General features: G+C 42.3%; 2 protein-coding genes, 1 long non-coding RNA gene and 1 pseudogene across 4 annotated transcripts; 2 read left to right on the forward strand and 2 right to left on the reverse strand.

Annotated features, from left to right (window-relative positions):
• Positions 1-3,848: 3,848 nt before the first annotated feature.
• Positions 3,849-6,092, reverse strand: LOC115177996 (uncharacterized). The gene is made up of 4 exons (XM_029739007.1): positions 5,715-6,092; positions 4,973-5,527; positions 4,323-4,584; positions 3,849-3,985 (listed from the first exon to the last, which is right to left on the reverse strand). The coding sequence occupies exons 1-4, from the start codon at positions 5,853-5,855 to the stop codon at positions 3,849-3,851; spliced, it is 1,095 nt and encodes a 364-aa protein (XP_029594867.1). The 5' UTR covers positions 5,856-6,092.
• Positions 6,093-8,712: 2,620 nt separating this feature from the next.
• Positions 8,713-9,422, forward strand: LOC115178025 (uncharacterized; annotated as a pseudogene).
• A 5,429-nt stretch (positions 9,423-14,851) lies between these two features.
• Positions 14,852-15,645, forward strand: LOC115178029 (uncharacterized). Its single transcript, XR_003872532.1, has 2 exons — positions 14,852-15,153; positions 15,283-15,645. It is a non-coding gene; the product is annotated as an uncharacterized LOC115178029 (long non-coding RNA).
• Positions 15,646-17,988: 2,343 nt separating this feature from the next.
• On the reverse strand, positions 17,989-32,491 carry LOC115178021 (TOG array regulator of axonemal microtubules protein 1-like). 2 transcript variants are annotated; one of them, XM_029739031.1, is made up of 6 exons: positions 32,074-32,491; positions 31,770-31,875; positions 31,383-31,618; positions 25,405-25,563; positions 24,524-24,655; positions 17,989-18,029 (listed from the first exon to the last, which is right to left on the reverse strand). In XM_029739031.1, the coding sequence occupies exons 1-6, from the start codon at positions 32,268-32,270 to the stop codon at positions 18,023-18,025; spliced, it is 837 nt and encodes a 278-aa protein (XP_029594891.1). In that variant the 5' UTR covers positions 32,271-32,491; the 3' UTR covers positions 17,989-18,022. The 2 variants fall into 2 exon arrangements, with proteins under 2 accessions (XP_029594891.1, XP_029594890.1); XM_029739030.1 differs by lacking the exon at positions 17,989-18,029 and adding an exon at positions 24,109-24,191.
• Positions 32,492-56,886: the final 24,395 nt, after the last annotated feature.

Consider the following 56,886-nt stretch of genomic DNA (forward strand, 5'->3'; position numbering starts at 1 on the left):
AACCACAGCTAAATGCAGCACTAACCTTTGATGATCTTCATCAGATGACACACCTAGGACATTGTGTTATACAATACATGCATGTCTGTTCAATCAAGTTCATATTTATATCAAAAAACAGCTTTTTGCATTAGCATGTGACGTTCAGAAAAAGCATAACCCCCGCAAACTTCCGGAAAATTTACTAACAGTTTGCTAAATTACTCACGATAAACGTTCACAAAAAGCATAACAATTATTTTAAGAATTATAGATACATTACTCCTCTATGCACTCGATATGTCCGATTTTAAAATAGCTTTTCGGATGAAGCACATTTTGCAATAATCTAAGTACATAGCCCGGCATTACAGGGCTAGCTATTTAGATACCCACCCAGGTCAGCCTCCACCAAAATCACATTTCCTATAAGAAAAATGTTCTTACCTTGCTTGTTCTTCATCAGAATACACTGCCAGGACTTCTACTTCAATAACAAATGTTGGTTTGGTCCCAAATAATCCATCGTTATATCCAAACAGCGACGTTTTGTTCGTGAGTTCTAGACACTATCAGAATGCTTCTTCACGGTCCCGCGCATGGCGCATTGGCGTGTCAAAAATGTCTAAATATTCCATTACCGTACTTCGAAGCATGTCAACCGCTGTTTAAAACCAATTTTTATGCCAGTTATCTCGTAGATAAGTGATAATATTCCGACCGGGAGTATGCATTGAGCCTAAACAGCCGAATAAAATTTCTCCTCAGGAGCGACTCATGCACGCGCCTCATTCAAAGGTCCTCGGAGCAGCCACTTACAAAAGGTGATAATGTGTTTCAGCCTGAGACTCCCTCGTAAACCTTCAGTTATTTCCCGGGCTCTGAGAGCCTATCGGAGCCCTGGGAATTGTCACGTTACAGCTAAGATCCTTACTTTTCAATAAAAAGATGTAAGACGCACGACTCCTTGTCAGACAGGGTACTTCCTGCTTGAAACCTTGTCAGGTTTTTGCCTGCCATAGGAGTTCTGTTATACTCACAGACACCATTCAAACAGTTTTAGAAAATTCAGAGTGTTTTCTATCCAAACCTGAACAATAATATGCATATTCTAGCTTCTGAGTTGGTGTAGGAGGCAGTTAAAAATGGGAACATATTTTTTCCAAAATTCTCAATACTGCCCCCTAGCCCAGACAGGTTAAACCAAATGCCCCTTCAACAAAAACACACCACCCCGAACCACATAAAACAAATACCCTCTGCCACGTCCTGACCAAACTACAATACTAATTAACCCTTATACTGGCCAGGACGTGACAGTACACCCCCCTTAAAGGTGCTACCCCGGAAGCACCTTAACAAAAAATATCCCCAAGCAACACCAAAAGAAAAATTCCCCTTTTCTAAAGGGAGGGAAGGGAGGGTGGCTGCCGTCAACGACGGCACTGTGCTACACCCCCCTCCCCAACCCACCTATTTCTGGAGGTGGCTCCGGCTCAGGCCGTTCCAGGCTGTCTGGGCAGTCTGGCAGCTCGGGACAGTCTGGGCAGTCTGGCAGCTCGGGACAGTCTGGCAACTCGGGACAGTCTGGGCAGTCTGGCAACTCGGGGCAGTTCAGGGCAGTCTGGCCACTCGGGGCAGTTCAGGGCAGTCTGGCCACTCGGGGCAGTTCAGGGCAGTCTGGCCACTCGGGGCAGTTCAGGGCAGTCTGGCCACTCGGGGCAGTTCAGCGCAGTCTGGCCACTCCGGCGACTGTTGACTGGCGGGCAGCTCCGACGACTGTTGACTGGCGGGCAGCTCCGACGACTGTTGACTGGCGGGCAGCTCCGACGACTGTTGACTGGCGGGCAGCTCCGACGACTGTTGACTGGCGGGCAGCTCCGACGACTGTTGACTGGCGGGCAGCTCCGACGACTGTTGACTGGCGGGCAGCTCCGACGACTGTTGACTGGCGGGCAGCGCCGACGACTGTTGACTGGCGGGCAGCGCCGACGACTGTTGACTGGCGGGCAGCTCTGACGACTGTTGACTGGCGGTGCTGGGTTTACGCACTTGAAGGCTAGTGCGGGGAGCGGGAACAGGACGAGTCGGACTGGGTTGACGCACTTCCGGGTCCGCACGAGAGACAGGAGCTGGAAACCCAGGGCTATGGAGGCGCACAGCCGGTCTAGATCTTACCTCCTGCACAACCCGCCTTGGCTGGATGGAACTAGTAGCCCTGTACGAGCGGGGTGAGATAGTGCGCTTCTCAGCGAAACATAGCGCTCTCCACCCCATACGCTCCTCCATATAACCACGGGTAGCTGGCTTCCGGCTCTTCCTTCGCCTAGCCAAACTACCCGTGTGCCCCCCCCAAAAAAATTATTGGGGGTGCCTCTCGTGCTTCTCCCTCAGCGCGTCTCTGGCCTCGTACCTCCGCCCCTCTCTGCCTTGGCTGCCTCAATTTCCCACTGCGGGCGGCGATACTCCTCAGCCTGGTGCCAAGGTCCGGCCCCGTCCAGAACTTCCTCCCAAGTCCACTTCTCCCGCCAGTCCAACTCGAAATCCTTCTGCTCCTTCATCTGCTGCTTGGTCCTTGAGTGGTGGGTGATTCTGTCAACGGTTGTCGTCGGTGAAGGAGGACCAAAACGCAGCAGGTATGTGTTTTCTCATCTTGATGATTATTATTTTTTTTTCAAAAATGAATACCAAAATAACAAAACACGAAAATGAACGAACGAACGAACAACTACAAACAGTCTGGCCAAGCATAAGGCTCAACACAGAACAATCACCCACAAATAACAACCACAAACACACCCTAATATATGGGACTCTCAATCAAAGGCTGATAGACAACACCTGCCTTCAACTGAGAGTCCCAACCCCAATTAACCAAACATAGAAACATACATACTAGACTAAACATAGAATACCAGAAAACCAAACAGTGCCCAAAAAACCCCGGAATACTTAAACCAAATGCCCCTTCAACAAAAACACACCACTCCGAACCACATAAAACAAATACCCTCTGCCACGTCCTGACCAAACTACAATACTAATTAACCCTTATACTGGCCAGGACGTGACAATCTTCGGGTTTTGTTTCATTAAATATATTTTATTTCATCTGGGTGCTTGCGTCACCTACTAACACCCTGGTACTACCCGTAGTTGCCATTCTCCTCAGTCCGAGAAAACACTGAGAAAGGTGTGTCTTGCAGATTACTCCTTTGTAGAAGTCCATATCGTGAAATAAATAAAACATCCCAAGGTTAATGCTGTAGATATTGTTATAAGGGAATGTGAGACTATAGAAACATGTAACTTTCAGAGTTTTATTGTTGTTATTAATATAGTTTACAGAGTGCTAAAAGTGCTGCTGTTGCTAGCTAGCATGCCTTTCTGTGATGCAGACGGTTAGCTGAGCTGGTGCGGGCGTTGCATTATGGGAGATGTAGTTTGGTCCTCTAAGGTCTGAATGGGATAGAGGCGATTTCACGTTGTAACTTGTTTGTGCTGCAAAGTTTTTTGTAAATTAGTTGTTTTATTTTGTACTGTCAACACTATGGAGCACTCGCGCAGCCAGTTTGGGTTCCGTGTAAGCTCAGCATTTAAACAACATTTTGATCAGACCTACCACGGTGGTAGGTCTGATCAGTGACAATGACGAGTCAGCCTACAGGGAGGAGGTCAAGCACCTGGCTGCATGGTGCGCTGACAACAACCTGGCCCTCAATGCAAAGAAAACCAAGGAGCTCATAGTGGATTAACAGGAAGTCTAATTTCAGAAGTTTCTACGCTCTGTAGCTCAAATCTACATTTCCAAGGACACTACACTGTGCTTCCTTTAGCCTAGCTCCATTGGTCTTGTCTACAGTGAATGCTCACCAGTCATCAGAGGTAGAGTGGAGCAGCTTAAAGGTCTTAGTCAGGGCCTGCTCTGGGTTGGACAGGGGCTGCAATCTGGCCTGGTCCTGACCTTTCTTTATTTGGCCCTTTGGCTCACTGGCTGCCTTCTTGTCTATGGGTTGACAGCAGACATCTATCTTTCTGTGAACTGTATGTATGTATTTACTCATTTCCATATCTGTTTGTAGCTTTTAACACTAGAACATCTTAGTTCATTATGATATCATTTTAAATTTAGCACACATTTTTGGTGCTCAACCTGCTCAGAAGCAGGGTCTAATTCGCCTTGAGCAAAGGTTATCTCACTGTGCAACAGGCAAAGCAAGTGTGGAAAAATGTCTTAGCCCTGGGCTAAATCCATTTGTGTCCCTTCCCTTCCTACTATGAGTCTACCTAGCTTCATCTCGCTGTCTAATTTAAATTAGTGTGAGTACATGAGAGGGACTGACCTGAGCAGGTGTCAGCCTTTTGAAGGCTAAGGAACCTTGTAGGCCGAGGCAGTTTGCTCCTGGGCTTGGTAGGAGGGGGAGCAGGCCTGGGTGGGCTGTCACGCGACTTTACCGGGGTCCCAACATCCAAGTAGTCACGGAGCTCCGCAGGGGTGTTCATATCCACTGAGCTCAGGCTTCCCAGAGAGCTGGTGGCTATTTCCCCCATGGACATGGCCGAGCCCAAACTTCTCCTGCCCATGGCCTTCACCTCATGTACCACCTTTGGCGTAGACCAGAAAAGATTGCTCCCATCATAGAAATGCATATAGAACTAGTATATACATAAACTAATACACAGAGATCCTGTATTCTAGGATCTATTCTATCATGCCGTCAAAGAGAGTATCCTTTCTAACCTGTACCCCCGCACACTGTAACCCTCAACTAACCTGTACCCCCGCACATTGACTCGGTACCGATGCCCCCTGTATATAGCCTCGTTATTGTTATGTCATTGTGTTACTTTTATTATTATTATTGTTTACATTAGTTTATTTGTTAAATATTTTCCTAACTCTTCTTGAACTGCACTGTTGGTTTCACAGTAAGGTCTACACTTGTGTTTTCACAAATTTTCACATTTACAATAAATTCAAAGTCCATCCTACCTTCCAGGCCTCCTCCTTCAGGTGAGCCTCGATGTCCCTCACCTCCTCCATCAGGTCAATGGGTCCATTCTTGTCAGCACAGCCCTGGTCCAACTGGACTTTCAGGGCTTTGACTCCCCGCCTGCCCTCCTTCTTCTTCTTGCCCCTCTTGGAGGGAGCTCCAGTGGGAGGGACGGGAACAGGCCGCACGCTACTGCTGCTGAATGACTTATTCACCTGGATGGACTCCAGAGAGTGAGATCCGGGTCGAACTTGGGCTCCGTCCACCCCCACCACGTTCTTCAGTGGGGCCAGAGCTATGTGTTCAAGCCTTCGTGGCAAAGGCCTCGGTGGAGCTTTCGGCCGCGGAATGCACTGAATAGAGGGGACGAAGTGGTGCGCGAAGGTGCTGCCAACCCCGATGAGAGCAGTCCGGACATAATTCTCATGGATAGCACTTATCTTTCTTTGCTTTGCTTCCATGGCCTCTCTCTCAGCTCTCTGCATCTGCAGAAGTCTGGCATCACTGATGAAGCCCCGATGGCCCTCTGGGATTGGGTAGCTCTCCTGATAGCCCTGGATCACAATGGTACAGTATGAAATGAATAGCAGAAGGGAAGTAGTCAAAATAGTTTCTACAGTGTGTCATATAAAGCTTTTAAGCTAAAGATGTTATGGATGTAGGCCTACTATATGTCTATGAAACCACAAAATAAACACAGTGATATTTTTGAAAAACGTTTGAAATACTGATGAGCCTTACAAAACTTGAAAACTTGTCCTGGTCATCCTGTTGGTTTAAAGCCATGTTTTGCTTCCTCAAGTTTTCGATGACGCTCTTCATCTGAGAGTTCTCCTTCTGGAGTTTGTCAAACTCACTTGATTTTCTTCCTCGATAAGCCATTGATGATAAATATTAACACTCTCAAAATAAGAACTTAACCTATCTCTGTGAGAGAACTATCATGAAATGAGTGGAAATGAAATTTTGCTTGTCAGATGGAACCAGCAATGATATCATGGCAAGGATTCCGTTACATTGTGATGTCATAATGGGGTCTGTTGACAGCACTGAGCACATGGTGAACATCCATGAAAGCTTTTTGATTCCCATATAAAATCATAAATGTGTGATGAATTTGTAAATACTATATATACACTGCTCAAAAAAATAAAGGGAACACTTAAACAACACAATGTAACTCCAAGTCAATCACACTTCTGTGAAATCAAACTGTCCACTTAGAAAGCAACACTGATTGACAATAAATTTCACATGCTGTTGTGCAAATGGAATAGACAACAGGTGGAAATTATAGGCAATTAGCAAGACACCCCCAATAAAGGAGTGGTTCTGCAGGTGGGGACCACAGACCACTTCTCAGTTCCTATGCTTCCTGGCTGATGTTTTGGTCACTTTTGAATGCTGGCGGTGCTTTCACTCTAGTGGTAGCATGAGACGGAGTCTACAACCCACACAAGTGGCTCAGGTAGTGCAGCTCATCCAGGATGGCACATCAATGCGAGCTGTGGCAAGAGGGATGCTGTGTCTGTCAGCGTAGTGTACAGAGCATGGAGGCGCTACCAGGAGACAGGCCAGTACATCAGGAGACGTGGAGGAGGTCGTAGGAGGGTAACAACCCAGCAGCAGGACCGCTACCTCCGCCTTTGTGCAAGGAGGAGCACTGCCAGAGCACTGCAAAATGACCTCCAGCAGGCCACAAATGTGCATGTGTCTGCTCAAACGGTCAGAAACAGACTCCATGAGGGTGGTATGAGGTCCCGACGTCCACAGGTGGGGGTTGTGCTTACAGCCCAACACCGTGCAGGACGTTTGGCATTTGCCAGAGAACACCAAGATTGGCAAATTCGCTACAGGCGCCCTGTGCTCTTCATAGGAAAGCAGGTTCACACGGAGCACGTGACAGACGTGACAGAGTCTGGAGACGCTGTGGAGAACGTTCTGCTGCCTGCAACATCCTCCAGCATGACCGGTTTGGCGGTGGGTCAGTCATGGTGTGGGGTGGCATTTCTTTGGGGGGCCGCCCAGCCCTCCATGTGCTCGCCAGAGGTAGCCTGACTGCCATTAGGTACTGAGATGAGATCCTCAGACCCTTTTTTTGACCATATGCTGGTGCGGTTGGCCCTGGGTTCCTCCTAATGCAAGACAATGCTAGACCTCATGTGGCTGGAGTGTGTCAGCAGTTCCTGCAAGAGGAAGGCATTGATGCTATGGACTGGCCCGCCCGTTCCCCAGACCTGAATCCAATTGAGCACATCTGGGACATCATGTCTCGCTCCATCCACCAACGCCACGTTGCACCACAGACTGTCCAGGAGTTGGCAGATGCTTTAGTCCAGGTCTGGGAGGAGATCCCTCAGGAGACCATCCGCCAACTCATCAGGAGAATGCCCAGGCGTTGTAGGGAGGTCATACAGGCACGTGGAGGCCACACACACTACTGAGCCTCATTTTGACTTGTTTTAAGGACATTACATCAAAGTTGGATCAGCCTGTAGTGTGGTTTTCCACTTCAATTTTGAGTGTGACTCCAAATCCAGACCTCCATGGGTTGATAAATTGGATTTCCATTGATTGTTTTTGTGTGATTTTGTTGTCAGCACATTCAACTATGTAAAGAAAGAAGTATTTAATAAGATTATTTATTTCATTCAGATCTAGGATGTGTTGTTTAAGTGTTCCCTTTATTTTTTTGAGCAGTATATTTTGAGTAGTGTTTGTTTCTCTCTGCGTCACGGTTTGTTGTTTTTGTCAAGTCAGTTATTTATCTATTGCAAAGTTTCACAGATTAAATAAAATGTGGAACTACAACCACGCTGCACTTTGGTCTGCTCCTTTCGACAGCCGTGACACTATGTCTTCAATATGTTTTTTCATCAATACATTATTGATGTGTGTGTACAACACATATAGCCTAACCCGGTACATATGGAACGCCGTTTGGGTCTTTGCGTGTCAAAAATATACGTCAAATAACACTATTAGACGCGTCAAATAAGCTTATTGACTAATCAGGACCTGAATACGACTCCACGTCACATAATTTAACATGTTCATACATTTTTTCTGTAGTTATTACACATTGATTACACTCTCACAACGATTCACCGATACGTATGCTATGAGTCGTAGATTTTGTCACTGATGATTATGAGGTACAGCCAGAAGAGGATAGGCTCTCTGAGCTGGGTTCCTCTCCAGGTTCCTATATGGGAATTTTTCCAAGCCATTGGTCACGCCCTTACCTGAGAGAGCCAATTTCTCTGTTTGGTTAGGTCAGGGTGTGATATGGGGTGGGCATTCTATGTCATTATATATATATATTTATATTTGTTTTGGCCGAGTATGGTTTCCAATCAGAGGCAGCCGTCTATTGTTGTCTCTGATTGGGAATCATACTTAGGCAGCCTTTTCCCACCTGTGTTTGTGGGTAGTTGTTTTCTGTTTAGTTTTCTGTTACCTGACAGAACTGTTGGCTTGTTTTCGTTTTGTTATGTTGTTCAAGTGTTCCATAGTGAAATAAAATATGAGCACTTATCACGCTGCCCTTCTCATTACGACAGCCGTTACACCACTGTGCTCTCACTTCTGCTTTGCTTGTACTTTGGGGTCTAGGCTGGGTTACTGTAAAGCACTTTGTGATAACTACTGATGTATAAAAGGTCTTTATAAATACATTTGATTGATTGATCTCATCGGTTTACAAATTGGTGTCAACTGTGTGTCCGTTAGCAGAGCCATGCCAGCGAAGTTGATGCAGTTCACCGGTTGAGAGGCTGTGATTGAGAAGCAGATTGTCCTGAAACCTGGCCAGGCACCACGGGGCAGACAAGTCTACACCATGTACCACAGCACCCACCGTGACAGTGAACGAGCCATCATCACATTGGGGTTCCGGCCCTCGACGGGGGGCACGTTGGGCCTGGGGGTCTACTGCAGTCGGGACATAGCCAAGGCGCAAGGTTACCCCGGTGGGTGCCCCACTGGAGAACACGTGATATTGCAGCTGAAGGTCCGGGTGGGCCGCGTGAAGAAGATGGATAGGCAGAATGTAGCAATGTGGTGCTCGTGGCAACAGAGAGGATACGATACAGCCTGGCTGCCCTCCGCCGTCATTGGGCATGAGGAGGACTGCGTTAAAGATCCAAAGTGGGTGGCGGTGAATGGCATCGCACACTGTGGCGACCCAGGCCACGAAGCAAGCCCTCGAAAAGCTCATCAGTCTGCAGAGACATTTGGAAGAATCAAGTGGGCAGGTGTAAGGGGTGCAAGATGCAGACACCGATTGGCCACTCTCTGGAGGTGTGTTGGGGGTGTGGCGCCACTGTATGCCCTTTTATTTACAAACACGTCTGCAAAAGGAGCAGTTTAAAGTGACAGCTTCGAAATACTGGATACTATGACATTATTTGTTAATTCGACAATAAAAAAAGTTTGTGTGGAAATAAATTAATATTTATTGGTTCACTCATTGTCACCCACGATGAAATCGGAGGGGGACTATGGCTCTGTCTCCGGCCGTTCGTACGTACAATGCTCACGTTAGTTAGTCACACGAGATCTCTGACACCACTGGCCCGGTTTTAACTAAACTTGTGTGAATGATGCATCTTGCCATTGACGACATGTTTACTGTTGCTTTGTTATTCTTTCCTTTTAGTCTTTAAAGTTAGATTCAGTACCATGAGAGTTTCATTGACAAACAAGCTAGTTTTAATTAAACTGTTTTAATGCTGGGTGGCAGATTACACACAATGAGCGTCGAAGGCTACATTGTAGCAAAAGTAGCTGCTGCAACAAACGCATGCCCAGTATTAGTATACCGAAATCTAGACATAATGCATTAGCGCAATTTCAAAAGGATGTGAGGAGAGGACATGAGGAGTCAATGAAATCCATTTGAGAAAAAGGCCTAGGGAGAATCTCAATTGGATTTGCTAAATTCCTCATGTCCTCAACTCCGTCTAATCCTCACCTCTTTTTGAAAAAGGTAACGTGGAAAAATGCACACGTGTGAAATGAGACTCTCCTCCACTAGCAGGCAAATTACGTTTACAGAGGAAAAATTCCATAATACATGTTTAAAGAGTTCAAAATAAATTTAGCTAGTTGTGCTAGACATTTTATAGATATAAGGTTGAGTAGCAAACAGCTCATTCTAAGGGGGTGTGGCAGCTTTCTAAACTATTTCCACAATAAAATACACCTGAGTATCATCCACCGGAGGAAGCAATCGAGGAGAGGCGCAAACTCCTCCGTTCACCTACAGTGTATTAACGAATTGACACTCTACTACATATGGCGACCACTTCTTCAGGCTAGGGTCTATTTTTCTCCACTTCCTGTCTGACTGACGTGCCCAAAGTAAACTGCCTGTTACTCAGGCCCAGAAGGCAGGAGATGCATATAATTGGTACCATTGGATAGAAAACACTTTGAAGTTTGTAGAAATAATGTATGAGACAATATCACAATTGATATGGTAGGAGAATATCTAAAGAAAAACCAACCGGAATTTGTTTTCTTTTTGAGAGCCCATGCTCTTCCAATGGAACGTATAGGGTCATATCCAAATCCAGCTCCCAGATTGCAACTCCTATGGCTTCCACTAGACGTCAACAGTCTTTGTTCAAGGTTTCCCAAATGAGGAAGAATTTTGAGTTGGAAATCAGTCTGTGTGCGCGAGACGAAGAGGAAACGCACCTGCTAATTTTGCTTTTCTATTGAACATACTTCTTTCCGTATGAAATATTATAGTTTAATTACATTTTAGTACCCGAGTGTCACGAACCGGCTCCAAGTTCGTAACAAAAGGGAGACAACGTGGAGACAAGGAATAAGAAAATATATTTATTAAATAAGTAAACTAAATACAATTAACAATAGTGTGTGTAATTAGTAGTGTAAGTGAGTGTTTGCATGCATAAATGTGATAATGCAGGTTGTTGAAAGGTGCCAAAGCAAACTAACAAAAGGCCACAGCCAAAATCTATCAGTGTCTGCATGGACAGGATCTCCTCAATAAATGGGGAAGAGGTGCATTTACCGTGGGACACACCAGAGCCCAGGATTGTGTCCCATTTCGCTTACGACCCTCCTGGCTCCGCCCACCGACATCCTATTAAGGAAAACAAGAGCAAAGAGAAAGAATTCGGCAGACAGAGTGGGAGGGTCGTCACATGAGGATTAAATAGAAACGTATTTTGACTTGTTTTAACAAAGTTTAGCGGTAGCCTTTTGGAGTCCTTTCTCTTCATGTTGAACGAGTGGATAACTCAAAAATCGATGGCACAGACTTTTTGGGATATAAAGTAGGATTTTATCTAACAAAACGACCATGCATGTTGTAGCTGGGAAACTTTGGATTGCAAATCAGAGGAAGATTTTCAAAAAGTTAGTGAATATTTAAAGTCGCTATTTGTGATTTTATGAAGCCTGTGCTGGTTAAAAAATATTTTGATGTGGGTCGTCGCACTCAAACAATCGCATGCTTTCGCTGTAAAGCCTATTGTAAATCGGACAATGCAGTTAGATGAACAAGACTTTATAAGCTTTTAACTAATATAAGACACTTGTATGTACCTAAATGTTTATTATCCCTAATTTGTATGGTTATTTATTTGAATTGTGCGCCCTCCAATTTCACCGGAAGTTGTCGACAGGTGTCCCGCTAGCCCTAACGGTATTTATGGTCACGGATGAGAGTTGGAAGGAGAAGTCAAGGAGAGGGCAGACTTTTCCCAATTGAGAATATTCCCTTGTGACAAGAGGCCCTTGCTCTAGTTTGAGCTAGTCCTACCTGTCACAGATTAAACATGGAATACATTTTTTTTTTTAATAGTAGGACATTTACATCCATTTTTGATCACTTAAATGAATTGTATTTACACATTGAATCCGACTGCAGATAACTCTAGCATAGTGGTAGATACAGTATCTCAGAAGGACTGTTCCGACTAGGGGTTAGGCAAACTTAGTCCTTGTCTCATGTTTCAGGCAAATGTGGATTTAGGCTGGGATTCAATCCCCTTAAACACGCTTGACATCTAAACGTCATTTCCGATTGAGCATTCATCTGCAGAATTTATTGTTAACGCGATCTCTGCGTACATCGAGGAAAATTAATTTAAACGCTGCGCTGCATCATCAGCTTTCCAGTGTGCTGCGCTATAAATTGAATCCCTGCCTGAACTGAACAGCTAGTGATTTAGCGTTAGGTCTGTATGCTTAATTCAACATTTGTGTTACTCTTGGACCAACCGTGACTCTAAAAAGCAAATATTGAAGAAACACTAAAGTCCAGAAAGTTAGCCTACTCCCGATTGATACAAGGCTGCTCTGTGAAGTCTAAAGAATTTGGTAATAGCACACACACACACACACAGTATGACTACGTTTGCCCAACCTGGTCTCAGAGCATTTGGTATTATTCTGTATGGAAATCCAAACCTCCATTTAGTATATGTCTCATATAGTTAATAAGACAAATGGTTACTTATTGCAAAAATGAAAGTACAGTGGTTGGTCAGGGTAGATAGGTGGGCATATAACGTGAACGTCTAGCAACCCAAAGGTTGCGAGTTCAAATCTCATCATGGACAACTTTAGCATTTTAGCCACTTACTACTTTTATGCTACTTTGCAAATACTTAGCACGTTAGCTAATCCTTCCCCTAAACATAAACTTAACCCTTTTAGCTAACCCTTCCCCTTTAAACCTAACTCGCAACCCTAACCTTAACCCAAACCCCTAGCCTAGCTAATGCCAACCAGGTAGCTAACGCTATCCACCTAGGTAAAATTGTAGCATATTTTACGTTTCACAAATTCTTAACATATATGTGTACCAAATATGTAACATATTGAACGTTTTGCAAATTTGTAACATAATACGAATTGTAGCATATCATACAAAATGGGTGATGGACAACCAGAAATGAATACATACTATACGAAAGGTAACATATCATACTAACTGGGGTGTCTCGGATTTACATACAGAACACATACTGACTTGCCTAGTTAAACAAAGGTTAATTAAAAAATATATATATAATAATACAAAATGCTCTGAGACCAGGTTGGTCTGCCCCCAGAACAAAATCTAGTAGATGGCCAGCATGCATAATTTGGTTCTGGTTTCTGAGACTACTGAGCTATACATGTGTTGCGCGTTTCATCACAATATTGTTTTGAACATTCGTTTTAGGACTGCCAGGACAGCCAGCTGAACATTTACTCAATACATCCTCAATAGGCACTGATGAAGATTTGGTCTAAAGTGCATTACTGTGGCTTAAAAACACGATGCAATATCTAAAGAAGGCAACTTATTAGTAGCAAAACCTTGCGTCTTCATTTTGAGGTCTCCAGATTGACTTTAGTTGCAGTGTAACGTTAGCTTGCTAGCTAAGAGATTGAGTGGAGACCACCACATTTTTTTCTTACAAACTTTGCTAGCTAATGACAACATTGCCATCTGTCTAAAGTAAATTCCATGACATGATGATAATGGCAGTCATTTCCTACTAAATATTTGCCTACTTTAGCAACGTCATTGTATTTCGAAGCCACTATAGTGTATTTTAGGCGAAACGGTCATAGCTCCCATTCAAAGTCATTTACTTTTGGACATCAATGTGGCTGTAGAACGTTGATAACAATGCCAACGACTCGACCACGTGATGGAGTGGCAACCCATGAAAATGTAAGCTCCAATTCAGATACCTACTGACTTTGTCACTACAAATGTGATCAAGTTGCTTGTCTCACGCAACATGCATTACAGATTACATTTACGGAACGTCTCTCTCTCAGGCACAGACCTATCAGGAAATGTTATCTTCTATGGGAAGGGTTTTGTACGATTAGACCGAAGAGACACAGAGTCTTCAACTGTCTGCCTGCCTGACTTACTTAACCGACCTTACTCTATGGACCTCTCCCTTCTTTGGACCACTCTCTTCTTGCTCAACACCGACATCTGAAGCTATCACGAGATATCAGGCGCTTCCAGTATTAGGCACTTCCAGGTTCTGAGAAAAGCACCAAAGTGTATCTTAACAACTCCACAAGGCTGCAGGGCCAGATGGATTACCAGGGGCAGGCCTTTTTTTTTTTATATAAGTGGCGGGAGGTCTGGGGGTCCTCCCTACGGTTTTTGGGGGAATCTAAAGCTCATTCCAAACAATCTAACCCTGTCGGGGTCATTTTGTGGTAACTTTTATTGTAAATAAGAATAGAATTATTAGTACCCCTGGTTGGGAACCACTGGGCTATGCTGTATGTAACCCTCTCACCAGGCTCGAATATGACTCTCACAATATTAACTTATGTAGAATATCTCCACAGCATGGGATGTTAGGTGAGAAGGACATCTCCAATAAGAATTCCTATTGTAAACTGTCTAGGGTGACGACAGGGTATTAACTTCAGATGAAATGATTATATGTTTCTGATATTGTATCAGGATAGGCTAGCCCGGGGATCGGCAACCCGTGGCTCTAGAGCCACATGCGGCTCTTTAGCGCCGCCCTAGTGGCTCCCTGGAGCTTTTTCAAAAATATGAAAATGGAAAAAGATGGTGTGAATATATTTTTTGTTTTAATATAATTTATTATCCAATGCTGTAAAAATGTGTATAATAAATATTTAATTTCAACATTTCTGTCAACGAAGATTTACGTCATAGCCTGCGACACACGTTTCTTTCAGCTCGGCGTAGTGCCAGACAGGTGGCTGTTGCAAACAAACCGGCGGGTGTGTCATGGGCCATGGCTCCCAAAGGGAAAAAGAGAAAGATAGCTGAGGAGAACAGAGGATTCCACAGTTCTTGGACCGAATCATTTGCTTTCATTGCCAATGCGGAAGGATTGCCTGCATGTTTGCTTTGTAATGAGAAGTTGTCAAATAACAAAAAGAGTAACGTGGAAAGACATTTCCATTCTTCCTGACAGTTATAGGAACATGAAGAAATATGCATTTGGAGTATTATCCATCTTTGGATCAACATACCTGAGCGAGCAGATATTCTCAAACATGAACTACATAAAATCCAAATACCGCACCCGCCTCACAGATGAGAGCTTGCAGTCCTGCGTGAAGATTACAGTTACATCTTACATGCCCGATGTTGAGAAGCTGTCCAGTGATGTCCGAAAACAGAAGTCACATTAAACGGGTAAGAACACAATCCTGTCATAGGCACATATTTAGTAACAAAGTGGCTGTTTTTATAAAGTGATTTCTGATTTTTGTCAGTATATATTTGGAATGACACATAGGGATATTATTGTGTTTTGTTGCTCAGGTTGGAGGATGGCTGCATTGTATTGTGCGTGTCAAAAGAGAAGAGGGTGCTGCTGCATTTTACCCTTGCACATTTGCAGAAAACTAAAGAGAAGAGGATAATGCACAGAAATCGAACTTAAACTGTATTATTTTAATTTTATATACTTTACCTTTTAAAAAGGCTGCTGTTTTATTGCACTCTGTCTGTTGCCCAGATAAGGGGGGAAAGGAGAAGAGGATTGTATCGTATTATTGAGGGTTGAAAAGGACCGCATTTTATTTCCATGGGGAGGTCTGAAATTACAGGAGGCCTATTATGCACGTTGCACATTTTGTTGTTGTTTTTTCGAATCCTAAAATAAAAATGACATCAAAAATCTGATTTCTGTATTGTATTTCTAAAATTTCATCAATGCAACGAAACATAATACATTAATATTATAATGGAAGTTAAACTTCAAGCACCATCGTACAGTCACGTTGTGCGTCATTCTCTCCAGGATGCGCTGCAGGTAAAATAAACGTTTAATCATGAATGCTCATTATGTATTTGTAGCCTACTTATCATTTTGATAGTAGGCTAATATAGCTAATATAGACACTTACAGCATGTGTTGCCTTCATTATAAGGCTTTTAATTTTTTGCGGCTCCAGACAGATTTGTTTTTTTGGTCCAATATGGCTCTTTCAACATTTTGGGTTGCCGACCCCTGGGCTAGCCCATGCATTAAATTAAACTGAAACAGTATGACTCCACCATGGCAACATACATAAGGTTCAATATGTGTATGATTACATTTTCACAGCACAGTATCAAAAATAAATGACTCATGTACAACCCATGTCCAAATTATTTAAAGCTTGCCTAATAACCCGTTTGCGGGCATTGGAGCTAAAAAAATATATATATATTAAAAAACGACTAAACACAAAGTCCAGAAGCACCTCACGTTGTGATTACTCACTACTTGTAGATATTCCTTCAGGGAAGTATGGCAGTTCCTTGCAGGTTTCCTCACAAAATCCACAGCAAGCACCGCTACAAGGCAGACAGTACTCCTTAGCCGTAACCGATATACCATGGGAACATGAACTGTTATGCTTTCCCAAGCAATTATCTCTCGGTGTTACACGATGCTAAGCTAACCTCAAGGCTGTCAAAAACCTCCACAATGAGACGGTAGCTTCAGTCTTTACTAAGTTTTAACAAAATTATAACAACTCTCTTATAAAATAAAATCGTTATTTCCCTTCATGTCTTAGTAGGTATGGGTTTTGTTCTAGTTTTGTCGTCTTCTTTTATAATTTTCTTCACCAACGGTCCTAATGTAAAACGACCATCCTCTTCTCAACGTCTCTTTCCCTCTCTTTTTTCCCAAGCTTCCATTAACCAGGTCCACTCTCCCATTGGCCACAGCTTAACAAGCGACCTTATTGGTCAAAACTTAAACTTCAATGTAAACCCAACTATTCACTTATACATTAAATACATATTTATTCAAAAAGAAATGCATTAACAACATTACAAGTTAGGAGCAATTCAATCACTTTTTAAATATAATACCAATTAATTATAAAAAATAAACTCAATATTTGTTTTTTACAAGAATAAACTCAATACCTAGTTCAAACAATGGTATTACATGTATCTTGGTTATCTGTAAAATCTATTGGTAGCTAAATCCGGAGAAATTACGGACCATGTAAAAAACTGTCGGTCACTAAATCCTTCTAGAAGGACCAAGTAAAAAATGGGTGTCTGGAATGCCCTCACCCGTCTGAGCGGTCGACTGTGAATGCCTTCACCAACTATATACTTAGAACTGATTGGTTTGGTTCTGTCCCGTTTTCAATGGAAATATGGGCAGGGTCTGTTTATATTTTTTTTCCGGTTAAGCACTTCCAGCCAGAAGTTCGCAGCTAGCTAACTAACTCGCATAACTTCCCAAACATGTATTCATGCAAAACTGGCATTTAATGTTCGGTAAGGGGATGTCACAACAACTGGCAGAAACGGAAGCTTTTCATGGAGCAGGACGGTTTTGACCACCAAACGTTTTTGATTTGCACCAACCTCCTATGGATGAGGAGTCTCTTCGGCTTTGGCTCAAAGCATTGAACTTGAAGAAACCACCAAACCGACCCTATGTGTGTTCCTATCACTTCGTGGACAACAGGCCGACTGAAGACCATCCTTTCCCTGGGAAGTGACTAGCCTAGATGCTCCAGTTAGGCTGGACTCATGACATTTTTAACAATGCTTTTTTCTGATAAAAAAATGGTCCATTCAAATTAAATTTTTCAAATCAAATGTATTTATATAGCCCTTCGTACATCAGCTGAAATCTCAAAGTGCTGTACAGAAACCCAGCCTAAAACCCCAAACAGCAAGCAATGCATGTGAAAGAAGCACGGTGGCTAGGAAAAACTCCCTAGGAAAAACTCCCTAGAAAGGCCAAAAACCTAGGAAGAAACATAGAGAGGAACCAGGCTATGAGGGGTGGCCAGTCCTCTTCTGGCTGTGCCGGGTGGATATTATAACAGAACATGGTCAAGATGTTAAAATGTTCATAAATGACCAGCATGGTCAAATAATAATAATAGTAGTTGTCGAGGGTGCAACAAGCACGTCCGGTGAACAGGTCAGGGTTCCATAGCCGCAGGCAGAACAGTTGAAACTGGAGCAGCAGCATGGCCAGGTGGACTGGGGACAACAAGGAGTCATCATGCCAGGTAGTCCTGAGGCATGGTCCTAGGGCTCAGGTCCTCCGAGAGAAAGAAAGAAAGAGAGAAAGAGAGAATTAGAGAGAGCATATTTAAATTCACACAGGACACCGGATAAGACAAGAGAAATACTCCAGATGTAACAGACTGACCCTAGCCCCCCGACACATAAACTACTGCAGCATAAATACTGGAGGCTGAGACAGGAGGGATCAGAAGACACTGTGGCCCCATCCGATGATACCCCCGGACAGGGCCAAACAGGCAGGATATAACCCCACCCACTTTGCCAAAGCACAGTCCCCACACTACTAGAGGGATGTCTACAACCACCAACTAACCGTCCTAAGACAAGGCCGAGTATAGCCCACAAAGATCTCCGCCATGGCACAACCCAAGGGGGGGGCGCCAACCCAGACAGGAAGACCAGGTCAGTGACGCACCCCTCCCATGGACAGCATGGAAGAACACCAGTAAGCCAGTGACTCAGCCCCTGTAATAGGGTTAGAGGCAGAGAATCCCAGTGGAAAGAGGGGAACCGTCAAGGCAGAGACAGCAAGGGCGGTTCGTTGCTCCAGCCTTTCCGTTCACCTTCACACTCCTGGGCCAGACTATTTTTGCAATGTTACGTAGATGGAAAAAAGCTGTCCTTGTGACAGTCTTGATATGTTCTTCAAAAGAGAGATCAGGGTCCAGAGTAACGCCGAGGTCCTTCACAGTTTTATTTGAGACGACTGTACAACCATCCAGATTAATTGTCAGATTCAACAGAAGATCTCTTTGTTTCTTGGGACCTAGAACAAGCATCTCTGTTTTGTCCGAGTTTAAAAGTAGAACGTTTGCAGCCATCCACTTCCTTATGTCTGAAACACAGGCTTCTAGCGAGGGCAATTTTGGGGCTTCACCATGTTTCATTGAAATGTACAGCTGTGTGTCATCCGCATAGCAGTGAAATTTAACATTATGTTTTCGAATGACATCCCCAAGAGGTAAAATATATAGTGAAAACAATAGTGGTCCTAAAACGGAACCTTGAGGAACCCCGAAATGTACAATTGATTTGTCAGAGGACAAACCATTCACAGAGACAAACTGATATCTTTCCGACAGATAAGATCTAAACCAGGCCAGAACTTGTCCATGTAGACCAATTTGGGTTTCCAATCTCTCCAAAAGAATGTGGTGATCGATGGTATCAAAAGCGGCACTAAGATCTAGGAGCACGAGGACAGATGCAGAGCCTCGGTCTGACGTCATTAAAAGGTCATTTACCACCTTCACAAGTGCAGTCTCGGTGCTATGATGGGGTCTAAAACCAGACTGAAGCGTTTTGTATACATTGTTTGTCTTCAGGAAGGCAGTGAGTTGCTGTGCAACAGCTTTTTCAAAAATTTTTGAGAGGAATGGAAGATTCGATATAGGCCGATAGTTTTTTATCATTTCTGGGTCAAGATTCGGCTTTTTCAAGAGAGGCTTTATTACTGCCACATTTAGTGAGCTTGGTACACATCCGGTGGATAGAGAGCCGTTTATTATGTTCAACATAGGAGGGCCAAGCACAGGAAGCAGCTCTTTCAGTAGTTTAGTTGGAATAGGGTCCAGTATGCAGCTTGAGGGTTTGGAGGCCATGATTATTTTCATCATTGTGTCAAGAGATATAGTACTAAAACACTTTAGTATCTCCCTTGATCCTAGGTCCTGGCAGAGTTGTGCAGACTCAGGACAATGGAGCTTTGGAGGAATACCATTGCATCCGCCGTGGAGCCTAGTTTCACAATATTACCATATCCCAGCTGTTTGCCGTAGTTTTTAAATAATCACAAAAAACAGGCCTTATTTTAGGGCATTTTTCACCCTGCCAGCTCCTATTAGTTCTATTGAGCACCGTGGCACCAACTCGCTTTCCGAATGTTCTATTCCTAGCCCATTGTTCTACGTCACAATGCCTGCTTCGCTATTGTTGGCAATGAGACCTGCCCACGTTGTAACATAAACAACAACAAAAAATCGTCCCATTGTTTCCTATAGTGGAAATATACAGTTGAAGTCGGAAGTTAACATACACCTTAGCCAAATACTTTTAAACTCAGTTTTTCACAATTCATTTAATCCTAGTAAAAACTCCCTGTTTTAGGTCAGTTAGGATCACTACTTTGTTTTAAGAATGTGAAATGTCAGAATAATAGTAGAGAGAATGATTTATTTCAGCTTTTATATCTTTCATCACATTCCCAGTGGGTCAGAAGTTTACATACACTCAATTAGTATTTGGTAGCATTGCCTTTAAATTGTTTAACTTGGGTCAAACGTTTCGAGTAGCCTTCCACAAGCTTCCCACAATAAGTTGGGTGAATTTTGGCCCATTCCTCCTGACAGAGCTGGCGTAACTGAGTCAGGTTTGTAGGCCTCGTTGCTCACACAAGCTTTTTCAGTTCTGCCCACAAATGTTCCATAGGATTGAGATCAGGGCTTTGTGATGGCCACTCCAACACCTTGACTTTGTTGTCCATAAGCTATTTTGTGTGTGTGTGCGTTTTGGAGTGTCAGTGTAAGTGTATGGTTAGAGTCCAGTGAGTGTATATCGAGCCTGTGCAAGAGAGTCAATGCAGATAATAATAACAAATATTAATAAAAAATGGGTGTCAATGCAAATAGTCCGGGTAACCATTTGATTAACTGTTCAGCAGTGCTACGGCTTAGGGGTAGAAGCTGTTAAGGAGCCTTTTGGCTCTCCGGGACCGCTTGCTGTGCAGTAGCAGAGAGAACAGTCTATGACTTGGGTGGCTGGAGCCTTTGACAATTTTTAGGGCCTTCCTCTGACACTGCCTGGTAGTGAGCTTGAAGAATATTGAAAAGAATAATGAGCAAATGTTGCAGAATCCAGGTGTGGAAAGCTCTTAGACACTTACCCAGAAAGACTCACAGCTGTAATCGCTGTCAAAGGTGCTTGTACAAAGTATTGGCTCAAGGGTGTGAATACTTATCTAAATTAGATATTTCAGTATTAAATTCTCAATACATTTGCAAACATTTCTTAATATATGTTTTCACTTTTTCATTATGGTGTACTGTGTGTAGCTGGGTGAGAGAAAAAACATATATTTAATCCATTTTGAATTCAGACTGTAACACAACAAAATGTGGAATAAGTCAAGGTGTATGAATACTTTCTGAAGGCACTGTAGACAAGGATGGGGGCTTGGGGTTTTGATGGGAAAGCTCTAGACTTTACAGGGAAGGACCATGGTTAGCAGGGTTGGCCTTCATTCCATTTCAACTCAATTAACTCTGAAAATGAAGTCAAATGCAGTTCATGAGTTCACTCAGTTCAGGAAACAACAAATTCATTGAATTGGATTTTCTACGTTTTCAAATGTCCAATTGCTACATTTGCTGAGCTGAGCCAGACTGGAATGGAATCAGAGTTTTGCAGGCAGATCACCCGTGATACAAGTCAGTATTCGACATCCATCCATGGCTGAGGATGTCAGGATATGACGTGGAAACCGGCCACTAGGGGCAACAGTGAGCGCTGTTACCTTTAAGTAAGTTTTGGTTTTTCTAGGACATTGTGGATGTGGATAAGCATCTGCCTCTGACTCCAAAGGTTTCATGGTTGAATCCAGCGATAGAGTGTCATTTTTGATAGTTTTGTTATAAGCCTATCCCAAACCTTACCCCTTACCTTAACCATTTGGAGTTAATGCCTAACCTTAAGATTTCGGAGTTAATGCCTAAACTTAACCTTAAAATCCGGAGTTAATCCGTAAATTTAACATTTGGAACAACTTTGAAATTTGAAGTTTGAGAAACAACAAAGCAACAAAGCCCAAATCCTGTGATAATCAAACAGAACAGAAAATACAACAACCACTGTTGTAATGTGTGGCGGAAAGAAGCAAACATTATTTTTGTCCCCACTAGTGACTACCCTTTTCCACTTGTACTCTAACTAGCTATCCCCCTTTCCCTTTCTTTAAATATTCTCATGAATGGATTTCACATGAATTCTTGGTTATTCCCATCTATGCAAATGGTATGTCTGGCATCTAGTGGTGTTTTGCAGTATGACATGACTGGAGTCCTGTCTATCTCTAACATGCTGACCAGACCAGTTGCAAAATAAATGAACACATACATGTTATTCAATCATTGCACGCGCGCAAGCATCTGCTTAGCCAGGTGCTAAAATACAACTTGGTTCTATTTGTGACACTGGACGCGCTGCAAGTCCTGTATCTTCCATCTCCTCATTTGTTTTTAGGAGCATATACCCACGTGCCATCTCCTCATTGGTTTTAAGGAGCATATATCAAATCAAATTTCAAATCAAATTTATTTATAAAGCCCTTCTTACATCAGCTGATATCTCAAAGTACTGTACAGAAACCCAGCCTAAAACCCCAAACAGCAAGCAATGCAGGTGTAGAAGCACGGTGGCTAGGAACAACTCCCTAGAAAGGCCAGAACCTAGGAAGAAACCTAGAGAGGAACCAGGCTATGAGGGGTGACCAGTCCTCTTCTGGCTGTGCCGGGTGGAGATTATAACAGAACATGGCCAAGATGTTCAAATGTTCATAGATGACCAGCAGGGTCAAATAATAATAATCACAGTGGTTGTCGAGGGTGCAACAGGTCAGAACCTCAGGAGTAAATGTCAGTTGGCTTTTCATAGCCGTTCATTCAGAGTATCTCTACCGCTCCTGCTGTCTCTGGAGATTTGAAAACAGCAGGTCTGGGACAGGTAGCACGTCCGGTGAACAGGTCAGGGTTCCATAGCCTCAGGCAGAACAGTTGAAACTGGAGCAGCAGCACAGCCAGGTGGACTGGGGTCAGCATGGAGTCATCAGGCAAGGTAGTCCTGAGGCATGGTCCTAGGGCTCAGGTCATCCGAGAGAGAGAGAGAGAGAGAGAGAGAGAGAGAGAGAGAGAGAGAGAGAGAGAGAGAGAGAGAGAGAAAGAGAGAGAGAGAGAAAAAGAAAGAAAGAATTAGAGAGAGCATACTTAAATTCACACAGGACACCGGAAAAGACAGGAGAAATACTCCAGATATAACAGACTGACCCTAGCTCCCTGACACATAAACTACTGCAGCATAAATACTGGAGGCTGAGACAGGAGAGGTCGGGAGACACTGTGGCCCCATCCGACGATACCCCCGGACAGGGCCAAACAGGCAGGATATAACCCTACCCACTTTGCCAAAGCACAGCCCCCACACCACTAGAGGGATAGCTTCAACCACCAACTTACCATCCTGAGACAGGGCCGAGTATAGTCCACAAAGATCTCCGCCACGGCACAACCCAAGGGGGGGCACCAACCCAGACAGAAGGATCACGTCAGTGACTCAACCCACTCAAGTGACGCACCCCTCCTCGAGACGGCATGGAAGAGCATCAGTAAGCAAATTGATATAAAACATCCCCACTAAATGTTTTTAAATGCTCACGAATTTCTACAAAATTAGCACAAATTTATATTAAACATGGCTACAAATTATGAAACGAGCTCACGAATTGTAAAACGTCCACGTACTGTAATATACATCCACTATACTTTTAGTTTTGGATGTTATGATGATATTCCCTGGAGGTCGGGGCCCACAGGGCAGGTGCCCTGCGTGCCCATTCGGTAATCTGGCCCTGATCATGAAATTAAACTACAGGTATTGTTGTTACACATCCTCACACTGTCTTGGAGGATAAAACTGAGACTGTAGCCAGCTTCCATTTTACCTAATTTTATTGTCCAAAGAATGTTCTCATAGTCCAGAAGCATTGGATGAAAATGCACAATGTTGGTGCCATGCAGGAGCACTGACCAATCTGCCTCCAAAAGAGGACTGCTGGTTTTGAGGATGGTGTGGAGGTCAGTGGTTGATGATCTGAGCACCCCCTGAGATGGTGAGTATGGTTTCAGTAGACCACTATTGAGCTGGTAGATCAGATAGGAGCTTCGAGGAAAGGTCATTTAGTGCTTTGAATGTGGTTCATATTGCCTTATAGTGAATTCAGGACTTGGACAGGGAGTCGATGCAGCTTAAAGATGCATTTACATGGGGGTTTGGATGATAGTGTCAAATTTCTAAGAATGAGCGAAAATATTGGAGTTTGGGGACTGGAGGGGATAATAGTGAAGTTGGGAAATGTGCAAATATTTAGATACAAACATATAGTCAAGTTGGGGATTATTCAGATATTCCTGTTGAAAAAGAGAAATGACAGAAAGATATAATCTTACAGTATATTAAATTCATCCCATTGGGCCAAAACTGGTTGAATAAACGTTGTTTCCACCTCATTTCAACAACCAAAAAAATCTATGTGATGACGGTAAATCAATGTGGAAAACACAATTGGATTTTTTTCACCCAACTTTTAACCAACATTTTTGGTTAATTTCACATTGGTTGATTTTCCAAATTTAAATCAAAACTAGACATTGAACTGATGTCTGTGCCCAGCGGGATTGGAGTTCTGTAATCATATCAGCTCATTTGTCATACTTCTTCTAATCATTCAGAGAGAATGTACCTTTCTTTGAGGTTAACCTTTGAGATGACCTCCCTCAAGGATTCTCGCTCTTTCCTCGGAGCGAATTTGTCCCACATTTTAGCAAAGTCGCCATTGGTGGCCACGTTTCTCAAGATATTGCGACTATGATGCCTGTGGACAAAGATTTTAATATCATCTTAAACGTGCAACATATCAAATCATTTCTGCTGTCTGTGATTAAAAACAGTAATCAATTGATGGCAAACTGAGAAAAAATATCCCATCAAAATAAGACATACATTAGGTCGAATTTGCAAGAGGGTCGAGAGCCGTGCGTCCTGCGAAACACAACCCAGCCAAGCCGTACTACTTCTTGACACAAAGCCCGCTTAACCTGGAAGCCAGCTGCATCAATGTGTCGGAGAAAACACCATACACCTGGCGACCGTGTCAGCGTGCATTGGTCACCACAGGAGGTCGCTAGTTGGCGATGGGAGAAGAACATCCTTTGGCTTCGGCTAAGCTTTTGGCTTTTTAACTTTCAAACCCACATGAGTGCCTGGACTTGGATTTTCCTATGCCACGTAGCACTTATTTGTGTTTATAATTTTTCCTATCTGTTTTCAATTACTATTCCCCTCCAAGAGAACCTGTGGTTGTTTTGGAATACCTAAAATCCGCAATTCAATCCATGACACCCTTTAGCATAGATGCTGTAGACAGCTGACAATGTGGCTTTTAAAGGCAATTTCAATTTGTATTCGTGGTAAACGCTGCAGATGTCGACTCAAGAGTAAATTACCTTTACAAGTTGCATTGTCGGCGATCTAGTGCTATAGCGAGCCATGGATTGAATCACGGCCTAAATTAAGGCCGGCCATTATGTTTAAGCAAGCGACTTTACAGGAGGAACATCCCACCTGACTTCCTGTGCAGGGTCCACAGCCAGTTTACTGACGGCAATCAAGAAACGGTCAGTGAGGTCTTTCTTCCCCGACAGGAGACGAGCCATTCCCATGACCTCAGCCAGTCTCTCCAGGTGCTGAGCAGTGCAGCTCCTCACCGCAGCGTTACGGTGGCTGAGGAAGGAAAAACAGAGCACATCAGTTACATGTCATAGAGATACATGAGTTAGGAGACGAATGATAATGGATTGTATTGATGAAGTCTCATCGATGGATCAAAATGTTCAGTAAGACTTTATATTAAAGTCCCTTAATATACCATTTTTTATAAGCTGTTTGTGAAGAGTTCAATTACCATTTATTAATCATTATTCCTACATTTGTAAATGTCAATGAGAAATCTATAAATAGTTATTTACACATTTATAAACGCTATTTTAAATGATTTGTTCAAGATTTATCAGATAATTAATAAGGTATTTGATCATAGTGCCTTGTATATGATTTCATAATGTTAAATACCTTTCCACTCTCAGTCCAATTCTTGCTAGTCAATGTCAACTCATTGCCTATAAATATACATATTTATAAATGTATTTATATTCCAGCCCAGGCGCAATTTCGATTTTGGTCACTAGATGGCAGCAGTGTCAGTGCAAAGTCTTAGACTGATCCAATGAACCATTGTATATCTGTTCAAAATGTTGTATCAAGACTGCCCAAATGTGCCTAATTGGTTTATCAATACATTGTGCACTCTTCTCAAACAAATAGATTGATATTCCTACTGTAAATTGGACAGTGCAGTTAAATTAACAAGAATTTAAGCTTTCTGCCCATATCTGTCCTGGGAAATGTTTTTGTTACTTACAACCTCATGCCAATCACATTTGCCTACATTAGCTCAACCGTCCCGCGGGGGGGACACTGATCCCGTGGAGGTTTAATATCATAATGTTTCTTAAGACCTGCCTAAATGAAAACATGTGAATATTTGTGATGGTGTATATTAAATTGATTGACTTTGTAGTAGGTAGTATTTGATATATAACTATACATTAAAATGTTTATATTTTACGCTATAAAGATACTTAAAATATGCAAGCAAGCATTAGGCAATGAGTTGACATTGACTTGCAAGAATTAGACTGAGAGTGGAAAGGTATTTAACATTATGAAATCATATACAAGGCATTAACAAACATTACAATGCAATACCTTATGCATGATCAGAGAGGGAGAGAGAGAGAGAAGTCATAGCCTGAAAGGCCATGCCCCAAGAGTCGCTGGGGTGGAGAGAGAGAGAGTGTATCTCACTAGCGCAGGTCAGGAACAAAGAAAAAGAGAGAGACAATGAATCTAAGACTCTTAAAATCCTCTGAGTTGTTAAAATAAAACAATGTGAGTTGTTAACCAATATGCTACTATAAAAGTGAACTTCCAATCAGATATCAGACCTACAGATGTAAACACAACTGAAACTCTGCTACCCAGAGTGGTAACGAGGGGGTTGGCGAGATAATTGAAATTATAAACCGGGTGGTTTGACCCCTGAATGCTGATTGGCTGAAAGCTGTGGCGTATAACCTACCATTTGGTTTTGAAATATTGAAGTATTTTTTTGTAAACAACAGGAAAAGGTGACTGTAAGAAGCACTCATAATTTCAAATAGGCTACATGTCGTATTAAACAGCATATAAACACTCTAAATAGGTCAGGAGTCAGACATGTAGCCTAATACGAAATGTATTTGTAGTAGAGTTAAAATGGTTATTCCATCAAACTTCAAATTATTAGAATAGTACACAACGCAGAACAGAACAACCAGGTTGAGGGCCAAAGCCCGCGAACAGGAATATTCCAAGTTCAGACAGAAGGGGGGAGTCAGATCGCTTTGATCGCCAGGAACTTTACTTTTGGTGTCTATTTTTAATTGTTGCGCTACTGGTGCTGCCTGTTGATGTTAGGTAGGCAGTTACAGTAGCTGAATGATGTTAACATCTTCGGGTTTTGTTTCATTAAATGTATTTTATTTCATCTGGGTGCATGCGTCACCTACTAACACCCTGGTGCTACCCGTAGCTGCCGTTCTCTTCAGTCCGAGAAAACCCAGAGAGAAAGGTGTGTCTTGATATGACTCCTTTGTAGAAGTCCATATCGTGAAATAAATAAAACATCCCAAGGTTAATGCTGTAGATATTGTTGTTATAAGGGAATGTGAGACTATAGAAACATGTAACTGTGAGTTTTATTGTTGTTATTAATATAGTTTACAGAGTGCTAAAAGTGCTGCTGTTGCTAGCTAGTGTGCCTTTCTGTGATGCAGACTGGGAGCTAACGGTACGGGCGTTGCATTATGGGAGATGTAGTTTGGTCCTCTAAGGTATGAATGGGATAGAGGCGATTTCACGTTGTAACTTGTTTGTGCTGCAGTGTTTTTTGTAAATGAGTTGTTGTATTTTGGTACTGTCAACACTATGGCGCACGCGCGCAGCCAGTTTGGGTTCTGCGTAAGCTCAGCATTTAAACAACCTTTTGTTGTATTAAATCGTTATAGTCTATAAATTGCACATACATGCTGATTGACTTACTTAGAATGAAATACAAATTAAATAAAAATGCGTCATTAGGCTCAGTCTACAGTGCCTTTGAATTCATTTTTAGAAACATGAGTTTGGCCAGAGTCTGTAGCTTCAGGCTCATGTGATTGTGCCTGGAGAGCAGGCCAGCCGCAGAGAATACGCTCTCAGCTCTTGCAGAGCCATTTGGGATGCTAAACACCGTTTGGGCCACTAATGCCCGGCTGGGCAGGGATGCGTAGTTATTTTTATTTTGTTCTGTAGGTAGGCCTAAAGGATTTTAGGTCAAATATCCCTATCAAAACAGAACGCTCCTTGAAAGAGGTAATAGAGTTAGTTAGCATGCCATCAATGATGGCCTATTGTGTAGATAATAGAAGGAAAATTAACTGAACTTTTTAGAGATTATTTTTTGTTTATAAATAATGCGCTAAAATGACACACTTAGCTAGCTAACCACCTCGTTCCTTTCTGTTAGCATGTACACGTAGTAAGTACATGCTTTCGGGATACATGTCTTTTCATTCTTTAGTTGTGGACACTACATAACCGCACTCCCTCTCTTCCTCTTGGTCCTCCTCATCTTTGTAAGTCTCCTTGATTTTTCACCTGTGTGTTTTATCAGCTTCTTTATGAAGATATTTAGAATATTAGATGACAGTAGCTAAAGCAAGGTGCTATAGCAGCACACAAGTAGACTACAAATGCATGTTGGGCCGGGCATGCCCTGAGCTTGTAAAATGAGTGCTACTGGAGCACTACTGGAGCGAAATTGAAGGGGGCGAGAAAGTCGAAGCTCCAGCCTCTGGGAAACTTGCTCCACGATCCAGTCAAATAGGGCAAGCTCCACTCCTCACTCCGCTCACATACTCTGGCATGGCCACACCCTAGGTGGGACTGACTTTGCAGCTATCTGCATCTCAGTCAGACATGTCGCGTTGGAGCCTATTTGTGCTCTGTTCTAACAAATCTCGCTGCGCATCATGTAGAAATGACCTAGTCTGATCATGCTCTTTTTCATATGCTTGAAGTTCTGCTTCCAATTGCTCTATGCTGCGCTCTGATTTCCTCTGGGAAGTTCATCAGTAGTTTGCTGTGTTGCTATTAGTTTTTCCCGAGTAAAAGCACAGCAAGCTTTAGAATTAACATTCTCTCGTATTTTTTCTTATGCATGTCAATACACTGAGTATACAAAACATTAAGATCGTCTTCTCTTTCCATGACAGACTGACCAGGTGAATCCAATTATTGATGTCACTTGTTAAATCCACTTCAATCAGTATAAATGAAGGGGAGGTGACAGGTTAAATAAGGATTTTAAAGTTTTGAGACAATGTAATATTGCCTTTGTGTAGCTGGTGTAGAGGAGTCAGGCGCAGGACAGCAGATATGAGTAATAAACATAATTTACTCAAATATTCACAAATACAACGCAATAATTCGAGGCCACAATAACGGACCGTATTATAAACAAACAATCACTCACAAACAAACATGGAGGAACAGAGGGTTAAATAATGAACAAGTAATTGGGGGAATGAAATTACATTTACGTCATTTAGCAGACACTGTTATCCAGAGCGACTTACAGTAGTGAATGCATACATTTTTTTATTTTTTCCTGTGCTGGCCCCCCGTGGGAATTGAACCCACAACCCTGGTGTTGCAAACACCATGCTCTACCAACTGAGCTACAGGGAAGGCTAAATCAGGTGTGTAAGACAAGGACAAAACAAATGGAAAATGAAAAGTAGATCGGCGATGGCTAGAAGGTCGGTGACGTAGACCGCCGAACGCCGCCCGAACAAGGAGAGGGACCGACCTCGGCGGAAGTCGTGACAGACAATATGGACATGGATTGTGTATGTGTGCCATTTAGAGGGTGAATGGGCAAGACAATATTTAAGTGCCTTTGAACGGGGGGCTAGGGTCATTATGTTATATCCGGTGTAATTCTCCTGTCTTATCTGGTGTCCTGTGTGATCATATATATGCTCCTTCTAATTCTCCTATCTTTCTCGCTCTCCCCTCTCGGAGGACCTGAGCCCTAGGACCATGCCTCAGGACTATCTGGCCTGACGACTCCTGGCTGTCCCCGTCCCTAGTCCACCTGGTCGTGCTGCTGACCCTGTTTCTGCTGTTCTGCCTGCGGCCATAGAACCCTGACGTGTTCACCAGACCCCCCCGCCCCCCCTATGTTAAGTATACTCAGTGCATATTGCCAGCACTAAAGAATTTCATCCCTATTCGAATCAAATGTGAGAACATTCTTGCCTTTTTTGATCAAATCAAATCATCAAATCGATTTCCATAACTCAAAAATATAGATTGCTTGCATATTCGCCTTCACATAGGCCACGTGTTCATTATATATGATAATTTTATTTGTAAACAAATAAAATTATCATATATAATGAACATGTGGCAAGTCAGTTATGAACAAACTCTTATTTTCAATGACGGCCTAGGAACAGTGGGTTAACTGCCTTGTTCAGGGGCAGAACGACAGATTTTTACCTTGTTAGCTCGGGGATTCAATCTCGCAACCTTTTGGTTACAAGTCCAACGCGCTAACCACTAGGCTACCTGCTGCCCCAATAGAATAACAGAATAGAATAAACTCAAATTTAGTCCAAAGTATGTGTAAGATATATCACATTGGGGTCACCATTTACTGTAGTGTCGAATTACAGGAAATTAACTTTAATATGCACATGTTTCTCTCCGCCGTCAAGAGGGGTGCCATAATTTTTGGGGGCCCGCTTGGTGTGGGGGCCTCCCAACCAAACCTCTCCAAGAGGCTAAAGAGGCTGCTCTGGAGCATCACTTTCATATAAAGTGTTAACAAATGTTCTTGTGTAGAGATGACATACATCCACTGCTAATTAGGTCCGGGACGATACCAGTATCCAAAACACGAAGCGGATTTATACAGCAGGTTTTTAAAGGACCAAAGAGTGAGATCTGCTTTGTGTTTTCATTTTTGCCATTGAAAATATATTGCGATACTGGCATTGTCCCGGCCCTAATACTTGCCTTCATTGCACATTTAGACTTGCCATTTGTACTTGCCATTTGCCTTCATTGCACATTTATACATCCCACTTAATAACATACATTGTACTTAATTGTTTTACTTGTACATTTTTTGCACTCTTTTATTTGCACTTCTGGTCAGATGCTAACTGCATTTCGTTGTACTGTACTTGTACTATGACAGTAAAGTTGAATCTAATCTAATGTGTGGTATACCTAAGCGAGCAGTGACCATTTTGCACCAGAAAGTTCAGGTCTGTTTGGAGTGAATCCTAACTTCCACTCGAGTCAAACTTTCAATGTGAGACAAAGTGAACATTTGTGGAAGTCCGGATCTACCCCTTAGTGAGTGTTAATTGACCCCTCTCCCTCTTTACCTCAGCCCACCGACCAGCAGGGCATTCATGACACGGGTAGGGGTGCAGCTCTGCACCATGTGACCCAGGGCACAGTTGGCGCCCTGCCGGATGAAGGTGTTGGCCTCGCTGGCTTTGTGCAGCAGCACGCGTGCCGTCCCCTCCACCTCACTGTCCATGGCCCTCTGGAGGTGGACGTACATGTCACCCAGTGTGGCCATGGCAGCACAGGACACTGCAGAGCGCAGGTTCTTCACCTGAATCATAATAACATGCACAGGACCAGCTATTAATGTTGAGCAGTACAACCCACGAACATCAGAAACGTGACACAATAATTTGACTTGTTCTCCAAATGTAGCAGATTTGTGCAGATGAATGAATAGGGCAGTGAATGAATACAGCTACCTCATTTATAATGGCAAGGCAGATATCATGGAGTTTAGGCATCAGTATGTCCATGTGGTTCTGAGCCATCACACGGACAGAGGTCAAGCCCTCGATCTTCTTCTCCCTGCAATTCAGTGAAAGAAACGTAAGCAATTTCCACAACATTTTCCAAAAACATTATAATGATGTTCATCAATTAGGACTCTGGTCTCTTAATTTCAGAAGTTTCTATGCTCTGTAGCTCAAATCTACATTTCCAAGGACACTACACTGTGCTTCCTTTAGCCTAGCTCCATTGGTCTTGTCTACAGTGAATGCTCACCAGTCATCAGAGGCAGAGTGGAGCAGCTTGAAGGTCTTAGTCAGGGCCTGCTCTGGGTTGGACAGGGGCTGCAATCTGGCCTGGTCCTGACTTTTCTTTATTTGGCCCTTTGGCTCACTGGCTGCCTTCTTGTCTATGGGTTGACAGCAGACATCTATCTCTCTGTGAACTGTATTTATGTATTTACTCATTTCCATATCTGTTTGTAGCTTTTAACACTAGAACATCTTAGTTCATTATGATATCATTTTAAATTTAGCACACATTTTTTGGTGCTCACCCTGCTCAGAAGCAGGGTCTAATTCGCCTTGAGCAAAGGTTATCTCACTGTGCAACAGGCAAAGCAAGTGTGGAAAAATGTCTTAGCCCTGGGCTAAAGCCATTTGTGTCCCTTCCCTTCCTACTATCAGTCTACCTAGCTTCATCTCGCTGTCTAATTTAAATTAGTGTGAGTACATGAGAGGGACTGACCTGAGCCGGTGTCAGCCTTTTGCAGGCTAAGGAACCTTGTAGTCCGAGGCAGTTTGCTCCTGGGCTTGGTAGGAGGGGGAGCAGGCCTGGGTGGGCTGTCACGCGACTTTACCGGGGTCCCAACATCCAAGTAGTCACGGAGCTCCGCAGGGGTGTTCATATCCACTGAGCTCAGGCTTCCCAAGGAGCTGGTGGCTATTTCCCCCATGGACATGGCCGAGCCCAAACTTCTCCTGCCCATGGCCTTCACCTCATGTACCACCTTTGGCGTAGACCAGAAAAGATTGCTCCCATCATAGAAATGCATATAGAACTAGTATATACATAAACTAATACACAGAGATCCTGTATTCTAGGATCTATTCTATCATGCCGTCAAAGAGAGTATCATTTCTAACCTGTACCCCCGCACACTGTACCCCCTCAACTAACCTGTACCCCCGCACACTGACTCGGTACCGATACCCCCTGTATATAGCCTCGTTATTGTTATGTCATTGTGTTACTTTTATTATTATTATTGTTTACATTAGTTTATTTGTTAAATATTTTCCTAACTCTTCTTGAACTGCACTGTTGGTTTCACAGTAAGGTCTACACTTGTGTTTTCACAAATTTTCACATTTACAATAAATTCAAAGTCCATCCTACCTTCCAGGCCTCCTCCTTCAGGTGAGCCTCGATGTCCCTCACCTCCTCCATCAGGTCAATGGGTCTGTTGTTGTCAGCACAGCCCTGGTCCAACTGGACTTTCAGGGCTTTGACTCCCCGCCTGCCCTTCTTCTTCTTGCCCCTCTTGGAGGGAGCTCCAGTGGGAGGGACGGGAACAGGCCGCACGCTACTGCTGCTGAATGACTTATTCACCTGGATGGACTCCAGAGAGTGAGATCCGGGTCGAACTTGAGCTCCGTCCACCCCCACCACGTTCTTCAGTGGGGCCAGAGCTATGTGTTCAAGCCTTCGTGGCAAAGGCCTCGGTGGAGCTTTCGGCCGCGGAATGCACTGAATAGAGGGGACGAAGTGGTGCGCGAAGGTGCTGCCAACCCCGATGAGAGCAGTCCGGACATAATTCTCATGGATAGCACTTATCTTTCTTTGCTTTGCTTCCATGGCCTCTCAGCTCTCTGCATCTGCAGAAGTCTGGCATCACTGATGAAGCCCCGATGGCCCTCTGGGATTGGGTAGCTCTCCTGATAGCCCTGGATCACAATGGTACAGTATGAAATGAATAGCAGAAGGGAAGTAGTCAAAATAGTTTCTACAGTGTGTCATATAAAGCTTTTAAGCTAAAGACGTTATGGATGTAGGCCTACTGTCTGTCTATGAAACCACAAAATAAACAGTGATATTTTTGAAAAACGTTTGAAATACTGATGAGCCTTACAAAACTTGAAAACGTGTGCTGGTCATCCTGTTGGTTTAAAGCCATGTTTTGCTTCCTCAAGTTTTCGATGACGCTCTTCATCTGAGAGTTCTCCTTCTGGAGTTTGTCAAACTCACTTGATTTTCTTCCTCAATAAGCCATTGATGATAAATATTAACACTCTCAAAATAACAACTTAACCTATCTCTATGAGAGAACTATCATGAAATGAGTTGAAATGAAATTTTGCTTGTCAGATGGAACCAGCAATGATATCATGGCAAGGATTCCGTTACATTGTGATGTCATAATGGGGTCTGTTGACAGCACTGAGCACATCAGCACATGGTGAACATTCATGAAAGCTTTTTGATTCCCATATAAAATCATAAACGTGTGATGAATTTGTAAATACTATATATATATATATATATTCAGCAAAAAAGAAACGTCTCTTTTTTAGGACCCTGTCTTCCACAGATAATTTGTAAAAATCCAAATAACTTCACAGATCTTTATTGTAAAGGGTTTAAACACTGTTTCCCATGCTTGTTCAATGAACCATAAACAATTATTGAACATGCACCTGTGGAACAGTCATTAAGACACTAACAGCTTACAGACGGTAGGCAATTAAGGTCACAGTTATGAAAACTTAGGACACCAAACAGGCCTTTCTACTGACTCTTAAAAACACCAAAAGAAAGATGCCCAGGGTCCCTGCTCATCTGCGTGAAAGTGCCTTAGGCATGCTGCAAGGAGTCATGAGGACTGCAGATGTGGCCAGGGCAGTAAATTGCAATGTCCGTACTGTGAGACGCCTAAGACAGCGCAACAGGGAAACAGGACGGACAGCTGATCATACTCGCAGTGGCAGACCACGTGTAACAACACCTGCACAGGATCAGTACATGCAAACATCACACCTGCGGGACAGGTACAGGATGGCAACAACAACTGCCCGAGTTACACCAGGAACGCACAATCCCTCTATCAGTGCTCAGACTGTCCGCAATAGGCTGTGAGAGGCTGGACTGAGGGCTTGTAGGCCTGTTGTAAGGCAGGTCCTCACCAGACATCACCGGCAACAGTGTCGCCTATGGGCACAAACCCACCGTCGCTGGACCACACAGGACTGCCAAAAAGTGCTCTTCATTGACGAGTCGTGATTTTGTCTCACCAGGGGTGATGGTCAGATTCACGTTTGTCGTCGAAGGAATGAGCGTTACACCGAGGCCTGTACTCTGGAGCGGGATCAATTTGGAGGTGGACGGTCCGTCGTGGTCTGGGGCGGTGTGTCACAGCATCATATGACTGAGCTTGTTGTCATTGCAGGCAGTCTCAACGCTGTGTATTACAGGGAAGACATCCTCCTCCCTCATGTGGTACACTTCCTACAGGCTCATCCTGACATGACCCTCCAGCGTGACAATGCCACCAGCCATACTGCTCGTTCTGTGCATTATTGCCTACAAGACAGGAATATCAGTGGTCTGCCATGGTTAGCAAAGAGCCCGGATCTCAATCCCGTTGAGCACGTCTGGGACCTGTTGGATCGGAGGGTGAGAGCTAGGGCCATTCCCCCCAGAAATGTCCAGGAACTTGCAGGTGCCTTGGTGGAAGAGTGGGGTAACATCTCACAGCAAGAACTGGCCAATCTGGTGCAGTCCATGAGGAGGAGATGCACTGCAGTACTTAATGCAGTTGGTGGCCACACCAGATACAGACTGTTACTTTTGATTTTGACCCCCCCTTTGTTCAGGGACACATTATTCCATTTCTGTTGGTCACATTTCTGTGGAACTGGTTCAGTTTATGTCTCAGTTGTTGAACTTGTTATGTTCATACAAATATTTACACGTTAAGTTTGCAGAAAATAAACGCAGTTGACAATGACAGGACGTTTCTTTTTTTGCTGAGTTTATATATGATATGATTATATATATATATATATATATATATACACCGTATAAAGCTGAAGTCGGAAGTTCACATACACCTTAGCCAAATACATTTAAACTCAGTTTTTCACAATTCCTGAAATTTAATCCTAATACAAATCCCCTGTCTTAGGTTAGTTAGGATCACCACTTTATTTTAAGAATGTGAAATGTCAGAATAATACTAGAGAGATTGATTTATTTCAGCTTGTATTTCTTTCATCACATTCCCAATGGGTCAGAAGTGTACATACACTCAATTAGTATTTGGTAGCATTGCCTTTAAATTGTTTAACTTGGGTCAAACGTTTCGGGTAGCCTTCCACAAGTTTCCCACAATTAGTTTGGTGAATTTTGGCCAATTCCTCCTGACAGAGCTGGTGTAACTGAGTCAGGTTAGTAGGCCTCGTTGCTCGCTCACGCTTTTTCAGTTCTGCCCTATAGGATTGAGATCAGGGCTTTGTGATGGCCATTCCAACACCTTGACTTTGTTGCCCTTAAACCATTTTGTGTGTGTGTTTTGGAGTGTCAGTGTAGTATGTGTAAGTGTATGGTTAGAGTCCAGTGAGTGTATATCGAGCCTATGGAAGAGAGTCAGTGCAGAAAATAATAACAAATATGAATAAAATAAGGGGGTCAATTGCAAATAGTCCGGGTAACCATTTGATTAACTGTTCAGCAGTGCTATGGCTTAGGGGTAGAAGCTGTTAAGGAGCCTTTTAGCACTCCGGGACCGCTTGCTGTGCAGTAGCAGAGAGAACAGTCTATGACTTGGGTGGCTGGAGCCTTCGACAATTTTTAGGGCCTTCCTCTGACACTGCCTGGTATAGAGCTTGAAGAATATTGAAACAAATAATGGGCAAATTTTGCACAATCCAGGTGTGGAAAGCTCTTAGAAACTTTACCCAGAAAGACTCACAGCTGTAATCGCTGCCAAAGGTGTTTGTACAAAGTATTGACTCAAGGGTGTGAATACTTATGTAAATTAGATATTTCTGTATTAAATGTTCAATACATTTTCAAACATTTCTTAATATATGTTTTCACTTTTTCATTATGGTGTACTGTGTGTAGCTGGGTGAGAGAAAAACATATATTTAATCCATTTTGAATTCAGGCTGTAACACAACGAAATGTGGAATAAGTCAAGGTGTATGAATACTTTCTGAAGGCACTATAGACAAGGATGGGGGCTTGGGGTTTTGATGGGAAAGGTCTAGACTTTACAGGGAAAGACCATGGTTAGCAGGGTTGGCCTTCATTCCATTTCAACTCAATTAACTCTGAAAATGAAGTCAAATGCAGTTCATGAGTTCACTCAGTTCAGGAAACAACAATATCATTGAATTGGATTTTATACGTTTTCAAATGTCCAATTGCTACATTTGCTGAGGTGAGCCAGACTGGAATGGAATCAGAGTTTTGCAGGTAGATCACCCGTGATACAAGTCAGTATTCGACATCCATCCATGGCTGAGGATGTCAGGATATGACGTGGAAACCGGCCACCAGGGGCAACAGTGAGCGCTGTTACCTTTAACCGTCCCACCTACTCAACAGCCAGTTGAATCCCGTGGCGCGTTATTCAAATACCTTAGAAATGCTATTACTTCAATTTCTCAAACATATGACTATTTTACACCATTTTAAAGACAAGACTCTCGTTAATCTAACCACACTGTCCGATTTCAAAAAGGCTTTACAACGAAAGCAAAACATTAGATTATGTCAGCAGAGTACCCAGCCATAAATAATCAGACACCCATTTTTCAAGCTAGCATATAATGTCACATAAACCCAAACCACAGCTAAATGCAGCACTAACCTTTGATGATCTTCATCAGATGACAATCTTAGGACATTATGTTATACAATACATGCATGTCTGTTCAATCAAGTTCATATTTATATCAAAAAACAGCTTTTTACATTAGCAGGTGACTAGCATGTGACTAGCATTCCCACCGAACACTTCCGGTGAATTTACTAAATTACTCACGATAAACGTTCACAAAAAACATAACAATTATTTTAAGAATTATAGATACAGAACTCCTCTATGCACTCGATATGTCCGATTTTAAAATAGCTTTTCGGTGAAAGCACATTTTGCAATATTCTAAGTAGATAGCCCGGCATCACAGGGCTAGCTATTTAGACACCCACCAAGTTTAGCCATCACCAAAATCACATTTACTTTTAGAAAAGTTTGATTACCTTTGGTGTTCTTCGTCAGAATGCACTCCCAGGACTTCTACTTCAATGACAAATGTTGATTTGGTCCCAAATAATCCATAGTTATGTTCAAACAGCTGCGTTTTGTTCGTGCGTTCAAGACACTATCCGAATGGTAAATAAGGGTTACGAGCACGGCGCATTTTGTGACAAAAAAATTCTAAATATTCCATTACCGTACTTCGAAGCATGTCAACCGCTGTTTAAAATCAATTTTTATGCAATTTTTCTCGTAAAAAAGCAATAATATTCCGACCGGGAATCTGCAATTAGGTAAACAGACGAAAGAAAATAAAGCATGGGGTCGACTCGGGCCTAAGCCCATTGTCCTCTGATCGGCCACTTGTCAAAAGCGATAATGTGTTTCAGCCTGGGGCTGCCTCGATATCGTTCAGCTTTTTCCCGGGCTCTGAGAGCCTATGGGAGCCGTAGGAAGTGTCACGTTACAGCAAAGATCCTCAGTCTTCAATAAACAGAGGCAAGAAGAACAACAACTTGTCAGACAGGCCACTTCCTGCATGGAATCTTCTCAGGTTTTTGCCTGCCATATGAGTTCTGTTATACTCACAGACACCATTCAAACAGTTTTAGAAATTTTAGGGTGTTTTCTATCCAAAGCCAATAATTATATGCATATTCTAGTTACTGGGCAGGAGTAGTAACCAGATTAAATCGGGTACGTTTTTTATCCGGCCGTGTAAATACTGCCCCCTAGCCCTAACAGGTTAAAGATATCCATAAAAACGGTTGTTTAAAGTTTGCCACTAGCCACCTGGGAGACACACCAAACATGTGGAAGAAGGTGCTCTGGTCAGATGAAACCAAAATCGAACTTTTTGGCAACAATGCAAAACGTTATGTTTGGCGTAAAAGCAACACAGCTCATCACCCTGAACACATCATCCCCACTGTCAAACATGGTGGTGGCAGCATCATGGTTTGGGCCTGCTTTTCTTCAGCAGGGGCAGGGAAGATGGTTAAAATTGATGGGAAGATGGATGGAGCCAAATACAGGACCATTCTGGAAGAAAACCTGATGGAGTTTACAAAAGACCTGAGACTGGGACGGAGATTTGTCTTCCAACAAGACAATGATCCAAAACATAAAGCAAAATCTACAATGGAATGGTTCACAAATAAACATATCCAGGTGTTAGAATGGCCAAGTCAAAGTCCAGACCTGAATCCAATCGAGAATCTGTGGAAAGAACTGAAAACTGCTGTTCACAAACGCTCTCCATCCAACCTCACTGAGCTCGAGCTGTTTTGCAAGGAGGAATGGGCAAAAATTTCAGTCTCTCGATGTGCAAAACTGATAGAGACATACCCCAAGCGACTTACAGCTGTAATCGCAGCAAAAGGTGGCGCTACAAAGTATTAACTTAAGGGGGCTGAATAATTTTGCACGCCCAATTTTTCAGTTTTTTATTTGTTAAAAAAGTTTGAAATATCCAATAAATTTCGTTCCACTTCATGATTGTGTCCCACTTGTTGTTGATTCTTCACAAAAAATTACAGTTTTATATCTTTATGTTTGAAGCCTGAAATGTGGCAAAAGGTCGAAAAGTTCAAGGGGGCCGAATACTTTCACAAGGCACTGTACATACTATACAAAAGGTAACATATCATACTAACTGGGGTGTCTCGGATTTACATACAGAACACATACTGACTTGCCTAGTTAAATAAAGGTTAATTAAAAAATATATATATAACAATACAAAATGCTCTGAGACCAGGTTGGTCTGCCCCAGAACAAAATCTAGTAGATGGCCAGCATGCATGCAAAATTTGGTTTTGGCTTCTGAGACTACTGAGCTATACATGTGTTGCGCGTTTCATCACAATATTGTTTTGAACGTTCGTTTTAGGACTGCCAGGACGGCCAGCTGAACATTTACTCAATACATCCTCAATAGGCACTGATGAAGATTTGGTCTAAAGTGCATTACTGTGGCTTAAAAACACGATGCAATATCTAAAGAAGGCAACTTATTAGTAGCAAAACCTTGTGTCTTCATTTTGAGGTCTCCAGATTGCAACTAAAGTCAGTGTAACGTTAGCTTGCTAGCTAAGAGATTGAGTGGAGACCACCACATTTTTTTCTTACAAACTTTGCTAGCTAATGACAACATTGCCATCTGTCTAAAGTAAATTCGATGACATGATGATAATGGCAGTCGTTTCCTACTAAATATTTGCCTACTTTAGCAATGTCATCGTATTTCGAAGCCACTATAGTGTATTTTAGGCGAAACGGTCATAGCTCCCATTCAAAGTCATTTACTCTTGGACATCAATGTGGCTGTAGAACGTTGATAACAATGCCAACGACTCGACCACGTGATAGAGTGGCAACCCATGAAAATGTAAGCTCCAATTCAGATACCTACTGACTTTGTCTCTACAAATGTGATCAAGTTGCTTGTCTCACGCAACATACATTACAGATTACATTTACGGAACGTCTCTCTCTCAGGCACAGACCTATCAGGAAATGTTATCTTCTATGGGAAGGGTTTTGTACAATTAGACCGAAGAGACACATCGAGTCTTCAACTGTCTGCCTGACTTACTTAACCGACCTTACTCTATGGACCTCTCCCTTCTTTGGACCACTCTCTTCTTGCTCAACACCGACATCTCAAGCTATCACGAGATATCAGGCGCTTCCAGTATTAGGCACTTCCAGGTTCTGAGAAAAACACCAGGCAGCTATAAAGTGTATCTTAACAACTCCACAAGGCTGCAGGGCCAGATGGATTACCAGGGGCAGGCCTTTGGTTTTATAAGTGGCGGGAGGTCTGGGGGTCCTCCCTACGTTTTTTGGGGGAATCTAAAGCTCATTTCTACACAATCTAACCCTGTCGGGGTCATTTTGTGGTAACTTTTATTGTAAATAAGAATAGAATATTAGTACCCCTGGTTGGGAACCACTGGGCTATACTGTATGTAACCCTCTCACCAGGCTCGAATATGACTCACAATATTAACTTATGTAGAGTATCTCCACAGCATGGGATGTTAGGTGAGAAGGACATCTCCAATAATAATTCCTATTGTAAACTGTCTAGGGTGACGACAGGGTATTAACTTCAGATGAAATGATTATATGTTTCTGATATTGTATCAGGATAGGCTAGCCCATGCATTCAATTTATATTTTTATATATATATTTTTTTTATATATATTTAACTGAAACAGTATGACTCTACCAAGGCAACATACATAAGGTCCAATATGTGTATGATTACATTTTCACAGCACAACATCAAAAACAAATAAATAATAATAATCCCCAATGAGTCATGCACAACCCATGTCCAAATTATTTAAAGCTTGCTTAATAACCCGTTTGCGTGCATTGGAGCTAAAAATAAAAATAAATAAAAAACGACTAAACACAAAGTCCAGAAGCACCTCACGTTGTGATTACTCACTACTTGTAGATATTCCTTCAGGGAAGTATGGCAGTTCCTTGCAGGTTTCCTCACAAAATCCACAGCAAGCACCGCTACAAGGCAGACAGTACTCCTTAGCCGTAACCGCTATACCATGGGTGTAATATTCATATGTGAATACATACTGAATTATAATTGGATGCATTTTACCGCCGTATCCTACTGTGCAGTGATTGGTTAAGACCACCCAGAAAGTTAGGGCATCTTCAGTTGATCGTGGTTGGAGATAGGCGAACATGCAGTTGTAGCTAGTTAATAAAGAGTTATGTTAAGAAACATCCTGTAGTTCTGCGTTTTATTATTTTGTACAAAGCGTACAAAACAAGACATGGCGTCAGAAGTGGGATGGTCTTAAAAGATGGATTTTTCTGGAGTTCCTTCACCTCGAATGGACTGGGAGTCTACAAACTTACCCGATGCATGGCGTAAGTACAAACAGCATGTAGAGCTAATGTTCACGGGTCCTCTGAAGGCAAGAGGAGAAGAGGAAAAGTGTAGCTACCTGCTCCTCTGGATCGGTGAAAAAGGGAGAGATATTTACAACACATGGACACTTACCGAGGCTGAATCAAAGGTACTAAAAACATACTACGATCGTTTTGAAGCATATGTTGTGCCGAAGACTAATACAATTTTGGCTAGGTACAAATTCCATGAGAAAGTACAGGGAGCTAGCGAGTTTTTTGAACAGTTTGTGACTGAGCTGCGTCTGCTTGTGAAAGACTGTGATTATGCAAACAAGGATGACATGGTCAGGGACCGTATTGTATTTGGAATACACTCACCGCGAGTGAGAGAGAAACTTTTGAATGTTGGGTCTGAGCTAACGCTGGACAAAGCTATCGACATAGCCAGATCTCACGAGCTAGCACAGGCTCAGATGAAAACCATTTCGCGCCGCAGCACGAGCGCATCACGTGAACAAGCAGTGCACGCAGTCAGGCAGACATCAAAGCACACCTCCGGTGCCCAGAGAGCGCGTTTCAGAACGGAGAGAGACATAACTCCAAAACAGAGCGACACAGACTCAAAACGCCCCAAAACATGTGGATATTGTGGATACAAAGTGCATGGCGAACAAGGAAATTGCCCAGCTAAAGGCAAACAGTGTACTAAATGTGGTAAATGGAATCACTTTGCAAAAGTGTGTAGAGCTTACCGTGGAAAAACAGTACACACAGTGAGTGAAGATGAAATGTTAATCAAAGAGTCAAATGATGATGAACTGTTTATTGATTCAGTGACACAAAAAAGTCACATATCAGAGACAGAGCAAGCCTTTGCTGACATTGAGATAGGAATACAAGGCACAAAGCTAAAGTTCAAACTAGACACTGGTGCACAAGTAAACATTATTCCTCTGAATAAGTACCGCAGCTTGACATCTGAGTGCGAGCTACAGCCCACCATGCGCAGACTGACTGGTTATGGTGGTGAACAGCTCCCAGTAAAAGGCACATGCACTTTCAAATGCAAATACAAGGAAAGTGACATGATGTTGGACTTTTACGTTGTTGACACTAGAGCACCTGCAGTGCTAGGTCTTAAAGCATGTTTAGACATGGACCTCATCAAGCTAGTTTTATCAGTAACAGCACCAGTAGAGACAGGAAATGTACTGGAGGAGTTTGCTGATGTCTTTACAGGAATAGGATTATTCCCAGGAGAATGTACCATTCACCTTGACCCAGACGCAACCCCTGTGGTCTACCCCCCGAGAAAGATTCCCCTTGCTCTCCGTGCCCGTCTGAAGAAAGAGTTGGAGAGCATGGAGCAATCTGACATAGTCACCAAGGTTACAGAACCGACTGACTGGGTAAACGCGTTAGTGGTGGTGGAGAAACCACGCACAGGCAAGCTCCGAGTATGCCTCGACCCAAGAGACTTGAACAAGGCTATCAAATGGCCCCATTACCCTTTACCGACGCTAGATGGTATCACACACAAGCTAGCGGGAGCACACTACTTCAGTGTCATGGACGCTAGATCAGGCTACTGGGCTATCAAGCTCACATAAGAGTCATCTAAGCTCACAACATTCAACACACCGTTTGGACGCTACAGGTTCTGTCGCCTGCCTTTTGGGATTATCTCAGCCCAAGACGAGTTTCAGCGAAAGATCGACGAAGTGTACGAAGGCCTCGACGGAGTTGTGACAATTGTGGATGACATCCTTGTTTATGGTCGAACCAAAGAGGAGCACGGCCGAAACCTCCGCGCGATGCTGCAAAGGTCCCGCGAGAGAGGAGTCCGACTCAACCCCGAGAAGAGCACAGTCAGCGCTACAGAGGTCAGCTACTTCGGACATCTTCTCACAGCAACTGGAATCAAGCCAGATCCACAGAAGATCTCAGCCATAAAAGAAATGGAGCCACCAAAAAACCGTGCAGAGCTGGAAACAGTGCTTGGCATGGTCAACTACTTATCCAAGTTCGCACCCAGCCTCTCCAATGCTAATGCACCCCTGCGTCAACTGCTAAAGCAGTCCAGTGAGTTTCTTTGGGACAAGCAACACGACATTGCTTTCCAGAATGTGAAAGACTTGATCACGAGAGAACCAGGACCAATCCTTGCCTACTACGACCCCAACAAAGAGCTCAGACTCCAAGTGGACGCGTCGAAGTATGGACTAGGTGCAGTGCTACTGCAAGAAGGAAAGCCCATCGGCTACGCTTCCAAATCTCTCACAGACTGTGAAATCAACTACGCTCAAATCGAAAAGGAGCTCTATGCCATTCTGTTCGGATGTAAACGTTTCCATCAGTACGTATATGGATGACAAGTCATTGTGGAATCCGACCACAAGCCCCTTGAGTCAATCATGAGGAAACCACGAGCTGCAGCCCCGCCAAGGCTACAGAGAATGATCCTTCAACTACAAAAATACGACTTCACAGTCACTCACCGTCCAGGCAAAGACATCCCTGTCGCAGACACACTCTCCAGGAAGTTTCTTACCTACAAGGACAGCAGCCTCAGTGAAGGCATGGACATGCAAGTACACACTGTGTACAGCAACTTACCAGTTAGTGACACAAAACTGAAGGAGATCCAAGCAGAAACAGGAAAGGACTCTCAACTCACACAGCTGAGGGAAGTCATACAGGATGGATGGCCTGAGGAGAGGAGAAAATGCCCTCAGAGCGTCTCAGAATTCTGGAACCATCGTGATGAACTATCACAGATCAACGGAATCATTTTCAAAGGAGAGAAAATCATTATTCCTACCAGTCTCAGAGAAGAGATTTTGACAAAGATCCATGCTGGACACATGGGCATGGAAAAGTGCAAACAGAGAGCACGGGACATTATGTTTTGGCCTGGAATGTGCAAACAAATAGAGGACATTGTTGGTAGATGCGCCATCTGTCTTGAACGACGCCCCTCAAACACCAAAGAGCCAATGTTACCTCACTGTATCCCAGACCGACCCTGGCAGGTCGTGGCAACCGATCTGTTCACCTGGAACAACGAGGACTACATCATAACAGTGGACTACTACAGCAGATACTTCGAACTCGACAAGCTTCACAGCACCACATCTGCAGCTGTGATACACAAGCTGAAAGCAGCCTTTGCCAGGCATGGCATTGTAGAGACTTTAATATCTGACAATGGGCCCTGTTACAAATCAAATGAGTTTGAATCCTTCACAAAAGCATGGGAGTTCTCACATGTCACCACAAGCCCACATTACCCTCAAAGTAATGGCCTTGCTGAAAAATCTGTGCAGATTGCTAAATCACTCATGGACAAAGCAAAAGCAGACAAGAGAGACCCCTACCTCAGTCTCCTTGAATACCGCAACACTCCAGTTGACAACTTCAAATCACCAGCCCAGCTGTTGATGAGCCGCAGACTTCGCTCAACCCTTCCCAGCTCCAACCAGCAGCTGCAACCTGAGGTCGTCAGCTACGAGGAAATGCATGGAAAACGTGCACAGAGACAACAACAACAAAAGCGATACTACGGCAGGTCAGCTAGACCACTGCCACCACTGATCAACGGAGAGTCAGTTAGAATCCAGGAGCATGGCCTCTGGAAACCAGCAGTCGTCATCCAGCCAGCTGACACTGAACGTTCATATCACGTCCGCACAGCAGAAGGAGCAGTGTACCGCCGCAATCGTCGTCACTTACTGAACACAAAAGAACAACACACTGATGAGATTAACTGTTCCCCTGAAAGAGAACGTGATGGACTAAACACACACACAGCACAACATACACCACACTTACCTGCAACACCACAAGAGCTGTTGACTGACACAGAAGCATGCTCAACATCATATCGCACAAGGTCAGGAAGAGAGGTCAAGCCCAGAGCTGTCCTCGACCTGTGAAATGTCAAAGGGTGTAGGCGGATCGCTGCCCTAAAAGAGTTCCAGACTGTAAACTTGTTATTGAAAGTTCACTTGACATGCTTTGGCATTGTATTTGTTTGAAATGTTAAGATGTCATTTCTACAGTGAAAGCTGAGTTGCTGAGAATCCCTTGTTTGAAAAGTAACAGTATGTTGGATCATTGTTTCAGAGTATGTTGATTCAGTTGGTGTAGTATGCAATATAAATGGTTACTTACCTTGAGTTCAAACTACAGAGCATGTATTCAAAAGAAAAGCTTAGAATATGTAAAACATTTGTATTTTGTTTTAAAAGAAGGGGGATGTAATATTCATATGTGAATACATACTGAATTATAATTGGATGCATTTTACCGCCGTATCCTACTGTGCAGTGATTGGTTAAGACCACCCAGACGGTTAGGGCATCGTCAGTTGATCGTGGTTGGAGATAGGCGAACATGCAGTTGTAGCTAGTTAATAAAGAGTTATGTTAAGAAACATCCTGTAGTTCTGCGTTTTATTATTTTGTACAAAGCGTACAAAACAAGACAATGGGAACATGAACTGTTATGCTTTCCCAAGCAATTATCTCTCGGTGTTACACGATGCTAGGCTAACCTCAAGGCTGTCAAAAACCTCCACGATGAGACGGTAGCTTCAGTCTTTACTAAGTCTTAACAAAATTATAACAACTCTCTTATAAAATAAAATCGTTATTTCCCTTCATGTCTTAGTAGGTATGGGTTTTGTTCTAGTTTTGTCGTCTTCTTTTATAATTTTCTTCACCAACGGTCCTAATGTAAAACGACCATCCTCTTCTCAACGTCTCTTTCCCTCTCTTTTTGCCCAAGCTTCCATTAACCAGGTCCACTCTCCCATTGGCCACAGCTTAACAAGCGACCTTATTGGTCAAAACTTAAACTTCAAAGTAAACCCAACTATTCACTTATACATTAAATACATATTTATTCAAAAAGAAAAGCATTAACAACATTACAAGTTAGGAGCAAATCAATCACTTTTTAAATATAATACCAATTAATTATAAAAAATAAACTCAATATTTGTTTTTTACAAGAATAAACTCAATACCTAGTTCCAACAATGGTATTACATGTATCTTGGTTATCTGTAAAATCTATTGGTAGCTAAATCCGGAGAAATTACGGACCATGTAAAAAACTGTTGGTCACTAAATCCGTCTAGAAGGACCAAGTAAAAAATGGGTGTCTGGAATGCCCTCACCCGTCTGAGCGGTCGGCTATGAATGCCTTCTGTCGTGGACGAATCAGAATTAGTTGGGTAACATAGATAATTAAGATGTTTTATTAGTATAATATGCTTATTTGAGGTACTTGTCATTAGAAAGTGTCCATTGGACTCTGGTGTCTTTTCAGTTGCACGTCTACCTTAGCTGGGGCTCAGACACTTGGGGCCCAGAGAGGGAAGAGGTCAGACTTGTCATCATGGGAATGTGTCTTTACCTATTTCTTAAACCATGTGAAGGGATGTGTGATTAATGGGGAACCAATGACTTGTCTCCACAATGTCTGTGAGCAAGTCACTCCCTCCTTTTCTTCATTGTGGGGAGGATTATGGCAGTAAATGGACCCTTGTATGTCCTCTCTTAGATCTCACACTTATCCTGTGATAATATATGGCCTAGAGGCTCACTCCCCCCAGTGAGCCTGTCCAGGAGTGGGGTCAAGAGGGGGTTTGCTTGAGATGGGAGTATCTAGAGTTGACAATTGATATATGCCATTGGATGAAATAGTTCTGTTCAATACCGTACCAGGGAGGGACGGTTCTAAGGAGACCAGATACTGGGCTATACAATGAATCCTGTTGACATAGCAGTTACTGTCTGATGTGTTTTATTGATATCTGTCATACAAAACTTAACCTTTGTGAACTGTTACTAAGTATCTGTGGTTTGTCAATGTACGTTGAAGGGGCTGTATCGTTGCTATAAAAGATCCCTGTAGCCATTCTGTAATCACCTCATTAAATGGTTCATTCGAGAGAATGCATTATTGGGGGTCAAGAACTTTTGCAAAAGTATCTTAATTAAGTATTAAAGATGTAGTTTAACTCGGACTGGTGTGTTTGTAACTCCTCATTTGGTAATGCGGAAATTAGCCACCACATTTGGCGACGGGGGTGGGATGTGAATCTTCACTTGGTGATCGCTCCTGACGACCGAGGTAAATCGTGCACGAGGTATCCCTCAAACTTGGGATCTCAGGGAAACCACACTTCGGGAACGAAGCAGATGGACCCACCTTTGATCTGAGAGGCAGCGAGCCGAGTGGATACCACATTTCGAACTTAGTTTTTTTAAAGAAAAAGGTGAGCAAAACACACTTGAAGTCGAGTTTTTAGAAATTAGCCTCTGTTACGTGAGCTCTGAGTGTGTATTCCTTTGTGAGGGGGGCACCTTGGAGGCGTAAACAGGGCCGAGTCAGAGGAGAGCAATCTGAGAGTTTGTGGTCTCAATGATACTCTGCCACTGGTCGGTTGCGGGCGACCTAGAGCCGTCCTGACACTGAATTGATCACAGTGGGGATTGGTGCGGTCTGTGGGGGTGAGGGGCCAGGGTGACTGTGTTCTGTGTGAAACATGGTACTTGGTGAAGCCCTATTGGAATAAGGACCTAGTTCTGAGAATGTCTGTGTGACTGTCTAAGTGACCCTCAGAGGTGGTGAATTCCAATTATTTTAAATGTGCTAGCCAGGTATGCCCTGGGTTACTCTGTGTGAGTATTTTGTTAAAGTTACCACTAGGTAATCTTTGTAGGAGCGTTCTGTGTGAGCGTGAGTAGGTTTACTCTGTGTGAGTAACCTTTCAATTATGTTCTGTGTGAACATCGGACCAGTTCTGTGTGAGTATCGGGCCAATCCTGTGTGGGTGATCCTTAAAGTTCTGTGTGACTACCTAAACATTTCTAACGTTTTATATGGATTCTGTGAAAATATGATAAATTGTATGTGTGTGTATAATCGATTACTAGAGATTTGATAAAGTAATGGTGAGAATATAATTAGATAAAATTTAAACCATCCATTCGTAGACGTTCGTAGGTTTTGAGTTGGTATCTTTAATGGATAATTTGATAAAGATGAGGTTTTAAGTGTTATTAAACTGTCTACAATGTTTGGGAAATTGTGCTCTAGAAACTGATTGGAGTGTGTCCACTTTTGGTTATCTTACCCTAATGATGTAACTATAAATGCTTATTGTATTATCCCCGTCTGGGTACAACAGTTGAAATAAAAATGCCCTTAAGGTCTGAAACTATTTTATTTTTCCTCCCAGTATGAGAGGAGTTGTTGGATTTATTGAATAAACCGTTTTCCATAAAGTTGGAGCGAATTAAGATGGAATCTCGACGTAATTTATAAAGTCGGACAAAGCCTAGGGTATCCATCAAACTAATTATCATTGGCTGATTTTAATATGATGAAGTAAAGAAACAGAAATACGTTGAGAAAACATAATCTACTTTTATTAAAAGGCGCAATATCTGTTTCCTAGTCCATGAATGTTGATTTTACTCTTTGACTGCTAATCTATTCATTTGGTATGTGAGAATCATCGCTGGTGTAAATCTTGGATTTTTTTAAGAGGGCTATTTTCTGGGAATTGTCTCGGTAATACGTGCCTGATTTTACGACTACAGACAATTGTAAATGGATTTATTTGCTGGGAGTCTGGTTCATTTAAATAGCATTGGTGGGGTAGAATTAGCATACAGGGGTAGAATTAAATAGCATACAGGGGTAGAATTGCATCCTAGCCCATGCACCAAGGGACTGATTATAATTCTACTATTGATAGGTTTTGCCTGGAGAGATACGGTTGCTAGCGTTTGTTTAAGATATAAATGTAACGTTTTGATAGCTTGATTAGTTTAAATTGAAAGACTAATTCATTAGAAAATAATAGCGAGGGAATTTTGATATGATACTGTAACGACCCTGGGTTTATAAGCGCGGATATCGACCCTGCCGGGCGAGCATGCTTTTGTGGCACAGTCGATAGCGCGCCGGACTTCGGGCTAGAAGGTCGAGGGTTCGAGACCTGCTCCCTGCTGTTTCATTACAATACGTTGTCTGTTGCTAGAACTGATGTACAGAGAAAGAGTTGAATGATGTTATTGTTATAAGTATGGCGATTTACATGTTACTTTTAAAGTCTTGGATATTTCATAAGTGTAAAGCTGAAAGAGAAGAGGAAGTTGTGAAGTTTGGTTTTAATCTTACTATAGAGGTAAGGCAGAACATTGGTTGAGTAGTGGGTTATATTTTTGCTTACGGGTAAAACAAAAGATGAGAAGAGAATTGGTTATGTGCGCTGAGCTATGCTTGGGCTATGTTTGGCTGGAAGGAAGGATTTTGTGATGTGAAGCTGGTTATTGATTCTTGGTTTGAATGTTTAGGTAACACCAGTGAATTAGAAAATGACGTTTATGTATTTAAACATTATACTCTGTTTCCATTACGTGGAACAATGTCAGGACAGTACAGTGAATTGCAGGTTGAGTTAATTTTATTTTACAGGGACAGTGCGAATTCATCACAGTTGTGCGTGTGCTTGGCCGGTATGCGCGTTCCTGTAAGACGTAGAATCGCAAGATAGCGCGAGGACGAGCTTTGTGAGGGGGGTGAGTGTAACCGAGATGTTGCGAGCTAAAAGCGTTTCAATCGGTGACGTTACTCGCTCTGAGACCTTGAAGCATAGTTTTGTTACTTATGTAGTAAAACAATTTCATATGTTTGGGAAATTAGCTAGGTTGCATTTGGTTATTTGAATTACCTTTTTCATTTGCTTTTTAAAAGAGAGGTTGGAATCAAGTATGATGCCGTGGAACTTAAAATCAGATATCACGTGGAACATTTCCCCTGATACATAGACATCTGTCTCAGGGGCATCAGTGTTTTCTTTGTGAGGAACATGCAGACTGTGTTTTATTTAAAAAAAAATTGAGATGCAAACATGAGTCTCTGAGCAACTTTGTCATCTCAACCATTACAGTAGTGAGTTTTTGTGTAGGTTGTTTGTTAATTGCATGCATTTATCACTGTATCATCTGCATACATTGGAATGTCAGACTCTGTACAGACAGAAGGAAGATCATTCATGTATGAGCTGAACAGTATTGACCTTTGGGGAATTAAAACATTGTGTATTATGAGTGGAAAAAAGTTAGTTTTGATTCTTAAGCTGATGAGACGGCACACTTTTTTAAGGTTTTAGATTTGTTAAACGACAAGGTTTGTTTTTACTAAATTTATGCAACAGGTTGAAATGATTTGATTTCTAGAAAGAGGTTATGGGTTTGTTTATTGTTTACTGTTTATTGTTTATTTTTGGTGTTGTTTTCACTTAATTAAACATTGTATTATCTGATGTGTTTGAGTAGGATTCTTTCCTCCAGGACGGATGAAAGTCAACTAAAGTATGTATGTTAAAGGCGACATGAGAGAACACGTCTCAAACTACATTTTATTAAATGCCTGGGATTAAATATTGCTGAACAATCCAAAGGTGAAAAAGCTATCACATATTTGTTGGACATTGGTCTAGTAATGATACCAGGATAATTGTATCTAAGGGTCAATTAAGCATGCATATACATTGATGCAGATTAAAACTAATGATGAGGGAGTACAGTGGAGTTATCATTAGGTTTTGTTTGTAGTTAACTTTTGGGTTTCTGAATCAGTTGTATGTTGAATGCTAAAGAAGTGTTTTGTGTTTTTCTTTGGGAAAATGGGGATTTCATTGTCTCTTTTTGGAATGTTTCCTGGGGCTATAATCTTGGGTGAGTGAGATTGAGGCCATAAACTACCAAAATGGAAGAGGCCTGGAAATGTTTTGTTTGTTTTTACTTTAGGGTTTGCAAATACCCATACACAACACATTTGTTATTACTATTTGTTGGTGTTTTTAAAATAGTATGTTTGATTTGTTTTTCTATTTCCTGTGGGATTGGTGAGTTTTCCATTTGATTTAGTGCTAAGATATCTTAAAGGGGTATACACATGGAATTTTTGGAAGTTTTTTCCCCCTGAGTTTTAATTAAAGATGTGGATTCTTTTGTTAATGAAATGTTCTGGGTAACCTGTGATACAACATGTAGAAGATGTTTGATTTTGACATTTTTTTGTCTAAGATAGTAAGAAACATTTCTGTGAAGGGGTGGTTTGACTTATGACCTTTGTCTGGGTTTTCCTGTGTGGTCTGATCAGCCTCATGGGAAAGCCATTTGGATAATACATTTTAGGTCATTTGTTATACTGATTTCAAGGTAATTCGTGAAATGTATAATTATGATGGAATTTAAAGTTCTTAGAATTTGGACCTATGTGATAGAGGGCATTGCCTTTTCACTAAGGGTAGGCTGCTTGAAGTCTGTTTCCCTATGACCATATGGGTAAATAATTTTTTCTTTGTGGAGGTTTTCAGAGTTGTGATTTTCATTTGGTTATCCTATTTGACATTTTGTTTTATCTTTTGATTTGTAGCAGTGTTTTTTTTTAATACATTACTCTCATGGAGAGTCATGTGTTTAAAAAAAATGGGGGAGGATACAGTTCTTTGAGGGTTTTGGATTCAGTTCTTTGAAATTTGGATTGAAGTTTACACACCTTGAGTGATATGTGAAGGAGTGTATTGTTGTGTTGTTTGTTCTGTTCTATTCCTGATGGGTTATAGGTCTAACTTCCTGATTCTGTGGCTCTGCGATGGAGTTGAAATTGTGATGGGAAGTATTAACCAATGTGAAAGAATAATTTCAATAGAATGTGTTGTTATTCTCTTTGAATAATGTTTAGACATTTGTATTAAGAATAATTGGTAAAAGTAATAATTTATCATGTAGTTAATGAACTGAACTAAACTGTTGTTCTGATCTGTTCTTTCGAGGTTATCATGAAAAGTGACATCAGACGGTATCTTAATGCATGGAAGAGATAATTGGACCGAAAAGTGTGTGTACCTCAAAACCCCTCTAATTGGCTGAAGAAGGAGTGACGAAGGCATTGAATATGGCCCTGTCCGAACCATTTCTACTGAGAGGAATGGCCGAGCCAGCAACCGGTGTACAGTATCTGATATAAGCTATCAACTGCTTTTCTCTCATGTTTCTCTCAGGAGTTTGAGAGGAGTCCATGTGGAGTGAGCATGGGAAAAGGTGCTGTTCTAAACTATTCTTATGTTGCTGATATATTGGTTGACGAATGGACAAGACATAATGGGCATCTAAGGTGAAACATTGACATTGGGACATTATAATGGGTCATTCACTTTGAACTTTAAAGCTATCTGAAGAAGAACGAAGAGGACGCCAGAAGAATCAGTGCCTGGAGAGAGGGGTTTGGTCAACTGTGCCCAAAACTGTTTAGACTTTTGGGGTATCAGGTTGATTGTAGAGGTCTACACCACGTAAAATTATAGTAATTTAGATTAAGAATGCATTGAGATACTGATCTGTAGAATAATCATGATAAAATTGTTAATAGTAGAAATTATGGGATAATTATACTGGATGTTAAAATGAATGGACATTCTGCTAATATTGATGTGTGTTTAAATTTAGTTTTTACTTTGAGTGATAAGACAAATTTGAATCACTGAGCAATGTCATTTTGAAATTTTGGTTGGATAATTAACTGAGTTCTAATTATGATTTTATTTGGAAATTGAATGAACTTTAAAACTGAAGGATTGATTTGAGTTGAATATGTTAATATCTAAATGGGTGAAGAAATTAATGTATTAGAGATAGATTGTTTTGATTGTTGTTATGAACTAAGGATGTTGACGTTATTATAAGCATGCCATAGTGACTGCCATGGGTGAACTCTGATCTGGAGAGTGAAAATGATCCTAATCTATTTGATCAATAGGCATTGCCTTATAAATAGTGGAATCATGATGCGTGTCTTGGGTCATGTTCATTAGGCACCAAGGGGATACATTTTATTTTAACTAGGAGTCACTACCTGGATTTGTACAAGATATGCTAATTATAGTTTCTGGGATGGAAATAGTCATTTCCAACATACTATGCTGATCCATTGGAGTGTGATAGATAACTAAAGATTATTTTATTAAACTCCATTGTTGCATGCACTGCATTATGCATTAATTGTGTGCTTTTCACTGTCTATGGAAAATATAGCTTTGAATCTCATAAACTGTATGCATTTTTTGTTTTTCTTCATGGGTTCGTGCAGGTGACTGTGTATCATAACCTTCCCAGACAAATTGCTAGAGTGTTTAGTAAATGTTGGGGGATGGTAATAAGAGACAGTGCTGAGTTTCTTGGGATGTTATGTGCAGGAACCCCAGGAAATGAGTTATTGTTTTGTGATTTTTGGTTTATGTAGAATATATGTATGTTCTATGTGAATGAATGTTCTTAAATCTGGTGATTTTCTTTTAAGTTGAGAGGGGACACAGAGGGATGACTGTCTTTTCTGTTGTGATGAAGCCTGTGTTTAGACACTGGTTCTCCTGTAACGTTACTGTTCTGATTCTCTAGAAGAGACGGAGTCCCTTGAGAGGGGAACGTCGTGGACGAATCAGAATTAGTTGGGTAACATAGATAATTAAGATGTTTTATTAGTATAATATGCTTATTTGAGGTACTCGTCATTAGAAAGTGTCCATTGGACTCTGGTGTCTTTTCAGTTACACATTTCCCTTTTCTGGGGCTCAGACACTGTGGGCCCAGAGAGGGGAAGAGGTCAGACTTGTCTTTTACTTGTCTCTGTTGCTCTGCAGAATATCAGCAAGAGAGGAGGACAGAATGAAATATTGTCTTCATATGTGAATGTCTCTTCACCTATGCTTAAACCATGTGAAGGGATGGCGTGATTACTGGGGAACCAATGACTTGTCTCCACAATGTCTGTGAGCAAGTCACACCCTCCTTTTCCTTATTGTGGGGAGGTTTATGGCAGTGTCTGGGACCATGGTCTCTTAGATCTCACATTTATCCTGTGATAATATAGTGAGCCTGTCCAGGAGTGGGGTCAAGAGGGGGTTTGCTTGAGATGGGAGTATCTAGAGTTGACAATTGATATATGCCATTGGATGAAATAGTTCTGTTCAATACCGTACCAGGGAGGGACAGTTCTAAGGGGACCAGATACTGGGCTATTCAATGAACTCTGTTGACATAGCAGTTACTGTCTGATGTGTTTTATTGACATCTGTCATACAAAACGTAACCTTTGTGAACTGTTACTAAGTATCTGTGGTTTGTCAATGTACGTTGAAGGGGCTGTATCGTTGCTATAAAAGATCCCTGAGCCATTCTGTAAGCACCTCATTAAATGATTCATTCGAGAGAATGCATTGGTGGGGTCAAGAACTTTTGCAAAAGTATCTTAATTAAGTATTAAAGATGTAGTTTAACTCGGACTGGTGTGTTTTTTGTAACTCCTCATTTGGTAATGCGGAAATTAGCCACCACAGTAGCTGGGTGAGAGAAAAACATATTTAATCCATTTTGAATTCAGGCTGTAACACAACAAAATGTGAAATAAGTCAAGGTGTATGAATACTTTCTGAAGGCACTGTAGACAAGGATGGGGGCTTGGGGTTTTGATGGGAAAGCTCTAGACTTTACAGGGAAGGACCATGGTTAGCAGGGTTGGCCTTCATTCCATTTCAACTCAATTAACTCTGAAAATGAAGTCAAATGCAGTTCATGAGTTCACTCAGTTCAGGAAACAACAATATCATTGAATTGGATTTTCTACGTTTTCAAATGTCCAATTGCTACATTTGCTGAGCTGAGCCAGACTGGAATGGAATCAGAGTTTTGCAGGCAGATCACCCGTGATACAAGTCAGTATTCGACATCCATCCATGGCGGAGGATGTCAGGATATGACGTGGAAACCGGCCACCAGGGGCAACAGTGAGCGCTGTTACCTTTAAGTAAGTTTTGGTTTTTCTAGGACATTGTGGATGTGGATAAGCATCTGCCTCTGACTCCAAAGGTTTCATGGTTGAATCCAGCGATAGAAAGTCAGTTTTGATAGTTTTGTTATAAGCCTATCCCAAACCTTACCCCTTATCTTAACCATTTGGAGTTAATGCCTAACCTTAAGATTTCGGTGTTAATGCCTAAACTTAACCTTAAACACTTTGAGATTTAACGTTTGGAACAACTTTGAAGTTTGAGAAACATGGATGAACGTCTAATTCTGATGTGAGACTGTGAGACCTTGCAGAAATTTTGACACTTGCTGATAGATTTGTGGATCCAGGATCACATGTTGGGATGTGGCTCCCTCTAGTGGTACTTTTCCATATAGGCTTACCCACACTCCAGGGTTTCGACCAGGGTTTTATGTTAATGTCAGCTCTAAAGACTTATGGTGACGGCATCATCAATCTCTGCATCATTTAAGTCTGTTGCTTTGTGAGAAGGTGTTAAAGTTCACAGATAGCCATTGTTATGTAAAAAACAGCTGAAAAGAACACAGAGCATTGCCTTGGCCCCAAATGAGAGCAGGTCTACCAGATCCATGGGTAAAATACTGGGTAAATCCTGTATGGAAATGCACCATTAGAAGCTGGATGTAGAAACCAATGGCATAAACTCTGGGTGGTCGTGGTTGTGAGGCACCATCTTTTACTTGAGCATTATTTAGGTCACTGTAAACAAGGGCAACAAAGCCCAAATCCAGTGATAATCAAACAGAACAGAAAATACAACAACCACTGTTGTAATGTGTGGCAGAAAGAAGCAAACATTATTTTTGTCCCCACCAGTGACTACCCTTTTCCACTTGTACTCTAACTAGCTATCCCCCTTTCCCTTTCTTTAAATATTCTCATGAATGGATTTCACATGAATTCTTGGTTATTCCCATCTATGCAAATGGTATGTCCGGCATCTAGTGGTGTTTTGCAGTATGACATGACTGGAGTCCTGTCTATCTCTAACATGCTGACCAGACCAGTTGCAAAATAAATG

The sequence above is a fragment of the Salmo trutta genome, chromosome 38 (genome assembly GCF_901001165.1).
Source record: "Salmo trutta chromosome 38, fSalTru1.1, whole genome shotgun sequence".
Classification (NCBI taxonomy): Eukaryota; Metazoa; Chordata; class Actinopteri; order Salmoniformes; family Salmonidae; genus Salmo; species Salmo trutta.

Coding starts and splice junctions, on each gene's coding strand:
- LOC115177996 (XM_029739007.1), bottom strand. CDS start 5,855: ATGGCTTATCGAGGAAGAAAATCAAGTGAGTTTGACAAACTCCAGAAG. Junction 4,585..4,972: donor TGAAGGAGGAGGCCTGGAAG/GTAGGATGGACT, acceptor TCTACGCCAAAG/GTGGTACATGAGGTGAAGGC. Junction 3,986..4,322: donor AAAGGCTGACACCTGCTCAG/GTCAGTCCCTCT, acceptor GTCAACCCATAG/ACAAGAAGGCAGCCAGTGAG.
- LOC115178021 (XM_029739030.1), bottom strand. CDS start 32,270: ATGGAAATGAGTAAATACATAAATACAGTTCACAGAGAGATAGATGTC. Junction 25,564..31,382: donor CTGCTGGTCGGTGGGCTGAG/GTAAAGAGGGAG, acceptor TTCCTTCCTCAG/CCACCGTAACGCTGCGGTGA. Junction 24,656..25,404: donor GACCCTGCACAGGAAGTCAG/GTGGGATGTTCC, acceptor CTTTGTCCACAG/GCATCATAGTCGCAATATCT.